Source organism: Carcharodon carcharias, chromosome 16, assembly GCF_017639515.1.
Source record: "Carcharodon carcharias isolate sCarCar2 chromosome 16, sCarCar2.pri, whole genome shotgun sequence".
Taxonomy (NCBI): domain Eukaryota; kingdom Metazoa; phylum Chordata; class Chondrichthyes; order Lamniformes; family Lamnidae; genus Carcharodon; species Carcharodon carcharias.
The window spans coordinates 75,306,357-75,378,445 of NC_054482.1; the positions used below are offsets into that span (position 1 = coordinate 75,306,357).

General features: G+C 43.2%; 1 protein-coding gene across 1 annotated transcript; it reads left to right on the forward strand.

The window, feature by feature from the left end:
• The first annotated feature begins 18,600 nt into the window (after positions 1-18,600).
• gpx7 (glutathione peroxidase 7) lies at positions 18,601-52,537 on the forward strand. The gene is made up of 3 exons (XM_041208470.1): positions 18,601-18,870; positions 32,911-33,172; positions 50,407-52,537. Exons 1-3 carry the CDS (start codon positions 18,661-18,663, stop codon positions 50,568-50,570), a joined length of 636 nt encoding a protein of 211 aa, XP_041064404.1. The 5' UTR covers positions 18,601-18,660; the 3' UTR covers positions 50,571-52,537.
• Positions 52,538-72,089: the final 19,552 nt, after the last annotated feature.

Here is a 72,089-nt window from a genome sequence, read left to right on the forward strand (position 1 = left end):
TAAAGTTAAATACTTGCCAGAAGGGGCCAGTCATTGGCAGGATGCGACGATTGTAGGTAAAGCAGGGAAGGCCACTAGAAAATATAAAACCTGGTTAAATGTATGAGATAAAGGACAGGAGATTAGGCCTATGGATTGGGAACATGAAGTACAAAAATGGAAGGCATGGAAACACAGTATCAGTTCAGACAGTGGGTCTGGGAATGAATGTGCCTCTAAGAAGAGATCGCGAATGGTTAAAAGAATATCTACAAATGGGAGAGGGAGATTAAACAGTTACAGTCCGGAGTGTGATAGAGGATGTAGCTTAAAGAGGTCAAGGAATATGGCACAGACTGGTAATGCTACAAGGAGCAGAAGCCCATGTGATCAAGCAGTCTTAGTAGCTTCAAACAAATTAGATGATAAATTAATCAAGGATGCAAAAACTACATACTTGGAAAGTGTTTGGGGTATACACAGCTTGGTCTGTCTGCCAATATTTTGTGAAGCATCTCATCTCTCACTGATTGATTCCTTTCACACACTCGGTTACTAAAAAGGCTTTCTGCTGCTATATTCATAACTATTATATTCATGTTTTTGCCAGATAGGGACAACTATTTCTGTTTCATAGATGGATATTCAAGGAAAAGATGCTTCCTGATAGGACTTATAAAGCTAAAGCCATGCTAGTGGCACAAGAGTTTGAAGAAAAATTGGGTGATCAGGATATAAGAGTAGTTTGACCAATGGCAGGAAAAGTTATTCCGAAGATCTTTTTGACTCAGTTAGCTACAAATGCTTGGGAATGTAAGTCCATTGACATTAAAGCTGCCTTTTTGTAGGGACATCAACTTCAAAGTGAAGATTTTCTCAGTCTACTGAAAGAGGTGCCAAATGCAGAAGGGATACTCTGGAGGCTAAATAAATGTGTATACAGTTTAAATGATGCCTCTGGAGTTTGGTATTTCTCAATGGGGTCAGTTTTGTTAAAGTTGAGATGTCTTCAGTTAGAAGCAGACCCGGCAATGTTTTACTGGCACAATGGAGGGAAACTTGCAGGCATCTTTATGATGCATGTAGATGATCTTTTGTGGGGTGGTAGTAGCGAATTTTAAACGGTTGTCATTAATGGGCTCAGGATGGAACTTAAAATTGGAAGTCACACTTCTGGTAAGTTTAAATACATTGGATTGGAAATCAGGCAGAATGGATCACATGTCCTTTTACATCAGCAATCCTACTTAGAGAATGTCAATCCCATTACAATTAGTCGTGTTAGGGCCTCCCAGAAAGGTACAGTGGCTTCTGAAACAGGAAAAGGGGAACTCAGAAATCTAATTGGGCAACTCAATTGGTTAGGCGAACAAACAAGGTCAGATGTCAGTTTTGATGATTTGGAATTAAGCACTAAAAAGAATGATCCCAAGGTTGAAGAAATCATTCCAGCAAACAAAACATTGACAAAATTAAAAATGGAGCAGTGTGTTTTGAAATTCCCATCTTTGGGTAATCTTAGAAAAATGAAACTGCCTTCAGTGATGCGTCTTATGCAAATCTATGTGATTGAATTTTGAGTGCAGGAGGATTTATGATATTTCTCATGGGGGAGGAGGTAAATGTTGCCCTTTGGCATGGGAATCTAAAAAGATACGAAGAGTTTTAAAAAGTACGTTGGCAGCGGAGACTCTCACCATTGTTGAGGTGGTAGATATGGCATTTTTTATATCTGCTGGCTGAAATTTTAAATGGGAAAGGGTGTTCAGGGACAGTACCTATTGAATGTCTTATAGACAATAAGTCATTTTGGGAAAATGTTCACTATGAACTGCGTTAACGAAAAGAGATTGCAAATTGATATTGCAAGCTTAAAACAGATACTTGAGAATAAAAAGATTGCCAAGATCAAATGGACTGATAGCAGCAATCAATTATCTGACTGTTTCACCAAAGAGAAGCGAGCTCTAAGAAGTTATTAGAGATCCTCAAAGAGAGATGTCTTTTTCTTTAGCAAGACAAAAAAGGAATACTCATTTTGTATAGACATATCTATACAAGTGTTCTCCTCTTTTAAAGAACGGGGAATAAGGTGAGTTTATTGAATGAAAAATAAATATTGATGCTTTTTTATGATTATCTAAACTTAAGGGTTACTTTATTTTTAAGAGGAGGGAGATCCGTGGGGGAAGGAAACAGTTAAAAGAAAAAAGACTGCAGCCCCCCCCCGCTTCAACGATGGGTCCCTAGAGTGACTGCTGGATGCCGTGGTGGCCCGCCAGGATGTGCTCTATCCCGCTTTAGCTGCAGGATGGGCAGCAAAGTCACCAACCTGGCCTGGGAGGCAGTGACAATGGTGGTCAGCACCAACACCCTGCAGAGGAGGACAGCCACCCAGTCGCAAAAGAATGAATGATCTCCTCTGTTTCGCCAGGGTAAGTCACTCTTTTCATCACTCCCAACTCAAACACTCTCAAACCCATCACACATTCACAGGGCCCTCACTCACTGCCAGTGCAAGGGACATTACTATTCACCCTTTCATATATACCATCATTGTCCTCATCCTGTCCATGGGACCACTCACCACCCACACAGGCCAGGCATACTTATCATCTGGCCTCGCAGGAGTCCTGATACACTCTCCCCATCTCTATCCATGCAGGACAAACTGGCACACAACAGGAAGGAAAGGTTGCAGACAGGTGGCGGGATGCTGGAGATCAAAGTTCTGATAGAATTCGAAAACAGAGTCATCTAGCTGTCCGGCAATGACCGAGACTGGTCCTGTGCTGATGGTGAGGTCGGCACTGCTCTACCAAGTGAGGATCCAGCAGTGCAACATCCATCAGACAACCATGCCATGACTGATGTGTCCTCTTTCAGGGCTCCACCAAAATGGTCCAGGCTTTGGAAACACACCTTCAGCATCCCATTGGTTTGCCCCACCAAGTTGTGAGCTGCTGCATGAGCCTCTTTATAGTGTCGCTCTGCTGCAGTCTGAGGCCGCCGCACAGGAGTCATGAGCCATGGCCTCTGTGGACCTTGGAAGACTGCAGGGATCTGCAAGTGACTCAGGATGTAGGCATCATGCACACTCCCTGGAAACCATGCGCTTACCTGCAGGATGTGTTTCTGATGGTCACATACCAGCTGCACGTTCAGTGAATGGAAGCCCTTGAAGTTGATGAAGTCCACCGAGTGTAGCAATGGAGACATGAGCACCACATGAGTGCAGTCAATCGTACCCTGCCATTCTGGGAATCCTGAGATCAGGGCGAATTCAATGGCCCTTGCATCCTTTCTGCCCAGATTTCAGGAAAAATGCACCAAGTTTTATGCCATGGAGAAGAAAGCATCTGTGACCTTATGGATGCATTTGTGGGTGACGGACTGTGAAATCCCACAGAGGTCACCTGTGAAGCCCTGAAAGGAGCCACTGGCATAGAAATTGAATGCTGCAGTCACTTTCACAGCCACTGGCAGTGGATGCCTTCCATGTCCCATTGGCACCAAGTCCTGCAGAAAGTGTAGATGTGAGCTACCAGGTCCTTAGACATGCACAGTCATCGGCTACACTGGTTCTCAGTCATCTGCAGGAATGGCAGTCGGTGTCTATAGACCCCAGGTGTTGCTAGGCACCGACCAGCCATGGATCGCTGTTGCTCCTGGGCTGTGCGTGCGGGAGCTCCTGCTGCCTCTTCTTCATGAGGTTGCTGCTCCTGCCTTTGCATGGCCAGGAGCCTCAGTTGCTTTCTCCTCCGTCTCCTTTGGTCTCTGTAAGCCATCAGGCATACAGCTAGGTCACCAGGATCCATGATTCTGACGTGATCCTCCTGCAGCATGAAAGAAAGAGAGACATCTTATCTTGGTTGTACTTAGCACCTTTCCTGGCCCTGTGTGACTGCCCCTTAGTGCTTCCTGGAGAGTGCTGGTCACCCCCCACCGCATGGCCAGAGATGAGTGCACTGTCAACCTGCGACATGGGGGACACTTGTCAAAACCTGAGGTTGCAGGGGGCTGTGAGCACCCCCAGCAGTGACTGCAACATGGCCAGCATTGGCGAGGAGATTGTACAACATGTACAGTGCAACTGCTCTGTGGTCCAATAAAGTGGTGGCGGAATCTGTGCTTTACAACCCCTCCTCCACCCATCCTCAGCAGTTGCCTCCAAGGCTGGCTAGCACTTGCCCCCAGTGCCCCTGAGGCCTGGAAACAACAGGCAAGCTGTGGAGAACGCTGCTGCTCACTCACCTCAGTTCCCCCAATGTGAAGGCCGTCAAGTGCATGTTGCCTCTGTGCCTTTATGAAACACATTGGCATGCTTCCCACTGACTTGGATGGGCAATACGTTGGGGTTCCAAGAGACTGGTGGGATGGCGTTTTAATTATATGCTGATGTATTACAACTAGCTCCCTGCTGACCGATGGCAGGAAATGATGGCCCACCGTTGGCGGGCTGAGCAGATGATCACGACCCACCTTCACAACGTCGTGAAGCAGGTCACGCCATATTTTCCACGTACACCATCTATCATGCCTGCCGCCAGCGGGTCAGAAAATTCTGCCCTATGACTTTTCTGGAAGTGAAAAATGTAATGATGGAGTATTTTAAATCTCTGCCTAAAACTCAGTTGCAAGGATTAGCAACTGAATTGCATATAGAGATAAAAGCAGAATTTTGTAAGGCTTATATGGTTAAAGTACTTACCCAGCATTTAAAGTTGGAGGAAGGGATACCTGAAACTAGTGTGTCACAGCTGGAGGTAGTAAGACTTCCATTGCAAATGAAGCAACTTGATATAGCAAGAGGTGGAGAAAGACAAAAGCTTAAATCAGAAGAAAGAGAAATTTAAAAACTCGAGTTAGAAAGAAAGGAGGAAGAAAGAAATGACAAAACTGGAAAAAGAAAAAGACAGTTTAATAGAACTGGAAATAAAGAAAATTTCAATGTTAAAAGGAGCAGGAAAAAAAATTACAAGAGAAAGAAATGTGAAAGCTTGAACTTCAGAGTGACAAGTTAGCAATTGAGGGAAAGAGATAGAAAGTTTCAGAGAAAGAAAGAAGCCAAACAGTATGAATTGTCTAAAGTGAAACTTAGAATGAAGGAAGAAAGGGGAGATAGTAATTCAGATGGTGACTTTGATTCCTTTAAGGAATTTTATTTAACTAAAAATCTTTGGTTCGTGCTTAAATTTACAGAGGATGGAGTTGAAAGACATTTTACCTCATTTGAAAAGAAAGCTATGAAATTGAATTGGCCAAGAGCTACTTGGACTATCATGTTACAGTGTTTTTTTTCAGGTACAGCAATGAATGTGTATGCAAGCTTATCAGAGAAGCAGTCTGCAGATTACAAGCTAGTAAAGAAGACAATGTTAAATGCTTATGAGCTTGTCCCTAAAGCTTATCAGTTGAAGTTTAGGACTTTAAGGAAAAGACTTAATCAGACTTATGTGGAGTTTGGAAGAGAACAATAAATTATCTGGGATCAATGGTTCAGGGCATTAAGATTAGATAAAACTTTTGAAAATGTAAGAGAGGTTATGATTATGGAAGAATTTAGAAATAGCATTCCAGTAAATATTAAGACATATTTAGATGCAAGACAAAGCAAAAAGATCAGGGAAGCTGCTGTTTTAGCCAACATGTATGATATTTCACATAAACAGTTAAAGGGTCATATGGAAATCAGCAGGAAAGTTGGAGATTTAGAAAATCTAGTGATAGTAAAAATGTTAGGAATAAGGATCAAGCTGAAGGATGCCAGTCTATTAAATATGGAAAGATGGAAAGTAGAGTTGAAGGAAGGAAACTGATATTGTAATAAGGCTGGATACACGAGAACAAGTAGCTCAAGGTTAAACGGGAAACCAATTGTGGTAATTTGAACTCAGAAAAGTTCTGTAAGAGCACTGTGAGCTCTGAGATCCAGAGGCAAGAAAAAACAGTGGGATTTGTAAAGGTGGAGCAAGAAGAATCAGTGGTAGCTAGAGAAATGGGGATGTCTTCACAACTTACCCAAGGGAGTTCTGAAGGGTAGGTTGCAGAGATGTTTAAGGATTTTATATGTGAATTGAGAGTATATCCAGGGAAGAGTAGGAAAGGATGTCAAAATTTTAAGGGATACTGGGGCTAGCCAGTCTTTAATGATATGGGATTGTGCTATCTGTTGCCTAGAAGGGTTATTGTAGGACAATATATTAAGGGAATCCATAGCGAAATCAAACCTATTTCAATGTGTAAGGTAAATTTAAAAAGTGATTTGAAAACAGGAGTGGTGATTGTTGGGGTAGTGGAGAAATTGCCCATTGCAGGGGTTCAATTTATTCTAGGGAATAATAAAGCTGGATCATAGATATTCATTACGCCTCCTGGAGTAGAGCAACCTGCCTAGACATTATCAGCAGAGGTTTTGCAGAAAGACCATCCTGGATTGTTTCCAGATTGTGTGGTGATGGGATCACAAATGCAAAGTTTAGACAGGAAGAGGAAGAATCTAAAAGGCAGGGCAAGGATGTTCAAATTCAGTTGATTGGATCAATCTTTGAAAAGATTGCTCAGGAGGAGAAGATTAAAGAGGATAAGGTTGAGGTGTTTAGTTCAGTGAAGTTAGTGGAGTTGCAGCAGAAGGAACCAGTTATATCAAACAGCTTATTCTGAAACAGAAGCAGAATACATTCCAGAGTGCTATTATATTAAGAACAATGTGTTAATGAAGAAATGGAGACTGCCTCATGTTCCGGCAGATGAAAAGTGGGCGGTAGTGCACCAAGTAGTGATACCATCTGGGTACTGGAATTAAATTTTGAGAGTGGCTCATGATTTGGGAATTAGGAAAACACAAGTTAAGATGCAAAAACGTTTCTATTGGCCTGGACTACACAAAGATGTAGTCAAATTTTGTCAAGCATGTCACACGTGTCAGGTGATAGGCAAACCTTAGGCAGTAATTAAGCCTGCACATTTGATTCCAATTCCAGCATTTGAGGAACCTTTTAATAGGGTCCTAATTGATTGTGTAGGACCCCTCCCTAAGACTAAAAGTGGAAATCAGTACTTGTTGACAATCATGAATGCGTCCACAAGATTTCCAGAAGCAATACCTTGAAGGCAAAGATGATTGTTGAGATGTTAACCAAATTCTTTACAAGGTATGGATTACCAAAAGAAACACAGTCGGACCAGGGATCGGATTTCATATCACAGCTGTTTAAAGAAATAATGAACGGCCTAGGAATAAGGCAGTTTAGGTCATCAGCCTATCACCCCGAATCACAGGATGCATTAGAAAGGTGGCATCAGACTTTAAAGACTATGATCAGAGCATATAGTCAAGATTATCCACATGATTGGGATTGAAGGATTCCATTCTTGTTGTTTGCTATTAGGAATGCCCCTAATTCGTCAACAGGGTTCATTCCTTTTGAGTTAATTTATGGTCAAGAAGTAAAAGGACCACTCAAATCGATTCAGGAGAAATTAGTGAGTCAAAGTTCTGAAACAACACTCCTGGATTTTGTGCTGAAATTCAGAGAAAGAATAAATAAGGCATCTGAACTAGCTGGAAAACATTTACAGATATCTCAACAAGTGATGAAGGCATATGCAGACAAAAGGGCAAAGGCTTGTAGTTTTGTGGCTGGGGAAGAAGTGTTAGTATTGTTGCCAGTGCCAGGTGAACTGCTGAAGGCAAAGTTTAATGGACCTTACTAGATGGAAAAGAGACTGAGTGAGGTAAACTACATAGTAAATACCCCAGACAGAAGGAGGAATCAGTGACTGTGCCATGTAAATATGCTCAAAAATATTCTGATGAAGCAAATAAACTGGAGGAGGTACTGGTAGTTGTAAGTAAGGAAATGGGGGTAAAAATTAAGGATTCTGAAATTGATCTTTATCTGATTAAATTGGACAGTGGGGAAGTACTTAAGAATCTAGATGCAACATTGGGTTACCTCCAGAAAAGTGTTGGAGTGATTTAAAAGAGCTATTGCAGTCACACAAAGCAACTTGTAGGAATAAACTGGGGAAAACAGATTTAGCTATACATGATGTTGATGTGGGGAATTCAGGTTCAATAAGGCAACACCCAAAGAGATTAAATCCAGTAAAATGACCTCAGTTGTAGAAAGAAATTGAATTATTGCTTCAAAATTACATCAAAAAGCTCAGTCACAGTAAGTGGAGCTCACCCATTGTAATGGTGCCAAAACCAGATGGATCACAAAGACAATGTTTTGACCACCAAAAAGTTAAATCAGTAACAAAAGCAGTCTCATATCCTATTCCACAATTGGAGGATTGTATTGGGAAAGTGGAACAGTCAACACTTATCACAAAAATTGACTTGCTGCGAGGATATTGGCAAGTACCCTTATTGGAAAGGGCAAAAGAGATATAATCTTTTGTGACACCAGATGGCCTATATCAATGCCCTTTGGTATGAAAAAGGCACCAGCAACATTTCGGAGACTAACAGATAAAGTGACAGAAGGATTGAACAATTGTGCTGTTTATATTAATGACTTAATAGTATTCAGTCAAATGTGGGAGGAACATTTACAACATTTAAAGGAACTAATTGATTGACTGCAAGAAGCCAATTTGGTTATAAATGTGGCTAAAAGTGAATTTGCAAAAGCGCAAGTTACATATTTAGGCCACAACGTTGGACTTGACCAAGTGGCCCCATGATATGCAAAAGTAAAAGCTATTGTGGAATTCCAATTGCCTGAAACAATTTGGGATATTTTGATATTTCTAGGCAAGAATGGATTTTATCGGAAATTTGTGCCAAACTTTAGTAGTGTAGTGCTCCGCTGACTGGATTGTTAAGGAAGAACAAAAAATTCTAATGGACATAGGTGCATCATAATGCATTTAACAGCTCGAAAGCTGTACTAACAACTACACCTGTTCTATCAGCACCTGATTATACAAAGCAGTTGGCTATTGATGCCAATGATGTTGGTGTTGGTGCCGTATTGCTACAAGAAGATGAACTAGGAATTGAGAAGCTGGTAGGATATTTCTCACAGAAGGCATTGGAGAGGGTGCAGTGGAGGTTTACCAGGATGCTGCCTGGTCTGGAGGTTATTAGCTAAGAGGAGAGGTTGGAGTAACTCAGATTGTTCTCACTAGCGCGACGGAGATTGAGGGGCGACTGGATAGAAGTTTACAAAATTATGAGTGGCATGGACAGCGTAGATAGTCAGAAGCTCTTTCCCAGGGTGGAAGAGTCAATTACCAAGGGACATAGATTTGAGGTGAGAGGAGAAAACTATAGAGATGTGCAGGGCAAGTTTTATGTGCAGAGGGTAGTGAATGTCTGGAATTCGCTGCCAGAGGAGGTGGTGGAAGCAGGTACGATAGCGGTGTTTAAGAGGCAGCTTGACAAATACATGAATAGGATGGGAATTATGGATCCCGGAAGTGCAATATGATTGACGCAGGCTTGGAGGGCCAAAGGGCCTGTTCCTGTGCTGTACTTTTCTTTGTTCAAGTTGAATGTATACCAGAAGAAATACTCAGCTATAGAGAAAGAGACTTTTAGTTTGGTGTTGGCTTTGCAGCTTTTTGAAGTGTATGTTGCAAACAATTCTTCAGAGACAGGTATATATACTGACCACAATAGCTTGAAGTTTCTGGAGAAGTTTTGGAACAGAAATGCAAGACTCTTTCAGTGGAGTTTATTATTGCAAATGTTCAATTTACCAATTATACATGTGGCTGGATGAGAAAATTTATTTGCAGATCCATTGACAAGAGTTTAAAATTCAAAAGAACTTGGATATTGGCAAATGGAGAATGGACTGGAATGAACTCCTTTTACAAAAGATTTGTGTATATATTTTCATTGTTAATGCATGTACACTTTAGTGTAATAGTTTTGTTTGTATAGTTAAATGTAGTAAGGAATAAGAAATAGGTTGAACAATGAAACCATATTTTTGGAATTATGATGGTTTATTTTTTGCTAAGGAGGGAGATATGAGAATGGATATTATTTTTTCAGAATTTTGGGGAATATTGTGTTATTCTGTAAAGAAGGCTGGGGTCTGTGCGCGTATGATTTAATTAAGCTGGGCAAGAGATTGTAAGGGGTCAAGTTTGTCAGGGTAGGGCGGGGGGGTGGGGGGTAGTGTTGAAACATGAAAAGAATAGAAGTGTTAAGTTTGAGGTACAAGTAAATAGGTTATATCTAACCTTTGCATTTTTAGATAAGTTGAGAGTTTGTTTGAATATCAAAGGGAAGTCAGAGGTGTTTGCATCTTGCAGGCATTCCATAGGTAAATAGTAGTATTGTATTTTATCGACCCAAAAACAAAGACAAGATAGAGACATAAAAGATTTTATATTTGGAAGGATTAGAATTTCAAATAGGTATGAGAACAATGGAACTGTAGATGAAAGTGAATAAAAGGTTATTTAGAGTTACTGAGGACGGCTTAGTGGGAGACAGCTGGAGCTGTTGAACTTTAGCTGGAGCTCTGGGCTGGGAGAGGATTCCATTTGAACCAACCATCCAGTCAAGCCAGAAAAGTCTTGGGCTGCAAAGAAGCAGTTTTATTCTGAAGTGGATTCCACCACAGAGTGGAAGAGGGGAGAGGTCATGTGGTATGCCTTTATTGAAACTACAGAAATTTGCCTTGTGTAATGTTACTGGATTTCTTTTATAGTTCTGTAAGGGAGTGTTGCCTGGAGGTGTTTATTTGTAGGTTTGACCAAGTATAGAGCCTTTTTGGGGAATGTTTTGTAAGACTAACCCTAATTGTGTAACTGTAATCTTGTGTGCTTAAGTTGTCTTTTATTCTTGTTAATAAAAGTTTTACTTTTAATTTTTAAAATTCTAAAAGTGTTAGTGGATCTCTTATTGCTGAGATTGGTATGTCTTCTTCTCATTTTCAGAATACAAAAAAAAGGTTGGGCCTGTAAGCCAAGTTTCCCTCTGGAATTTGGTTTGTGCAGCAGTTAACACTGGTTGTGGTCACAACCGTGCTTGAAGAGGGTATTTCCAATACTGAACCTATTGCTGTTGCAGAAGGCCAGCAGACATTCATCTTTTCCATTCAGCATGCTTGCTGACCCATGGGGTCAGACTATACTGTTCAGTCCTGACTGGTTGACATAGAGCTCAGCACTGAGGTCACTGATCAATAGCTTGATATCTTAGCTGGATAGCTCGTCCAATGTGTCCTGCAATTGGTGGCAGAATTCATCTTTCTCTTCTTTGTGTCTGCCTCTGTTGATGTGTGAACTTACACAATGGTGGCTTTGGTGTGCCTTGTGTAGAATCTGGCGGTGATAATGCGACGATTTACTGGTTTCCACCCCACTAATACTTTTGCTGAGCATCTGTTGATAATGAGGTCAACTCCAAGGATGTGCTGTTCTTCTTGCCCAAAGTACAGGATTGTCATGCCATCACTGCTAATTTGTCCTTGGCCAGTCCACCATATCTTGCTGATGCCTAAGATGTCAACTCGATAGGTCCTCAACCCTTGCAGCACCTGGCACATCTTGCCACACTGTTCGGGCATTCCAAATGCCGATTCGGGTGATGGTTTTGTTGTTGAACATTGGGCTTGTCAGGGATCAGACTTTGTTTCGGCTTTCATCCACTCCCATCATATGGACATCTTTGGATGTGCTGTACCTTCTTTGCCAGGGTTTGCTGGTATGGCAACTTGTTGCTGTTTCTGTAGCCGTGATGAGTTTTAGACAGTGAAGGTACTAGTCATCCATCCTTTTTCAACCAGGCTTGAGAGTAGTGGCGCCAAGGCTGGTTTTAGCATCAGCTGCGAGAAGACCAAGACAATGACAACCAGATGGCACCATCATCTCTATTGAGCAACAGAACATCAAGGATGTCAACCACTTCCCCTGCCTAGGAAGCAAGATCTCCAAGGAGGTGATGTAGCGATCACTGTCCACACAAGATTTGGTAAAGCAGTATTGGTCTTCCAGTGGCTCCACATGGCGTGGGGCACCCATCACCATCAGTATGACCATGAAGCTGTGGTTCTACATGTCCATAGTAGTACCAACTGCAATCTATGCCAGCAAGACATGGAAGAGAACAGTAAAGATGTCACATACAAAAACAAAAATAGCTGGAAAAATTCAGCAGGTCTGACCGCATCTGTGGAGAGGAATACAGTTAATGTTTCGAGTCCGTATGACTCTTCATCAGAATTAAGGAAAAATAGAAATGAGGTGAAATATAAGTTGGTTGAGGGAGGTGGGACAGGTAGAGCTGGAAATGTCACATAAGTTAGATGTCTTTCAGCAGCGCTGCCCACATAAGATCTTGGGTATCACAATCAATGAAGCTGCATAGAGAACTGGTCAGAGACACCCGTGACATCGCGATGGAGAGATGACTGATGTTGGCGGGATACATCCTTTGCCTCCCAGATGTACGATCTGGCAGAGTGGCAGTGAAACGGACACCATCACCACCGATGGAAAAAGATGGGGCCAACCAAATGGACCCATTGATGTACTTTTAAGGAGGACCTCCAAGAGCAGGACATGGCCTGAGCTGGAGTGAAATAGATTGCGATGGACTGGGGCTGGCAGCAAAATCTTGCTGCCCATAGTTCCTCTGGTCCTGTGTGGGACAAAGTCTAGATCTAAGTCTGGTGCTGCTCCTGGCGTGCTCTCCTGCACACTTCATTGAACCAAGGTTGATCCCCTGACTTGGTGATAATGGTAGAGTGGGGGATATGCCGGGCCATGAGGTTACAGAATGTAGTTGTATACAGTTCTGCTGTTGCTGATAGCCCACAGCACCTCATAGATGCCCAGTCTTGAGTTGTTAGATTTGTTCAAAACATATCCCATTTAGCATGGTGGTAGTGTCACACAACACAATGAAGGGTGTCATCAATGTGAAGAAGGAACTTCGTCTCCATAAGGACCGTGTAGTGGTCACTCCTACCAATTCTGTCATGGACAGATTCACCTGCAACAGGTAGATTGATGAGGACGAGGTCAAGTAGATTTTTTTCCTCTTGTTGGCTCCTCACCACATGCAGCAGGCCCAGTCTAGCAACTATGTCCTTGAAGTTTTGGCCAGTTCAGTCTCTAGTGGTTCTACCAAGCCACTGTTGGTGATGGACATTAATGTCCCCCACCCAGAGTACATTCTGTGCCTTTGCCACCCTCACCTTCGCCAATGACTGCACAATATTCAGTGGTCATGTTGAGACCAGACCAGGTAAGGATGCCAAATTTCCTTCCCTAAAGGGCATTTGTGAAACAGATGGGTTTTTACGACAATTGATGATAGTTCCATGTTCACAATTATTGGATCTAGCTTTTAATTGCAGATTTACTAATTAATTGAATTTAAATTCCACCAGCTAATGTGGTGGGATTTGAACCAATAAGCAATAGTCCCAGAGCATTAACCTGGGCCTCAGGAATACTAATCCAGTGACATTAACATTATGCCACCCCTTCCCCTCAACAATGCTCACAGTCCATGAAAGAACTTTTAAAAAACTTTTCTTGGTATTTTGCTCTTGCATTTCTGGTATTGATTGATCAATTTAAGGTTCCTGCTCAATGTTTGTTATTTAATACATAATCTTCTCTGCAGCATAGATAACACGGGTAGAGTTTTATCATATTCTGGTACTCCATATATATGTAGTTCCTTACAAATACTGCTTTACTGCAGCTTCTGATAGACATGCAGAATATATTTTGAATATTTGACTTATATCCCTGAATGAACTGATCTGTGTTGTAGGTGGTTGGATACCATTCAGTAATTCTTAATGAGGTCTTTGTAGTAATAAGTGTTGTGTATTTATAGTCTTAACTGTATGTATTTATTAACTACAAAAACTACATACGTATATACAGTAAAGGTTTAAAGCTGGGAGCTGTCTCCATGCTTGCTGCTGCACACAGCTCTTCTCCACCGATGCTGCCAGACCTGCTGAGTTTTTCCAGGTTTTTGTTTTGGATTTCCAGCATCCGCAGTTTTTTTGTTTTTATCTCTGTCCAATATTGGACTGGCCTTTAGGTGTGGGCCATGTGTTCTCTTACATCACTGTGTGGGCAGTACTGTACTCAGTCCCATGTTAACCCTACATGTGTCAGACCCTTATACTACAATCTGGAGATAAGTCATAAACAAGTTGATGCTAGTAACATGTAGGAGATATAAATAATAATGTATCATGGAACCTCACCTACTGTGGCACATATTTAGAAAAATGCCTCTCGTTATGTAAAAATTAATAGATAATGAGGTACAAAAGATGGTTTTAATGATAAAGCTTTGTAGATTGGTTCTGAAGATGCATAAGTGCTAACGAGAGATCATTGGCCTGAAATATTAACTCTGTTTCGATCTCACAGATGCTGCCTGACTGAGAAGAATCTACAAGACAGCTGTGAGATCAGCCTTATTATATAGTGCAGAAACTTGGGCAAGATCAAGAAGGAAGGAACTATGACTGGATGCTAATGAGGTGTGGATGCTGAAATGAATGTACCGAGTAACAAGAAAAGACAAAATCAACATATCAGAGGGTCAGTAAAGATTGTGGGAGCATCAAAGAAAGTAGCTGAGAAGAGATTGAAATGTTATGGTTATCTGTTGTGGTGAGAGGGAGGAAATGTGGTGAGGTGAGTAATGGAGATTTGATTATCAGGAAGTAGAAGAGGAAGGCCTAAAACCAGATGGAAAGATGTGGCAAGAGACTTAAGTGCAGCGGGACTGGAGGAGGAATGGGTGACTGACAGGAGGAGGTGGAGAAGGGTGATAAACCAGCATTGTGACAACCCCAAATAAAATAGGAGAAGCCAAAAATAGAGAAGAGATGCTGCCTTATCTGCCGAGTATTTCCAGCATTTCTGTTTTTATTTCAGATTTCCAGCTCCCACAGAATTTTGTTGTTTTGTTAGTCCATCAGTGTTAATTAGATTTTTGTTATATGGTGTGGATTTAGACTGTTCTTTGAACATACTCTTAAAATTAATTTTCAAAGGAAAGTAATTCCAGTAACATGAATGGGATTTTACCACAATAAAATATATTTACAAAACTTCATGAATGCATTAACCTTTGGTTGTTCTCATTTTTTAAATCATCAGAAATTGCTTAATTTCTCCAAGGCATACATTGATGAGCCCCATACAGGAACCACTATCTTCTTGTAGTGATGATTAGCTTCAGACATTGCTGTCAGGATTTTTGTTCTACTCAGTTAGCTTTTGAGGAGAAAGATAGCAGCACACAAGGGAACACTATATCATAACCTATCCACTACCAGGCCTTCCTTCCTTGTCAGTAGGGACATTACGTACTTTCAGAATGTTTCTCAAGATGTGTTTGGACCATTTCTTTTGTCCACCATTGAGAGGCTTGCCACTTTTTAGCTTATAGCAAAAGACTTGTTCCAGCCATCAATTGATGAATAGTGGGTAGTATGCGAACATAGAGATGAAATGTCAGCATCCAGTTTGTTGATAAATTATTCCAACTTAACACAAGTCTGCTAATGGCCCAAATTTCCAACTTGCAGAAATTCATTCCCTTGTCCTTTTCTCAATGGGCCTCTGTTCCAGGATGGATAAATGTTTTCCACTGTGTAATCACTTCCAATTGACAAATCAATATTCAGAAGATATAATTTTAAGCTAGAACTGTGACCATACAAAAAGGATAAGTTTAACATCACTAACATTATACATGGGGAGTTTCAGACTTATTGTACATTCCTTCTGGCAATTTGCATATCTAAGAAAGACTTGAAATAACAAAAAGCTGTTTTGGTCCTTTAATCATCTATTTCAAATGGCCATTAAAGTGAATATATAAATGTTCAAAAACGTAATACTTAAGGTAATAATGTCTAACTAAACTAGAAAATATTGCTTCCACCGACCATTGAAATAAAAATCAATTATATTTTATTAAAGAACAGTTCAGTGATATTATCAACATTTCTAACACAGTCTGGTTTATTTGGTAATGTGAGATTATCTCAGTTGTGTTCATCAGCTTCAAAAGTGTTAACTAGTGGGTTTTTAAAAAATAGCAATATGTCATTGATCAACTGGAAAATCATTTGGATCACTGAGACCATACAAACCTCTCTAACTGTCTTTTCATTCCCTGGTAAGACTGGACAACTCCAAGACATATGGATGAAAGCAAAATACTTTGGGGAGTTGCATCCTATTATACTACTCAAGATTTTCTTGAACTCCAGTATGCAGATGATGCTTGTGTGTGTGCTCACTCAGAAGCTGAGTTCCAGGTCATTGTCGACCCCTTATCTAAAGCACATGAGAAAATGGGCCTTTCACTAAACACCAGGAAAACTAAGGTCTTCTTCCAATCAGCTCCCACAGCACAACCTCTCCCCATCGATTAAGATCAATGGTGAGATCTTGGAAAATGTGGACCATTTTCCATATCTTGGGAGCCTGCTCGTGATGAAGGGCAGACATAGCCAATGACATTGACCATTGTCTCCAATATGCCAGCTGAATCTTCGGTTGACTGAGGAAAAGACTATTTGAGGACCAGGATCTTAAACCAAAGGCTAAAGTCACAGTTTACTGGGCAGCAGTGATCCCTGCACTCCTGTATACTTCAGAGTCTTGCACAGCCTACAACAGGCACCTCAAAGCATTGGAGAAGTATCACCAGAAAGGCTTTTGCAAGATCCTCCAAATCTGGGGGCAACAAAGGCAATCCAAGTGTCCTCCCTCAAACCAATTTGTCCAACATTTAGATGCTAATCACTCAAAACTAGCCCCGCCGGATGGAACATGTTGTTCGTTTGCCTGACACCAGTCTCCCAAAGCAGTTGCTCTACTCAGAACTCAGTCTTGGCAGGAGACTCCCAGGAGGAGAACTGAGACACTTTAAGGATGTCCTCAAAGCATCCCTGAAAAAGCCAAACATCCCCACTAACTCATTGGAGTCCCTGGTTTGACACCGAGCAAAACGGAGAAGGTTTATTCGGGAGGGCACCAAACACATTGAGAGACTTTATTGGGAACATGCAGAGGTGAAGTCAAAACATTCATAGAGTGCACAAGCCTCCAAACAACCCATCCACCCAACCCTTCAAGCCCCACATGTGGCAGAGTCTTCAGACTTATCAACCATCTCAGAACCCATTGAACTGGAGTGGAAGCAAGTCATCTTCGATTCCGAGGAACTGCCTAAGAAGAAGGAGAAACATGGTCCACACTGATAATAATACTATCGTTATTATTGTTATGACTGGGATGGGAAGAATGCACAAATTATTAAGCCCCACTACTCTGCAGGCTGTACCATTATTTAAATGTTTAATTTTCTCATCGAAATGGCCAACTGTGTTGTACTTATACCTCTTCTGGTACCCAGAAGAAAAGAGACATTGACCAGGTTTCTTTCAAAAACTCGGGCTGATTAATTTATTTTAAAACAAAACTCCTTTTAACAAGTTGCAAGTACTAGTTAACACACAATTGCAATTGGGAAGTATAACTATCTATCTCTTCCTAAAGAACTCCACCAGCACACACACACGCACTAACAAACAAAGGACAAACAGATAGAGTCTCTCTGTAGGAATGGGTTTTGGAGGATGGAGCTATAAAATAAAGGACATAGTCCGCAGGGCTCGACGCTGTCGATCTGGAGTTCCCTTGTGTGAAAATGGGCTGCTGGTCCTGGTGGACGTCTGGAAGTTCTCATCAACTGGTCTCAGCTTTACAGGTCCAAATGCAGGCTAGTTACACTCAGATGAGGGTTCTCTGGCTACAGGTTGATAGCCACACTCAATTTTAGGCAAGGTAGATAGAGGGAGCCTGTTCCTCAGCTTGTTCCTCAACAAGACTGCCTTCAAAACCAGCAGGTTCACAACTTGTTTTTTTTTCCTCTCACCCCTGTGATTTCCAGCAAGTTACCAACCTTCCTTTTCATCATGTTGGAGTTTTTTCTCCATCAACCAAAGTGATTGCAGTTTACAACAAACAACCAGATCTTCCTCAAGTACTGTAAAGTTCAGGTGATTTCTTGGAAGAGGCCTGCTTGCTGACAGTTCCAAGGTGAATTTATGACCTTTTAAAAAAATCCCAGGTTAACATCCAAATGTCCAGATCATGCCCTGTCCTTCCGGTTTGTAAATATAATTCAGTCTTGAGAGATATGATCCTAACATTATTTAATTGTATAAGTCTCCTTACTTTAAGATTTTTTTTCTAGTAGTTGTGTCCCACTAAAAGAGGGTACTTGTTTGTTTTGTTTGATGGCACTGGGAAAACCCAGTCTGTATTCTTTTAGAGGAAGCCTATTATGCACCTCTCTCGATTTTCTTACCTACTGAAATTAAAAGTTAACATTATCCCAAGTAGTTTCGCTTCAACAAATATATCTAGGTGCCTCAAGACTGGAAAAGGGTGATCACCTGGGGTTTATTCCCAATCCAGGAAATTCGACTCGATTTAATTGTCCGATATTGATGACTCTTAAAATCCGGGGGCTGAGATTAAACAAGAACAAGTAATTGGAAAAGACAATGTTTCTTAGTGGCGGCAAATACATTTTTTGGAGTTTATTACGACTGTTTTGCAGCACTGTCTAATCTGACTGGCGCTCATTGTTGACCTGGTGGTACGAATGTGGAAGTATCTCGGTGCAAGAGCCAGTAAGCAATGCAGGAATCTGCTGACAAACAGACGAGCAGAATCGTCACTCTACCCAAACTCCGATTCCTTTTGCTATTCATAGCTATGTTACTCGTGGCGATCATAGTGCTGTTCTTCCTCGTCTTGCCGTCCGAGGAGAAAACCAAAGATTTTTACTCCTTTAAGGGAGTGAACATTAGAGGGAAGCTAATTTCACTAGAGAAATACAGAGGATCGGTAAGTTTGACAACTCCACTCTGTTACTAATCGGGCACAGTAATGGGGCTGTGCAAACTCACCTCTGCATGAAGATTTTGCAAAACTAACCACAACACGCGAATTTGAGGCATGCAACCTATTCACTACCCTAATTAAAACGAGTTCGCTGTCCTTCAATCTGTAGCTCAGAGGGAATCATGGAGGCCCCTTTGAGCACGACTGTATACGTGGCAACATCAATAAAGCAGTTTTACTGTTCTCTCTAAACGCGTTTACTTACTACTGTAGAGTTTATCAATGTGGTTTAAAGCTATGAAAACCAACACAATTCAAAGTAAGTGAGTCAGATATTCATTCACTGTTATTTAAGTTAACTGGTGCATCCAAGCAATCTGTTCCATTTCAAACGCTAGGACCATTACCTGCAAAACTAGTTGCCTATGTGTGAACGAACAAAACACAAAAGCGATAAAAACAAAAAAACTGCACAAAAGCAGTTCTGCAGACGCTCTGAAACAAAAACAGGAAATACTGGGATTTCTTAGCAGGTCTGCCTGGCAACTGTGTAGAAGGAAGCAGAGTTAACTTTCAGGTCTGTGACCTTGCAACAGAACTTTCAACCCTATACCAACTCTTTGATGCAGCAATCCATTTAGTTCCGCTTCGCTGCTCAGCCGTCAAAATTTCTCTTCAAATATTTATAATATTTATCTAATTCTCTTATTATTTATCCAATTCTTTTTTGAATGTCGTGATTGAATCTGCTTCCACCAAACTTTCAGTCAGTGCACTCCAGATCAGAAGGACTCGATGTGCAAAAGGTTTCCGTTGTCACCTCTGTTTCTTTTGCCAATCACTTTAAACCTGTGTCCTCTGGCTTCCAACCCTTCTGTCACCAGAAATAGTTTCTCCTTATTGAATTAAAATCCTTCAAGATTTTATATGCCTCTATTAAGTCTCTACACCTCTGTTCTAAGGAGAACAACCCAGGTTTCTCCAATCTGTGCACATAACTAAAACCACTCATCCCTGGCACTACTCTAGTAAATCTCTTCTGCAGCCTCTCTAACACCTTGACATCAATGTTCCCTCTGGCCACACAGCAACACAGAGGTTGCCGTGTACAAGCTATCCTCTTTAAGATATCACTCGCGCATTTGCACAAAAAATTTAAAGGTACTAAGCACTTAATTGCATAGAGAGTGCACAACAAACAAAAAAAATTAGAGGGGGTCATTGTTTGGCACCCTTCCTAAAGTGTGTTGCTCAGAATTGAACACAATACTCAGTTGAAGTCAAACCAGTGAGTTATAATTGTTTAGCATCTTTGCTTTTGTAATAAAGCCAAAACTTCCATATGCTTTTAGCAGCCTTCTCAACTTGTCATTAATTGGACACTTAAAGGCCTCAGAAGGCCTTTAAGTGGGTGGGTGGGCTGCTTGGTGCCTCCGCCACCACCCCCCATAAAATTTCAAACAGGTCAAGAGTGGGCAGATAGACGGCAAGTAGGCCACCCACTGGGTTTTATATATCCCCACCTTCAAACCCGCCAGCGAGTGTGAAATCCAGCCCATAAAGATAACGTTTTGATGCCTCATCTGTGCTGATCTCAGTTGTTGACATCTTACAATCAATGTTTTTGAACCAGGGAGGGAAAAACCAATGGTTGTGGTTGTTGACCAATCATCTCAGCCCAAGGACATCACTGCAAGAGTTCCTCAGGGTAGTTTCCTAGACCCAACCATCTTCAGCTGCTTCATCAAAAATCTTCCCACCATCATAAGGTCAGAAGTGGGGACGTACCCTGATGATTGCAATGTTCAGTTCCACTCAGAACTCCCTAGATAACGAAGCACTCCATGCTGGCATGCAGAAAAACCTAGGCTGGGATTGAGAAGTGACAAGTAACATTCGTACCATACAAATGCCAGGAAATGACAATCTCAAACAAGAGAGTCAAACCACCTCCTTCTGTCATTCAACTGAGTTACCATTGCTGAATCCCCACCATCAACATCCAAGGGCTCACCATTGATCAGAAACATAACAGGACTAGCCACAAAACTACTGTGGTTACAAGAGCAAATCATAGGCTGGGAATTCTGTGATGGGTAACTCGCCTCCTGACTCCCAAAAACCTTTCTACCATCTATAAGGCACAGGTCAGGAGTGTGGCGGAATACTGACAACTTGCCTGGATAAGTGCTGTTCCAACAACACTTGAGAAGCTCAACACCATTCTGGACAATGTGACCTGCTTGATTGGCACCCATCCACTCCTTTATAAACATTTACTCCCTCCACCATTGATGCAATCTGGCAGCAGTATCTACCATTTACAAGATGCACTGCAGCAATTTGCCAAGGCTCCTTTGACAGCACCTTCCAAACCTGTGACCTCTACCACCCAGAAGAACAAGAACATCAAGTGTATGGAAATACTACCACCTCCAAGATCACCCCTAAGCCACACATCACCCTCTCTTGGAAATATATCACCATGCCTTCACTGTCACTGGGTCATAATCCTGAAATTCCCAACCTAACAGCTTTGTGTATGTACCTACACCACACAAACTGGAGTTGTTCAAGAAGACGGCTCCCCCCTACCTTCTTAAGGATAATTGGGGATGGGCAATTAATGCTGGCTTTGCCAGTAACCCCATCATCCCATAAACCTATCAGTCTTCTACTATTCAGTAGCATCATTTTAACTAATTAAACTTCCACAATATCCTTGTGCACACTTGAGAATCCATCCATAAACCATGGCTCTGACAGTCCTGTACCTGATTTCCCTGTACTTCAGTAAATGATTGTGGGTTCTAGAGGAGAACTTGTGCGCTCTGTATGAAGCAAATAAGGACATTTCAGTATTGCACTGCATTTCAGCATGTGTTAGTCGCCTAGTTTAATAGATGTGGGTGCTTTTTTCCCTTTATATTTTAGCAAACCTTCCTTTTCTCAGTTACTTTTTCTACTCTTAAGCCTGCCATTCCATTTAGGAAAACCAAGTGACCCTCAATAAAATCTCTCCAAAGTTATGGGCTGGATTTTCGACTCCAAGGACCTTTAAAAATGGTGGGCAGAAGTCCCGCCTCCATTTCTGACAGATACAATTTTTGCCAGTAGGGGAAGCGGGGCGGGGTATGATTCACACAGGAGGTAAACCCAAGTCACAGAATCACAGAATCTTAACGGCACAGAAGAAGGCCCTTCAGCCCATTGTGTCTGCACCAGTTCTCCAAATGACCATTATGACCTTGTGCCATTGCCCTGCCTTTTCCCCTTTTCCTCAATTGAACCTGCCTCCACCACACTTCCAGGCAGTACATTCCAGACCCGAACCACTCGTTGTGTGAAAATGTTTTTTCTCACATCACATTTGCTTCTTTTGCAAATCCCTTTAAATCTGTGCCCTCTCGTCCTTGATCCCTTTACAAGTGGGAACAGCTTCTCCCTATCTACCCTGTCCAGCGCCCTCATGATTTTGAAAAATTCTATCAAGTCTCCTCTCAACCTTCTTCTCTCCAAGGAAAACAGCCCCAACTTCTCCAATCTTTCCTCATAACTGACGTTTCTCATCCCTGGGACCATTCTTGTAAACCTTTTCTGCACTCTCTCCAATGTGTTCACATCCTTCCATCTGTGGTGTCCAGAACTGTACACAGCATTCCAGCTGAGGTCTAATGAGGGTTTTATGTAAATTCAGAATAACCTCACTGCTCTTGTACTCTATGCCACTATTAATAAAGCCCAGGATGCATTATTAACTGCTCTCTCCACCTGTCCTACCACCTTCGATGATCTATGCACACACACACCCAAGTCTTTCTGCTCCTACACTCCCTTTAAATTTCCACCCCTTATTTTATATTGTCTGTCCATGTTCTTCCTATCAAAATGCATCACCTCACACTTCTCTGCATTGAACATCAGCTGCCACCTTGTCTGCCCACTCCACCAACTTGTCTATGTCCTCTTGAAGTTCCACACCATCCTCCTCGTAGTTCACAACATCCCAAGCTTCGTATCATCCGCAAACTTTGAAATTGTCCCCTGCACACAAAGATCAAGATCATTAATATATATCAGGAAAAGCAAGAATCTCAAACTCAGCAAGGCTATTTGAACTCAGTGCTGAGTTCAAACAGACCCCAGTTTGGCTGTTGCAAGTGGGAGTCATGAATTGATGTTACAGACAGAAATGCTCTTGAATGTTGGATAAGAGCTGTGTAACTGTCATGACCTGAAGTTTTTAAAAGGCTCAATCTTTAAAAGCATATAAAAACAGACTGCAGCTGATGGTGAGAGTTTAAAAAAAAACCCTCTGCTGGACTGTTTGATTGATAGCCATAGGTTAGAAAAAGCAGTGGCATCTGGTAGTGCAGTTTCAATAGACCTCCTTGTTGACATTTTTCCAATATGTCATTATGAATGTTTGGCTGAGTTTCGAAAGCTACAATTCTGTTAGCAGGAGGTTCTGAGTTCACAGTTTGATTGACAGCTTGAAGAGGTTATTAAAGGCTTAGCTGTCTTTAATGTGAGGTCTGATTTAAAAGCTTTGAATGGACTTTATGAATGAGAGTTGTTTTCACTATCAACTGTGTAGGAGTGAGAGGTGTATTAGATTATTAGAAGTTTAGTTATTTCATTTACTACATGGCTCCTGAGGTCTGTCTATGGTGGATACTGGGTGAGTGTCTAAGGAGATGGCATGAGTTGACGTCGGTTGGGAGGATCGTGGGGTTATGAGTTGGCATTGAGTTTGCATGGATGGTATGAGAGGCCATAGGAGGTAGGTAGGGGCATGAGTTGGCATTGATTTAGCATGGAGGTTATGAGGGCCATGGGGAGTGGGTGAGAGCTGAGAGCTAGAGACCTAACAACTTCTAAAACAAGTGGAAAAAAGTCCCAGAGAACTGAGACCTGCTTTCTATCCAGCCTGCCTTGTCACTTGCCTGCCCTTGTGGCTGCCTAAGTTCTGCTTCTAGTTTGGCGGGCCCAACTCTATCTCACACCTGTCCCCACCCCTCTCTCACCCCCCCATCCCAAACTCGGAGTACAAATCACACGTTGCGGGATACTTTTTAACCAAGTCAGGAAATTTCCTGATTCGAGCTACCCGACTCAGTAGCCAAAATCCAGCCCTATGTTTTCCAGATTGCATGGTCATAGCTACCTAACCCTATTGTGGGAAGTCTTGGTCTTTGAACTAGGTATTGATGTTGTGCCCCCATCCTCACCCCCCAAACCTTTTCTAAGGCCTGCCTATCATCTACCAATATAACGGTGCCAAAACAAGACCCAGTATTCTAGATGAGGCTGGATCAAGGCCTTGTACAATATTTCTTATTTTGTAATTAATTATTCTGGCAAAGCATCCTAAAAATCTATTTGCGTTTATAAAAGCCTCACTTTCAGTGACTCATACACTGTAACATCCAGGTCCTTCGCTTGATCAACAGCTTTGAACACATATCCTTCAATGATGTGCATCTGTTTGGCATTGTCCCTACCTAGGTGCATAACGCTACATTGATCTATATTAAGCTAGATAAAGGTCTGTTCTTCCATCATACCTTGCTCTGCCTGCAAGCTATTTTTCACATATAGGACATACTAGCAGATATCTTTGTATCACCTGCAAACTTGCAGATAGTTCCCCTGATTTTTTTATCCAGATTATTGGTAAAGATAATGAAGAACAGCAGCCCTAACACCAATTTCTATTGGAATCCACTACTGATCAATTCTCATGCAGATTTGGTATCATTAATAACTACATTCTGCCTATGAGAATGCAACCTTTTTCAACCCAACATCTACCTAATCCCAAATAATTCAACCTTATTTAATAGCCTTTTGTGCAGGCTACAGATTGATGGAATGGGCAGAAAAGTGAATTTAACGTGGATAAATATGAAGTAATGCATTTTGGTTTTAAAAATGAGGAATGAGAGTGTATGCTTATTGGAAAAAAACACAGAAAACTGCAGTGAAGAGAGCAGTCTAGTTCAAATATATAACTATCTGAAAGCCTGAGTGCATGTAGATTAAAACTATAAAAAGGCCAATAGAAATGTAGGAATTATAACCAAAAATATAGAGTAGAGGATTAAATAAATAATGATTTATACAAAATGGTGTCCGTTTCGTTTTTCTATCCTTCTCACCCTCTAGGAATTGTTTCTTGCTCTAATACAGGGAAAGGAGCTAACTGTTTGGTGAGTATCTGGTGAGTTGTTAAGGTCTATTCTGTTCCTAAGGTTTGCAATGGTGATAGAGTTAATAAAATATATAAAAAAGCAACATAAGTAAGTGAATGATATAATTAAGTAATTAAAACACATTAAGGAATGGCAGGACAGATGATGTGTCAAGGCTGCAGCATGTGGGACCTTCTGGATAGCATTGTGATCCAGGGCAAACATGTCTGCAGTAAGTGTTTGCGGCTTGAGGAACCTCAGTTCCGAGTCATCGAGCTAGAGCCTGAGTTGCAGATTCTGCAACACATCAGGGAGGGGGAAAGTTACCTGGATGCTTTATGCCAGGAGGCAGTCACACTACTTAGGATAAGGTCTTTTGATTTGGTCAGTGGTCAGGGACAGGACGGTGTGACTGCGAGTGAGGAAGGTAAAGGGACCCAGAGGGCAGGACTGCAGGAGCGTGAGCCTCTGCAATTGTCCAAAAGGTTTGAGGTTCTCTCAGCTTGTTTGGATGAGAGCTAGAGCTGTAGGGTGGATGAGCAAATTGACCATGACACCATGGTACAGGAGACCATTCAAGCAGGGGGAGCAAGAAGGAATGTGGTATGGTAGTGGAGGATAGTATAGTGAGGAGGATTGACGCTGTTTTCTGCAACAAAGAGTGAGAGTCCAGACTGCTGTGTTGTCTGTCCGGTATCAGGGTTCGGGACATCTGCACAGGGCTGGAGAGGAACTTGCAGTGGATTTGGTTGTCGTGGTCCATGTAGATACCAATGACATAGGTAGAACCAGGAAAGAGGTTCTGCAGAGAGGGTATGAGGAGTTAGGTACTAAATTGAAAAGGAGAATCTCAAAGTTTATAATCTCTGGATTACCTGAGCCATATACAAATTGGCATAAGGTACATAAAATTAAAAAGATGAACATGTGGCTCAAAGACTGGTGTGGGAGATTTGGGTTCCAGTTTGTTGGGCACTGGCATCAGTACCGGGGAAAGTGGGGGCTGTACCACTGGGACGGTCTGCACCTGAACCGTGCTGTGACCGGTGTTCTTGCAAACAGCATAACTAGGGAAGTATAGAGGGTTTTAGACTAAATTGTGGGGGCAAGGGATCAAATGTGGAAAGAATTGGTATATCAAAAAGTGGAGACAAGGTAAGAGAAGAAAACAGGAATATGGGAAATGAGGGTCGGAGAATGGCAGGAAGGGACAGAGAAAAAAAATCAAAGAATGCACCGCAAATCAAGACTAGATATCACAAAGATAACAAAAAGACAAAACTAGAGGCTCTATATCTGAATGCCTGTCGCATTCACAACAAAGTAAACAAATTGATAGTACACATTGAAGTAAATAAGAACGTAAGAACTAGGAGCAGGAGTAGGCAATTCAGCTCCTCGAGTCTGCCCCGCCATTCAATACGATCATGGCTGATCTCATTTCGGCCTCAACTTCAATTTCCCACCCTCTCCCCATAACCTTTCAACCCGTTACTAATTAAAAATCTGCCTATCTCCTCCCTAAATTTATTCAGTGTCCTGGCACCCACTGCACTCTGAGGTAGTGAATTCCACAGATTCACGACTCTTTGAGAAAAGTAATCCCTCCTCATCTCTGATTTAAATCTACCACTCCTTAGCCTTAAACCATAGCCTCTCTTTCTAGAATGTTCCACAAGGGAAACATCCACTCCACACCTACTTTGTCTATCCCCTTTAGCATCTTATATACCTCAATTAGACCTCCTCTCATCCTTCTAAACTCTAGCGAGTATAGGCCTAAACTGCTCAATGTCTCCTCATAAGACAAGCCCCGCATCTCTGGAATCAGCCTAGTGAACCTCCTCTGAACCGTCTCCAAGTAAGGGGACCAAAACTGTACACAGTTTGATTTGATAGCCATTAGGGAGACATGGCTGCAGGATGGCAAGGATTGGGTTCTGAATATTGAGCGCTATCTGACCTTCAAGAAGAATAGGAAGCTGGGTAAAGGTGGAGGCATAGTACTGTTATTCAAGGATGGCATTTGTGCAATAGTTGGAGATGCCCCTAGTTCAGGAGATCAGGATGGAGATGAGGAATAGTAGGGGAAAGAAGTCAGTAGTGGGAGTGGTCTACAGGCCTCTAATAGTAACTACAATGTAGGACAAAGTATCCAAGAAGAAATATTGGGTGCTTGTGATAAAAGGACAGCAATAATCACGGGTGACTGGAAAAAACTGGGAAAGTCAGATTGGCAGTAGTGGTAATCTGGATGAGGAATCCATAGAATGCTTTCAAGCTAGTTTCTTAGACCAGCATGTTCTGGAACCAACCAGAGAGCAGGTTACATTAGACTTGGTATTGTGCAATGTGACAGGATTAATTAATGACCTCAGGGTAAAGGTAGCAGCGACCACAATATGAATCTTACATCCAGTTTGAAAGGGAGAAAAATGGGTCTAAGACTAGTAATTTAAAATTATATAAGGGCAATTAAGTGGGCATGAAAGTTGAGGCTAGCTTAATGAACTGGGATTCTAGGCTGGGGGATAGATCAATAGAGAAATAGTGGCAGACATTTAAGGAGATTTTTCAGAATACTCAGAATAAGTATATTCCTGCTAAAAAGAAAAATTCTAAAGGGAGGACCTAACATCCCTGGTTAACTGAAGAAGATTGATTAGAATATAAAGAGCGGCAGACAATAACTAAAAGATTAATCAGGAGAAAGAAATTAGAGCATGAGAAGAAGCTAGCTAGAAATGTAAAAATGGATAGCAAGAGTTTCTACAGGTATTTAAAAAGGAAAAGAGTAGGTAAAGTGAGTGTTTATCCTTTAGAGAGTGAGATTGGGGAGTTGATAGTAAAGGAAATGGTAGATGAAATGAACAAATATGCTCCACAATAAAGGATATTAAAAAAATTCCAGTAATAGCTGGAAATTAAGAGGTGAAAGGGGGAGGGGAACTTGGTGAAACCAATCACTAGGGAAGTGGCACTGAGCAAACTGAAGGAGCCATGGGCTGACTATTATCCGGTTCCTGATGGACTTCATCCTAGGATCTTAAAAGAGGTGGCTAGTAAGGTAGTGGATGCATTGGTGTTAATTTTCCAAAATTCCCTAGATTCTGGAAAGGTTCCATCAGACTGGAAAGTAGCATAAATAACCCCTCTACTCAAGAAGGGAGGGAGGCAGGAAATTATAGGCCAATTAGCTTGATGTCTGTTGTGGGAAGGTGTTAGAGTTGATCATTAAAGAGATTATAACTTAGAAAAACACAAGGTAATTGGGAAGAGTCAGCATAGTTTTATGTAAATAGAAAAGGAAATCATGTTTAACTAATTTATTGGAGTTCTTTGAAGAAGTAACATGTGCTGTGGGTAAAGTGAGCCTGTAGACATACTGTACTTGGATTTCCATAAGGCATTTGCCACATCAGAGGTTTTTATGAAAAGTAAAAGCTCATGGTTTAGGAGGTAACATTTTAGCCTAGATATAGGATTGGGAGGCTGGCAGAAGACAGAGAGTATACATAAATTGGTCTTTTTCTGATTGGCAGGATGTGACTGGTGGAGCCCCATAGGGGTCTGTGCTGGGGCCTCAACTTTTTACAATTAATAGGGAACGAAGACATGGTAGCTAAATTTGCAGACAACACAAATATAGGCAGGAAAATATGTTGTGAAGAAGACCATAAGACCATAAGACATAGGAGCAGAAATTAGGCCATTCGGCCCATCGAGTCTGCTCCGCCATTTAATCTGATAAGTTTCTCAACCCCATTCTCCCACTTTCTCCCTGTAACCTTTGAAGACATAAGGAGTTTGCAGATAAATATAAATAAGTTGAGTGAGTGGCCAAAAATTTGGCAGATGGAGTATAATGTGGGAAAATGTGAAGCCATTCACTTTGGCAGGGAGAATACAAAAGCAGAGTATTACTTAAACAGAGAACCACCACAGAATTCTGAGGTGCAGAGGGATCTAGGTCTTCTCATGCATGAGTCACAGAAAGTTGGTATGCAGGAACAGCATGTAATCAAGAAGGCTAATGGAATGATATCCTTTATTATGAGAGGAATTGAACATAAAAGTAAGGATGTTATGCTTCAGTTATACAGGGCATTGATGAGACCACATCTCAAATAGTATGTACAGTTTTAATCTCCTTATTTAAGGAAGGATATAAATGCGTTGGAGGCAGTTCAGAGGAGGTTTACTAGATTGATACAAAAACAGAAAATGCTGTGAGTTAACGTTTTGAATCCGTATGACCCTCCTCCAGAGCTCTGAAGAAGGGTCTTATGGACTCAAAACATTAACTCTGTTTCTCTCTGCACAGATGCTGCTAGACCTGCTGAGTTTTTCCAGCATTTTCTGTTTTTGTTCCAGATTTCCAGTATCCGCAGTATTTTGCTTTTACTATTAATACCTATGTTGAACAGGTTGTCTTTTGTGGATAGGTTGGACAGGCTGGGCTTGTTTCCACTGGAGTTTAGAAGAGTGAGGGGTGACTTGATTGAAGTATATAGATCCTGAATGGTCTTGACAAGGTGGACGTGGAAAGGATGTTTCCTCTTGTGGGTGAGTCCAAGACTGGAGGGATGTTCAGAGTTCATGAAAGGTGTTATATAAATGCACTTTCTTTCTATCTAAAGTCCTTGCGAAGAAAAATGTATTATTTCATTTATTATTGAATTTCCACAAGAGGGCACGATTGATCAATTGGATAACTGTTTAAAAGAAATTGGGATTTGAAGAGAAAGCAGAGCGACAGTTGAAACATTAGAAAGGGTATGTGGTCAAGCTTTTAATTAACATTTTCCAGCAGAGAAAATTCTCTAAAGAAATCTTAACTTTGTAACATTGTCCTCATCAATCATACAACATTTAAAACTATTGAATTTTTATATGTCAAAGGATGACATATCATGTTTTTTAAACGTGAGGTACTGATCACAGGATTTTGTTTGCCTGTTCGTATGAATGCGGGTGATGGGGGAGGAGGTAAATGGGCAGAGTTGTTTGCAGGATTTTGTAATGCACTTCACTCATGTGACACTAGAGTAATAGGGAGTCAATACAAAGGGAAAAAATATAAAGAATAATCAGCATTCCTGTGGGAAAAGGGTTTTGCACTTGATCTTTTGTTGCCTTGTCTGATTTTTATTACAAATTGCTTTATAAGACTACAAAAGAAAGAAGTTTTCCTTCTTTCAAAAGTCTTGTATCCATATGACTTTCCAATATAGCGTTATAGACCGGAATTTTTCAGCCCTATAGGCTGGAATTTTTCAGCCCCTCGTGCCAGATTCCGTCAATGTGAAGGGAGATTTCAGTGGCTCAACAGCCCCACCATGGAAGGAGTGGGGGCTGGAAATTCCAGCCATTGAGTCTCTTTATTTAATCATTTTCAGAACATCTGCTAATCCAGTAATGGCATTATCCAGATAATACATCTTTAATCAGTCCACTTTTAACACATCTCTGCCCTCCCAAGGTCAGCTTAATGACAGAGGAGCCTGTTGCTTTTTCCCCTCAATGAATTGTTGCCTTGGAAACAGTGCTAAGAGGAAAAGGGAAAGAATTTTTTTCATTTAAAGCTGACACATAATACCAGATTTGGCTGAAAGCAGGAATACTTCTATCAGTTGCCATGGTTTTATTCAAGCATATAGGAATTTTTATTTTTGTTTGGCTTCTGAATTAAAATTATGATGCTATACATTATTGGTTAGCTATTAAAGAATCCGAGCAGTTTACTATGCCACTTTCATACCTGACTTCTATTTGTTTGTCATTATTGATCCATCTGCAATTCTCAAAAATGTGACCTTTGGTAACAATACATAAGGTAACAGCAAAACTCTTTTCAATCACATCCCTATAACCAGGCAGATGCCTTAATTAAGGCATAGCATAGTAACTGTGCTTCCACCCAATGGTGCAACACTTAACTGTTACGTTGAGATCGTTGTCTGCAGAATAGGCCTATAAAAGCTCTTAAACAAAAACAGAATTACCTGGAAAAACTCAGCAGGTCTGGCAGCATCGGCAGAGAAGAAAAGAGTTGACATTTCGAGTCCTCATGACTCTTCGACAGAACTTGAGTTCGGACTCGAACTCAAGTTCTGTCGAAGGGTCATGAGGACTCGAAACGTCAACTCTTTTCTTCTCTGCCGATGCTGCTAGACCTGCTGAGTTTTTCCAGGTAATTCTGTTTTTGTTTTGGATTTCCAGCATCCACAGTTTTTTTGTTTTTATATCTATAAAAGCTCTTGTCAGTTCTCAACACTGAATCCAGCTTGACAAAAGATTGTCATCAGGATGAAATGCAATGAGAAAACAATGGCCTGTTGTAAACCATGCAAACATATCAATGGTGAGAGCAACAGACAACCTGATCATAGTTTCAAACACAGCGATTGGCATGGATGTATTAAATACTATACTTTGAAAGATTATGTGGATGAAAAGTAAGTTTTTGTAAAACAAATATCTTGCAATAATCAGTATCAAGTTTGACAACAAATCCACAATGAATACCATAATATCTTGACATGTTACCCTTTTGTTAGTTTATTTAAAATTGAGTCTGAGGAATGTTTAATTGAAAGTGTTGACAACTAAACTGCTACCCCATCCTCTTCTCAATAATGATTTATCATTTTATGAAAATTTGGATATCATAAAAAACTTCAAAAGCATTCAATTTACTGAAGCTAATATTCAGTTTGTGGTAGACTCCTCATGCACCCAAACTTATGTTTGGCAGTAGCATTTTGTAACTATAATATACCAGGTAATATAAGCATGGTTAATGTGGTCTTTTGGATTAGTTTTGATCCTGTAAGGTGGCCAGAGAGGTATTTCCATTTTCTTCCCCCAAAATTAACCTTGAGTGGAATTTTATAGCCCTGTCGTGGTGGGGGTGGGGCTGTAAGATGCAGCGAACCATTCAAAAGTCCATTGATTTCAGCAGGACCATAAAACCCCGCTGGCGTAAGATTCCACCCCTTAGGTTTTTGTGGGTTTTGTGCTTCTCCCTGGAGATTGCAGGGCTGCTAGTTGGTAGGGGGCATCAAATCTTGATGTTTTATGCATCACCAGAGTGTGGGACAGACTTGCTTTACCAGATAGTCATTCCCTGCCTGATATTTCCATAAGTTTGGTATGTCTGATGCAATTTTACTGTCTTTTTAGGTCTCATTAGTTGTTAATGTTAATGGCTTCACAGAAAATCACTACAAAGACCTGCAGCAATTACAGCGGGAACTGGGCCCAATGCATTTTAATGTCCTTGGATTCCCCTGTAACCAGTTTGGGAATCAAGAGCCAGGGTCTGACCAAGAGATTGAAAAGTTTGTGCGAAGGACCTATGGAGTGTCCTTTCCAATGTTCAGTAAGATCAATGTCAAAGGCCCTGGTACCAGTAAAAAAAATCTCTTTGGTAGATTGATCTAGGCGCCTTTGAAGATAGCAATTCTGTCCCATTTATCTTGCTGAGCTCTGCATAGAGGTTGAGTTTTGTCATTACTGTAAGGTAAGTGCAGTCATTTACACCAGACTTTACTGCAATCCACCCTGTGATCCTTTAGATCACTGATTTCCTAGATCTCTTTCAAAACTGCAATTAAGCCAATTCTCAGTATCATTGTTTCAAAATTGTAGAGAAGGGATCCCAAAATTATCTCTGAGGTTCGATGCCATGTGGGCAACCTGTTTGGACACTTTTGCAATGTATTAATTCTTTGGGATTTTGTTTACGTTTAGGAACCGTGCTGTACATATATCATTGCTATGTCACTACTTTTGTTTTTAATCCTAAATTGCAGTCATTTTGTGTCTTTTTGTTCTAATTTTTTAGGTCTCATTAGTTGTTAATGTTGCCAGTGAGTGTGGCTTCACAGAAAATCACTACAAAGACCTGCAGCAATTACAGCGGGAACTGGGCCCAATGCATTTTAATGTCCTTGGATTCCCCTGTAACCAGTTTGGGAATCAAGAGCCAGGGTCTGACCAAGAGATTGAAAAGTTTGTGCGAAGGACCTATGGAGTGTCCTTTCCAATGTTCAGTAAGATCAATGTCAAAGGCCCTGGTACGAATGCAGCTTTCAAATATTTAACAGGTAAGAATGAGATTCATTAGAAGTTAGGAGTGACTATTAACTTGAAATGTGAAACCAATTATCAATAAAATCTATCTGCATTACTCAAGAAGTGCAGTAGTTTCCCCGTGAGAAGAGGTTATCAGAAGTCACATGTGAATTTCCAGTAACATTCTGCTAGTTTCCCAATTATCTATTGTTCCAGACAATCAAACATTTTATCAGGATTCAGGTAAATCTCTATGCATGTTGATAATGTATTTTACTTTGTGGGCAGTTTTAAACATTTTTTCCTGAAATGGAGTTTTGAATATTTAGGATGTTGGTTCCTGTCCAAAGCAGGAACAGCATTTTCCCAGGCTTTCCTTTGCCAATTTTATCCACTCCCTACTGCCGTCCCCCAATCCAACCTTTCCACAGGCATCAGGTGACCTCTGGTACCTTGCTCAAGTTGTCATTTTACACTTGTGAGTCAAGACTGGTGAGCTAAGTAGCCATGTAAGGCAGTACAACAGAAGTATTATCTTGCATGTAATTGTCATAATTCTTATGCAGAGAGCACATTTCTATGCTCTAGGACTTCATGTAAGATGGCTGCTCTCCATCCCAAAACTTGAAAGTCTGGGTTGTAAAATTTTAATTCAGCAACTGGACACAATCCTGGCTCCTTGTAGCAATGTGTTTTAATAATGTGTCATGCAGCTGGTTTAAATTTCTAGCTCTGTGGTGCACTGAGCATGCACGAAACATGAAAAGAGACAATAAATTAAAACAAAAATATTACAAATATACGGCAGGTTTGTCAGCATCAGAAAGGGGAAAAGATATGTTACCATTTTGGGTTGAGACCATCAGAATTGGAAAGGGGAGATAGGTGAGCCCTGTTGTATGATTGAACAGAGAGGGGAAACAATTAATAAATGTAATTGAACCAATACTGACACAAAGGGAGGCAAAGATCTGGCTGTTTTTTTAAAATTTACTGGGAAAGGTGGAAAATGCTGGTTAATGCATTTAGACTTTCTCAATCTGATTGGGAAAACATGATAGACACTCCAAAATAGTTAAGTGGAATCTGAATGAGAGAAACGAGTCAGGAAATCAGATTGAGAGCTGAGAACACTTGCTCACTGGATGTACGTGTTGGAGATTTGGATGCACGTTTAAATTATTGGTGAAAAAATTGTGTACAGTTCTTGCCCTTATTTATAATATGAACATCCAATGGATGAAGCACTAAACTGGGAAAATCCCCCCATTACTTAAACCTGAAAATTGCTGAGTACCTCAGAAAAATAGATACTGTTGTTGAAGTTTGTGTTGCAATTGATTGGAACTGTGAAGGGATTGAGAATGGGAGGGGGAGCTGCAGTGAGAACCATTTAAATATAAATGTTAACATGCTGGGCTTATTGCTAAATACTACAGCCAGTAAATGGGAGTCTACCCTAAAGCTCCCAGATAGAGAACAAAAAACAGAGAATGTGATACTATCAAAGGCTGATGTGTTTTTACAAAAAAAAACTAACTTTACAGTTTGTAGTATTTATAGACCTGATGAGAAGCAGGGTTAGAATTTTAAACTGGCCATATGTACAACACTCCTTGAAATTGGGCAGTAAAATACACCAGGAAAATGCTGCTTGTTAAATACCATTTTCCAATATCACTGCTTGTGAATTCATGTTCTCCAGAAACTGGCAAACTGTGTAACACAGCAGTGCAGCACATATTAGCAATCAGGATCAGGAGCCTTAGCTAATTTTCCCCCTCTCTTGCCTAGCAATTGTAATGCCCCAACTATCACCTCCATTGAGTTCAGCTAATTTAACAAAGACTTGGAATGCGCTTGAAGGAAATCAATAAAACAGCATGACTACACAAGCTGGTCTCTTGCTCCACAAGCCCAACATTCTGTGGGAAAGGAAGACTCTCCTAACATCTAAACTAGTTTTGTTTTTGCACAACTTGAATTTGTGACTCCTAATCCTCCCTAGTCTATTCAGGTGAAACAATTGTCTACTTGAACACAATCTAAACCTTTCATCATCTGTTTTAAACTTGAAGCGAATTACCACTAAAGCTGCTCTTTAAGGTGTAGACACCCAACTCCTTGAGTCTTTAATGCAGCTAAGATACTTATAAGCTCAAGGTGACCATCATCTCAGTGGAGCTGTTAATCTAGAGGGATTCCAAAAGCCAAGCAAATTCCTGATGAATGTGTTTAAAGTCTTCTATTCTCAGGGGAATAACCCCATACATCATTTGGAAACTTTACTGATCTATTCTAGTTTGTTCTTATGTAGAAGCGTTTGTCAGTTAATTAAATTTCTGTGCTCCCCAGGAAAGATAAACATTTCTAAGGGAAATTTTCTTTTAAAGTTTCTAAAACATTAAGTAAAGAAACAAAAAAGTCATTATACAGATCCTAAGATCAATTTCTTGAACCGGATGAAATTTAAGTGGAGGTAGAAATTGACAGAGCTTGGGATAAAAGGACGTCTGTGACTTGATGCCCTTGGCCACCAGAAATAGGAAAATATGCATTGGCTTATCAGTGTTGTCCATGTCTCAGGAAAAATCAAAGAAAATTAAAGGAATTAAAACTGGTCTTGTGTAAAACATAATGGTGGTGGACCGAACAGTGGAACATGGGAACATTGGAATTGCTGGACAAGAAAAACAAGGTTTATCTAGTTCACTTTCTACTATTCTGGTAGTCATATGACACGGCAATAATGGAGTTGACAAATAATCATAGCAACCAATCTCAATCAATTAGTCTGCAACAGATACAATGTCACCACATCCCCACTGGTGAAAAGCTTTAGGAACTATAGATCCAAAGTCACCTGTTCCCTCCCAAGCATGCTATCAACATATATCACATCTCAAATTCCTCTTATACTGCACGCTGAAATATTATTTTCTGAAATAAATTGATCTAATTTGCATTTGAATGAATAAAAGTTGGGCGGAATTTTCAACTCCCATTATTGGCAAGCATGTTTGGCAGCATGAGTGGACAATATAGCGAGAAGGCCAAAAATTGGTTTTAGGCTGTCATGAAACCAGTTTGCAATCGTCCACTCTGCTTGTTAATGGCGGGCTATGTTGCTGGCCGCCGCATGTTGGGAACCTAATTTGAATACTTTATCAAAACAAAAACAGAATTACCTGGAAAAACTCAGCAGGTCTGGCAGCATCGGCGGAGAAGAACAAAGTTGACGTTTCGAGTCCTCATGACCCTTCAACAGAACCGAGTAAAAATAGGAGAGGGGTAAGATATAAGCTGGTTTAAGGTGGGGGGTGGGGGGAGAGAAGTGGGGGTGGGGTGGTTGTAGGGACAAGCAAGCAGTGATAGGAGCAGATAATCAAAAGATGTCACAGACAAAAGAACAAAGAGGTGTTGAAGGTGGTGATATCTAAAAGAATGTGCTAATTAAGAATGGATGGCAGGACACGCAAGGTACAGCTCTAGTGGGGGATGGGGTGAAATAAGACTAAAAGGGCATAAAAGGTATAGATTTAAAAATAATGGAAATAGGTGGGAAAAGAAAAATCTATATAAATTATTGGAAAAAACAAAAGGGAGGGGGAAGAAATGGAAAGGGGGTGGGGATGGAGGAGGGAGTTCAAGATCTAAAGTTGTTGAATTCAATATTCAGTCCAGAAGGCTGTAAAGTGCCTAGTCGGAAGATGAGGTGCTGTTCCTCCAGTTTGCGTTGAGCTTCACTGGAACAATGCAGCAAGCCAAGGACAGACATGTGGGCAAGAGAGCAGGGTGGAGTGTTAAAATGGCAAGCGACAGGGAGGTCTGGGTCATTCTTGCGGACAGACCGAAGATGTTCTGCAAAGCGTTCGCCTAGTCTGCATTTGGTCTCTCCAATGTAGAGGAGACCACATTGGGAGCAATGAATGCAGTAGACTAAGTTGGGGGAAATGCAAGTGAAATGCTGCTTCACTTGAAAGGAGTGTGTGGGCCCTTGGACGGAGAGGAGAGAGGAAGTGAAGGGGCAGGTGTTGCATCTTTTGCGTGGGCATGGGGAGGTGCCGTAGGTGGGGGCTGAGGAGTAGGGGGTGATGGAGGAGTGGACCAGGGTGATCCGGAGGGAATGATCCCTACAGAATGCTGCTCGGGGGGGTGAAGAGAAGATATGTTTGGTGGTGGCATCATGCTGAAGTTGGCGGAAATGGCGGAGGATGATCCTTTGAATGCGGAGGCTGGTGGGGTGATAAGTGAGGACAAGGGGGACCCTATCATGTTTATGGGAGGAGAAGGCATGAGGGCGGATGCGCGGGAGATGGGCCGGACACGGTTGAGGGCCCTGTCAACGACCATGGGTGGAAAACCTCAGTTAAGGAAGAAGAAGGACATGGCAGAGGAACTGTTTTTGAAGTTAGCATCATCAGAACAGATGTGACGGAGGCGAAGGAACTGAGAGAATGGGATGGAGTCCTTACAGGAAGCGGGGGTGTGAGGAGCTGTAATCGAGGTAGCTATGGGAGTCGGTAGGCTTGTAATGGATATTGGTGGACAGTCTATCACTAGAAATTGAGACAGAGAGGTCAAGGAAGGAAGGGAAGTGTCAGAGATGGACCATGTGAAAATGATGGAGGGGTGGAGATTGGAAGCAAAATTAATAAATTTTTCCAGGTCCCAACGAAAGCATGAAGCAGCACCGAAGTAATCATCGATGTACCGGAGAAAGAGTTGTGGGAGGGGGCCGGAGTAGGACTGGAACAAGGAATGTTCCACTTACCGCATAAAGAGACAGACATAGCTGGGGCCCATGCAGGTACCCATTGCCACACCTGTTATTTGGAGGAACTGTGAGGAGTTAAAGGAGAAATTGTTCAGTGTGAGAACAAGTTCAGCCAGACGGAGGAGAGTAGTGGTGAATGGCGATTGTTCGGGCCTCTGTTCGAGGAAGAAGCTGAGAGCCCTCAGACCATCCTGGTGGGGGATGGAGGTGTAGAGGGATTGGACGTCCATGGTGAAGAGAAGGCGGGTGGGGCCAGGGAACTGGAAATTGTTGATGTGACATAAGGTGTCAGAGGAATCACGGACGTAGGTGGGAAGGGACTGGACAAGGGGAGAGAGAAGGGAGTCAAGATAACAAGAATGAGTTCCGTGGGGCAGGAACAGGCTGACACGATCGGTCTGCCGGGACAGTCCTGTTTGTGGGTTTTGGGTAGGAGGTAGAAGCGGGCCGTCTGAGGTTGGGCGACTGTCAGGTTGGAAGCTGTGGAAGGAAGATCTCCAGAGGAGATGAGGTCAGTGACAGTCCTGGAAACAATGGCTTGATGTTCAGTGGTGGGTTCATGGTCCAGGGAGAGGTAGGAGGAAGTTTGTGTGAGTTGACGCTCAGCCTCCGAGAGGTAAAGGTTGAATACTTTATCGTTCATTATAAGCCCTACTCGCCGGAATCATCCCCTCGACACTGGGTCATCCGGGATCATACCAACGTATTTTACAACTGTACATAAGTGAACTGCACCTAGTGGGCTACACTTTGCTCGGGACTTTGAGGTTTGTTTTCCTACCTTGCTTCAATGCTTGGCCTAAATAGCCAAGTGGTTATGGTACTGGGTTTGTAACCCCAAGATCAAGAGTTCAAATCTCACAATGGCAAAACAATGTACCTTCATCTGAAACAGATGGAAATGGGTTTGTACTCGAAAGAGTTACACCAACACCCACACTGATTTTGCGCTTGGCCTAAATAGCCAAGTGGTTATGGTACTGGGTTTGTAACCCTAAGCTCAAGAGTTCAAATCTCACAATGGCAAACTATGAAACAATGTAACTTCATCTGAAACAGATGGAAACGTGTTTGTACTCGAAAGAGTTACAAAGATACGTTAATTATGGGCTTGGCTTAAATAGCCAAGTGGTTATGGTACTGGGTTTGTAACCCCAAGATCAAGAGTTCAAATCTCACAATGGCAAACTATGAAACAATATAACTTCATCTGAAACAGATGGAAACAGGTTTGTACTCAAAAGAGTTACAGTGTTACCACTTAAGCTTGGCCTAAATAGCCAAGTGGTTATGGTACTGGGTTTGTAACCCCAAGCTCAAGAGTTCAAATCTCACAATGGCAAACTATGAAACAATGTAACTTCATCTGAAACAGATGGAAACAGGTTTACTCAAAAGAGTATCAAGAGTTCAAATCTCACAATGGCAAACTATGAAACAGTGTAACTTCATCTGAAACAGATGGAAATGGGTTTGTACTCAAAAGAGTTACCTTGCTTCAGGCAGCACTTGCAGTCATTAGTGTTAGCATTTAATAGGTCCTATTTAAGCTTGGCCTTAATAGCCAAGTGGTTATGGTATTGGGTTTATAACCCCAAGATCAAGAGTTCAAACCTCACAATGGCAAACTATGAAACAATGTAACTTCATCTGAATAGGAACAGATGGAAACATGTTTATAGCTTGGCCTAAATAGCCAAGTGGTCATGGTACTGGGTTTGTAACCCCAAGATCAAGAGTTCAAATCTCACAATGGCAAACTATGAAACAATGTAACTTCATCTGAAACAGATGGAAACAGGTTTACTCAAAAGAGTATCAAGAGTTCAAAAGCCAAGTGGTTATGGTACTGGGTTTGTAACCCCAAGATCAAGAGTTCAAATCTCACAATGACAAACTATGAAACAATGTAACTTCATCTGAAACAGATGGAAACAGGTTTACTCAAAAGAGTATCAAGAGTTCAAATCTCACAATGGCAAACTATGAAACAATGTACCTTCATCTGAAACAGATGGAAATGGGTTTGTACTCGAAAGATTTAAAAGATTATCAAGAGTTCAAATCTCACAATGGCAAAAACCATGAAACAATGTAACTTCATCTGAAACAGATGGAAATGGGTTTGTACTCGAAAGAGTTACACCAACACCCACACTGATTTTGGTTCCTTTAAACTTTGTCCTTGGTTTTACAGCTGACCTGAATTAGGGGCTGTGCCTGATTTATCCCAATTTTGTTGATTTGGTTTAATTGTTTTCATTTAAAAGATTATCAAGAGTTCAAATCTCACAATGGCAAACTATGAAACAATGATATCTGCATGGAAATGCAGCCATACTCCTTTGGGCTTGGCTTAAATAGCCAAGTGGTTATGGTACTGGGTTTGTAACCCCAAGATCAAGAGTTCAAATCTCACAATGGCAAACTATGAAACAATATAACTTCATCTGAAACAGATGGAAACAGGTTTACTCAAAAAGAGTATCAAGAGTTCAAATCTCACAATGGCAAACTATGAAACAGTGTAACTTCATCTGAAACAGATGGAAATGGGTTTGTACTCAAAAGAGTTACCTTGCTTCAGGCAGCACTTGCAGTCATTAGTGTTAGCATTTAATAGGTCCTATTTAGTGAATGCTAAATGCCCAGTACTTGATGGTAATAAGGTGAACAGGTGTTGGGCATTAAGATAAAAGCAAAATACTGCAGATGCTGGAAATCTGAAACAAAAACAGAAAAAGCTGGAAAAACTCAGCAGGCTCTGAAGAAGGGTCATATGGACTTGAAATGTTAACTCTGCTTCTCTCTCCACAGATGCTGCTAGACCTGCTGAGTTTTTCCAGCATTTTCTTTTTTTGTTTCAGGTGTTGGGCATTGATTTGCTAATGTTACTCAATTGTATAAAAGGAAGAGCCAGCCAACACAGGCTGTCTGGTGTGTTAGAGGGGAGAAGTTCGCTCTGTCTTGAGCAATAAAACTCTCTACTTAAGCATACTAGTCTCTGTGTATCCTTCACATCCAGGCTTGGGAGTTAGCCAACATTCAGCACCAGGCTTTGCAGGCAGCACCACATCACTTTTAGGGGGCTCACAGACAGGTCTCTCCCTAGCAGCCCAGCTGTAGATGGGGGTGGCTTTTCAATGGCTGAATGACTAGGGCTTGCTTGGGGAAGGGGGTGAAGTGGCCTCAGGCAAAGGAAGAGGCTGCAGGGTGAAGGCTGTACCGGGGAGGGGGGCATCCTAGAGTCTGTGTGGGGGCACATGTTGATCTGTGCAAGTGGCCTCAAGGTTATGAGGGCTGAGGAGGCAGTGTCCAGAGCAGATGAGGCCAGATAGAGATGTGAGGGTGTGTGTGTAAGAGTGAGTGGTGGTGTCCCTTTAGCTGGCAGTGAGTGAGATGCCAGTGAATGTGCGATGGCCTTGTGAGTGTGTGAGTTTAGAGTGATAAGATGGTTGCCTTACCCTGGCAGCCTGCATGAGATCATTCATCCTCTTGCTGCACTGGATGGCCAACCTCTTATATGCAGTGTTGGCACTGACCACCACTGCCACCACTTCCCAAGCCGGAGATCACTGGACCTCCTGTGGCAAGAGCGGGGACGGATGACATTATGGCGGGCCTCCAGGAGACATTCCAGTGATGGGTCACTGAATTCTTCTTGGCTTTCAAGCCATGTCTTCACTGGAGCAGTTCTGGGCTACAAGCATTGAGAACTGTGTGCATGGTTGCAGTTTCAATATGGCACCCAGAGTATGGAAGCAATGAGATAATGGCGTGACAGGCGATTCAGAGGCCACCTGCCAGCGAGTCAGCGTGTTTCCTGTGGATGCATAATTAATGAGGTGGGAAGCAGATGATACAGCGTGAAAACCAGTCACCCACTACTGCATTTAGTGCAATTCTGGAACGATTCTGCCCATTATCTGCATCCTCTGTCCCATAAGGTACTTCTTCCATTGACATCATTCAGTTCCTGAAATTATATTTCTGCAGATTAGTTTTAAATTTATCCCATATCAAGCACAGGCTGTGTTCTTTAGTTCTACTGTTCTGGACAAAATGAAACCATGTTCTACATATTCTGGCCCTGTTAGAATCCAAAAGCTTGTAATCAAATCACCTCTTGACCTCTTTTCCAGTGAGAACATGCTTAATAGTTGTTCCTCATAATCTAGTCCCACCATCACTACAGTCATTCTGGATGCTGTCTGCTGTATCATTTCAAAAGCTTCAATATCCTTTTTGTACTATGGTGACCATTGGTGACTTTTGGTCATCTTCCAAACCCGCAAACTCTACCACCTAGAAGGACAAGGGCAGCAGATGCAGGGGAACATCTCCAACTGCAAGTTCCCCTCCAAGCCACACATCATCCTGACTTGTAAATATATTACTGTTTCTTCATTGTTGCTGGGTCAAAATACAGGAACTCCCTCTCTGACAGCACTGTGAGTGTACCTACACCACATGGACTACACAGTTCAAGAAACAGCTCACCACCACCTTTTCAAGGGCAATTAAGGATGGGCAATAAAAATGCTGGCCTAGCCAGTGACAACCAATTCCCATGAAAAAATATCGTACACAGTATTGTAAATGCGATTACCCCAATAATTAATAAAGAGGAAGGATTTGGCTCAATATTGATCTTTTAATGTAACCCAATAACTGAATTGCTTTATTCATTGGCACCAAATAGTATTGTGATAGCTTCAATTATTCTATACACTTTGTTTTCTTTCCATTTAAGTAATAGTCCCTTCTTGGAATGTTTAATTCCCATGTGCAGAACTTTGTATTAGTTAACATTGGGCTTCATGTACCACTTGTCTGTCAAATTCCCAATCATATTCAAATCATCCTGGAGCTTATCTTTATCTTGTTCAGTTGTTTTTAGTCTACCAATGTTGTTACCTTTGTACTATCTATAAGTTTAGCCATTTGTGACTCCTTGTTCCAAATCATTTATGAATATGTTAAACATGAGGTCCCCAGTGGGACTCTGCTGCTAATCTTCTCTCATGCTGATAGATTTTTGTATGCCAGCACTACTCTGAGGTCCACCAATTGTATACCCATTATAAAATATTTTTACTTATTCCTATTTTCATTGGGCAGAATTTTACGTCTCGCGGGCAGGTGAGTGCCTGACCTGATCAGGCATAAAATCGCACACAATGATGCCAGGTGAGCGTCCCGACGTCATCGCATACTCGCATGATATTTCGGTTGGCAGGCGTGAGTGGGTGCCAGAACCGCACCCGTCATTAATTAAGAGGCCAGTTACAGCCATTAAAAAGCCAATTGACAGCAATTTTCCATTGCCTAAGCGATTTCATGCTCGTCGCACGGGCAAGAAAGGCAGGCGGCCAGCCAACAATTTCACAAACTTCATTCACGGGCGGGATAAAAAGGGTCAGCAGCTTTGCCAGTGTGAGTAGCGAGGAATTAGGTAGATAGTTTGCTGCTGGTGACTTATTGGTATATGGCAGTTTCACCTCTGTTCGGGGCTTCATTGTTAGCATTTTCAGGCTTCATTTCAGGACTCCTTGGTGTCTGCAAGGTCCCCGGAGAATTCAGACCGTGTGGACCCTTGCAGGTATCGGACAGCCTTCTGTTACCCTGGTAATGGGGACTGTGGTCACTGCTGGTGGCACCTCCTCTGAGGAGGAAAAGAGGGCAGAAGGGAGAGGAGGCTGGGTGTCCCAATGCAGCTTCCAGGGGAGCGGCCCTGGGGAGGAGAGGCGCAGGCACAAGGGGTACAGGGGCAGCTGCCAGTCCGAGGCAGAAGGGACCGCAGAAGACAGCATTATCCTGCTGCCAGGGTTTACAGGCGGCAATGTATGTCTGAGGTGCCATGCTGAAGGATGCTCCGCCTCTCCAGGGAGACAGTGGCTTCTATTTGTCAGATGATTGGCCCTGAGATCACCTCCGACTGTGTGAATGGAAACCCCATGCCAGTGCCTCTGAAGGTCACAGTGGCCCTCAACTTCTATGCCTTCAGCTCTTTCCAGGGGTCAGTGGAAGACCTGTGTGGAGTCTCCCAATCAGTTGTCCATAGTTTTGTCAAGCTGGTGACAGAAGCTTTGTTCAGGCAGGTTATTGACTTTCATTCATTTCTGTATAAACAAGGCCAGCGAGGCTGAATGAACCAGAGCCTTTTCAGCGATTGCTGGGTTCCCCGCATCCAGGGTGCAATCGATTGCACACATGTGGCCATCAAGTCACCAGTGGGTCAGCCGGGTATCTTCATCAACAGGAAGGGATTCCACTCCATGAACATGCAGATAGTGTGTGACCATAGGATACATATCCAGCAAGTCTGTGCAAGGTACCCTGGCAGCTCCCATGATGCGTACATCCTGAGACACTCCCAGGTGCTGAGGATCTTCAGTGCTCCAGCCCGACTGGATGAATGGCTGCTGGGTGACAAGGGCTATCCCTTGAAAAGGTGGCTTATGAAGCCTCTCCGCTACCCAAAAACAGGGGCAGAGCAGCAGTATAACAGGAGCCATGCCCCTGCAAGGGCGATGATAGTACTATGGGTCTTCTGAAGATGCGCTTCCGATACCTGGACCGTTCAGGGGGAGCACTACAATAACCTCCAGAGCGGGTGTCACTGACAGTAATCGCATGCTGCACTCTCCATAATCTGGCACTGGCAAGGGGGACACAATAGAGGAAGAGGCTCTTGAGGCAGCTCCACAGGCCACAGATGATGAATCCAGTAGTGAGTCAGAAGAGGAGGGCGGTGAGGAGAACGCTGAGGGCATGGAGGTAGACCTTGGTAACGTCCAGGGAAGTAAGGACACCAGGGAAGTCTTGATCCAAAGCTCCTTCAACTAGGCTGCCAAATAAGTGTTACCAACTTATGCCAGGGCTGCCGCCTCCATCCCGGATGACTGAAACATCCCTTTCCTTTGACCCCAAAGTCAGTGCCTGTGCAATAAAGTTTTGAACCACCCATGTCCAGCGTTACATACTGGCCTACCACCACATTAAATAAAAAAAGGTGAAGCATGCTCAGGCCATTACAACAAAAGAAAATTTATCTCATGTTGACAGTCAAAACAAATTAACAGAACCTTTTCTGGTCTTCAACCCCAGACCAGTTAAAATAAACAAAACATTGCACAACAGAAGATCACCCATGACCAGCCCCTCTTGTGGTCATAGTGCTTTAAACTTACATTTGCAAGTGCGCCGCTTTGCTGCTCCCCCTTCACTGGCACTGGCATTGGAGACAGCCTGCTGACTCTGCTGTCTTGTTGGCCTTGATGACCTTGGTGGTCGCCCTCTGGCCAGTGGAGCCTGTGCTGGCCCCGCCTGGGAGGTAATGGCCAGTTCCACAGCTGGCATCTCCCCAGTTGCCGCAGCATTATCCACAGTCACTGGCAGAGGGGTGGAGGAGCTGCTGCTGTCACCCACAGCCCGCAGAGACGATAGACAGCTTGTGGGTCAACATGAGGTTGCCCTGGACCTCCATGCTCACCATTGATGGGCAGGCACCTAGCTGGGATACTGGGTGCCTCATCCAACTCCCACCTCCACATGGACACTGGGCACCTGAAGTCAGTGCCTGTTTGAGGACTTACAAGTCCTAGCACAACCCCAGGAACCCCTGATTCTGTTCCTGGAGCTGCTTCTCCATGAGAGTCGCCACTCTCTCAATGAGGAGGCAGTGCCCTTGGCCATGAGGGTTAATGTGGCGCTCATGCTCTGCATGGACTCCTCCATAACAGAGACCATGGTATGTATATCCTCAAGGATCTCTGCCAGATCCTCCTGCACATCTCACTGGAAATCCAGCGTCTGCCACTTAATGGACAACTCCAGAGGCTCATCATCTGCCTTTGACTCAGCATCATCCTGGTCTCCAACAGTCGTTTGACTGCCGATGCCCTGGGCACTCTTTGCCTCCATCTGCACCTCAAGCAAGTGTGAAGAACCCTCACTGCAGTGCACCAACATTCTAGCCGCTGATCTAACACCCACTGAGGTGCTGGAATCTGTGCTAGTGCCTGGTTCAGACAGCGGGTGTGACGCAGGTGTATGTGGAACCTGGCGGCCCTCTGGCATCAGGGGTGACTCTTCGGGGTCCTGCGATTGTGCGCATGGTGGCAAACCTAAGGAGAGAACAATAACACGTCATTAGATAAAGTCATCACACTGTTGCTGTGTATTGCCAGGCACTCTGGTGGGATAATGGAGGTCTGCATCATGGTGCCATCATCTTTCAAAGATCAATGGGGAATTCAGTTGTGAGGCTCCCATCAATGAAGAGATTACACAAGAATGTTTGCACCATCCGAAACTCTCACCTCTGTGCACTGCACTCTTACCTTCATCTGACACTCCAGCCTCTCTGCGGCCGGTTGACCGAGGTGAGTGGCACCTCTCCAGCTCCAAGGTGTCCTGCTTGTATCTGGTTAGGGTTAGGAGGTTAGCGGGGCCTCCACCTGTCCATGACCTTTCACTATTGTTATGGGCCGTCTTTTCTTGAAAGGATAGAGAAGCGTCGATTAGTCCACTCTCTGCCTGCATTGCTATTGCAGCCTGAGGAACACCTTACATGGCACATCCGAGTTGTGGCCCTCGTGCAGCAAGGCATTTAGTCCAAGCAGCAAGGGCTCACCTCCTTGGCCAGCTCCGGCGTCATTAACAGTTGCCACTCAGACTCTAACACCCCTGAGTTCCACAGGGAGATGGCCAACCCTTAACACTTCAACACACTGATCAATGCCAACACAGTACTCACCCTTCCTGAGCGCTGCAGGTTGTTAAACCTCTGCGGCGTTGGACCCAGGTGCGCTGCACGACATCATGACTGCTGACCAGCGCTGCCACCTCCTCCCAAGCTCTTTTTGTTAGGCGCGGTGGCCTCCTCCTTTCATCCCTGGAGACAAGGGTGTCCCTCCTGGCAGCTACTTCCTCCAGGGGGACCGTGAGGCACTCATCAGAAAACCGGGGTCCGAGTGCCCGCCCAACCTGCCCTCTTGCCTGGTGTCTGCAGCCACATTGGAAACCATAATTTTTACTCTCCTGCTGACAACACTGAAGATGTCTTCCTGGCCGGTGGCCTTCCAGGGCCTGACTCTGCCGATTTTAAGTTAGCTGCTGGGTCGCCATTGGACTGGCGGTCGACAGGCCCCCGCCCCCGCTCGCCCCTTCCCGACCATTGGGGAGCTGCCATTCATGCTCAGCGGGCCTTAATTGGCCCGCCAGCGTAAAATCGCGGTCGGAGGCCAATTGTGGGCAGCAGGCTATTTCCCGGCCGCTCCCGGGTCCACCAACTGCACCCGCCCGCCTCACTCAAAATTCTGGCTATTATTTTCAGTAGCAGTCTTTCTAGATGAACTGGAATCTACTACATTAAACCATTTTTCACATTCCTTTGTTACATCCTTAAAGAAAACCAATAAATTAGATTTGCTAAATCTCCCCTTCATGGACAACATGTCGATGGACCTCCTGCATGCTTGTTTACTATCCTTTAGTTTATGCAGCCTATGGCGTGATATTGCTCTGTGCAGTAAACAGATCAATGGAGGAATAAAGACATGGCTAGGAGGATGAACAAGCAGGTAAAATTACAATGGCTGCCTCCCTTCCAACTCATCAATATGAGTTCCCAGCAAGCGTTAATTCCCTCATCTATGACCATTTTTCATTTTCTTTAAAAGATCTGGAATGTTATTATTTTAGCAGCTTAAAGAAAACAATTTCTTTAAGAGAGGAATGAGAGGGGAAAATCCACTAACAGGTGTGGAATGCAGAGGAAAGCTGGCAGTATCATTAGAATTCCAATGACTGACTTCCCAATTATTGTAGATCTGGTTCAGCAATTTGTCTGGAGCATAAAGGAGAGTTTCATTAGTCAGCAGCCAAGTTTTTATTGTCACATTTGAGAGTGACATATGTTGACATAGCCCATGTAACAGGTCTGTGATTGAAAACACTTAGGCACAATTTTAACTCCCACCATACAGAAGAAACAGAGCAATAACAGAGTTAAAGTCACAATGATGGATTTGCTGTGACTCATTTCCCACAAACTCCCATATTGCCTCCACACTAAAGAACCTGGTAGTCAAGAGGATGAGACCTGCAAAGGCAAGTTTTTTTCCTTATTCATTTACGGGATGTGGGTATCGCTGGCTAGGCCAGCAATTATTGCTCATCCCTAATTGCCCTTGAGAAGGTAGTGGCGAGGTGCCATCTTGAACCACTGCAGTCCCTGTGGCGTAGGTACAGCCACAGTGCTGTTGGGAGGGAGTTCCAGGATTTTGACCCAGCCACAGTGAAGGAACAGCAATATATTTCCAAGTCAGGATGGTGAGAGGCTTGGAGGGGAACTTCCAGCTGGTGGTGTTCCCATGTGTCTGCTGCCCTTGTCCTTTTAGATGGTAGTGCTCGTGTGTTTGGAAGGTGTTTCCTAAGAAGCCTTGGTCAGTTTCTGCAGCGCATCTTGTAGATGGTACACACTGCTGCCACTGTGAATCGGTGGTGGAGGGGGTGAAAGTTTGTGGAAGGGGTGCTAATCAAGCGGGCTGCTTTGTCCTGGATGGTGTCAAGCTTCTTGAGTGTTGTTGGAGCTGCATTCATCCAGGCAAGTGAAGAGTATTCCATCACAGTATTGACTTGTGCCTTGTAGATTGTGGAGAGGCTTTGGGGAGTCAGGAGATGAGCCACTCGCCACAGGATTCCTAGTCTCTGACCTGCTTTTTTAGCCACAGTTTTTATGTGGCTACTCCAGTTCCGTTTCTGGTCAATGGTAACCCCTAGGATGTTGATAGTGGAGGACTCAGCTATGATAATGCCATTGTACATCAAGCGGCGATGGTTAGATTCTCTCTTGTTGGAGATGGTCATTGCCTGGCACTTGTGTGTTACTTGCCACTTGTCAGCCCAAGCCTAGCTTTTGTCCAGGTCTTGCTGCATTTTGACATGGACTGCTTCAGTATCTGATCAATTGTGAATAGTGCTGAACATTGTGCAATCATCAGTGAACATCCTCACTTCTGGCCTTATGATGGAAGGAAGGCTATGATGAAACAGCTGAAGATGGTTCAGCCTAGGACACTACCCTAAGGAGCTCCTGCAGTGAGGTCCTAGATCTGAGGTGATTCACCTCCAACAACCACAGCCATCTTCCTTTGTGCTATGCATGACTCCAATCAGTGGAGAGTTTTCCCCCTGATTCCCATTGACTCCAGTTTCGCTAGGGCTGCTTGATGCTACACTCAGTCCAATGCTGCCTTGATATCAAGAGCAGTCACTCTCACCTTATTTCTTTTGTCCATGTTTGATGGTCAGGATCTGAGTAGCCATGGCAGAACCCAAACTGGGTATCAGTGATCAAGTTATTGCTAAGTGAGTGCTGCTTGATAGCACTGTTGATGGCCCCTTCTATTACTTTACTGATGATCGAGAGTAGGCTGATGGGGTGGTAATTGGCCAGGTTGGATTTGTCCTGCTTTTTCTGTACAGGACATACCCGGGCAATTTCCCATATTGCCAGATAGATGCCAGTGTTGTAGCTATGCTGGAACAGCTTGGCTAGGGGCACAATAAGCTTTGAAGCACAGGTCTTCAGCACTATTGCCGCAATATTGTCAGGGCCCATAGCCTTTGCAATATCCAGTGCCATCAGCCGTTTCTTACTATCATGTTGAGTGAATTGAATTGGCTGAAGACTGGTCACTGTGATGTCGGGGATCTTTGGAGGAGGCAGAGATGGATCATCCACTCAACACTTCTGGTTGAAGATTGTTGTGAATGCTTCAGCCTTATCCCTATCACCAAGATCGTTCCATCTCTGTAACACTGCCTGTCTCCACATCTTTCACAGCTAATCTGCTGCTGAAACCCTCATCTATGATCTATGTCTTTGTTACCTCCAGACTTGACTATTCCAATCCTCCCACCTTCTACCCTCCCTAAACTAAAACTCATCCAAAACTATGCTGCCCATTTCCTAACTCAGACCAAGTTTTATTCATCCATCACCCGAGTTCACTGACCCAAATACATCAATTTTAAAATTCTCATCCATGTTTTCAAATTCCTGCATGACCTTAATGCTCGTTATCTATGTAACCTCCTTCTGCTTCTAACCGTTTGAGATCCCTGCACACCTCCAGTCCTGGCCCCTTGCATATCATCAATCCTATGATAGTGCCTTCAGCTGCCTAGGCCCAAAGTTCTGGCATTCCCTCCCTAAACATCTCTACCTCTCTCTCCTTTAAGATGCTCCTTAAAACCTACTTGACAAGGTTAACTTTGACCAAGCTTTAGGTCACATGCCTTACTATCTCCTCATGTGGCTCAGTTTCAAATTTTGCTTCATTACAGGCACTATATAAATGCCAATTATTATTGTTATTGAAGACAACCATTTAAGTGTTTTCATCAAAATCACAGTACAATAAATCAGAAGACTATTACAATAGTCATAATAAGAGATGTTTCTGCATTTAATTATAGACTCCTCCGGCAAGGAACCAAACTGGAATTTCTGGAAGTATCTTGTGGATGCAAATGGCAAGGTGGTGGACGTTTGGGAAACTTCTGTTTCAGTCGCAGAAATAAAGCCGAAAATCATATCACTAGTGAGGCAACTCATTGTGAAACGAAAAGACGAATTGTAATTTAACCCCCTGCTGTGTAATGACTAATCTTACGTTATTCAATTTTACACCACTATTTAACAATTATTTTTTGTGTTAACAATTCCGTCTTCTGAAGTTCACCAATTCGTTCCCCGTGATACCAGGTTTACGTGATGCCAAAAAAAAATTGGTTAAAGAGATAGAACAAACTGTATATCACTTTTTAATTTTTTATGGAGGTAGAGCTCAAGTTTGCTTTATACTCTAAATGTAAATAAGTAAATACAACAATATAAGAAACATAACTGGTAAGACAAACACAGATTTCAGTCATTGATTACACAGAATAGCAATTTTCTTGATTTGTTTAAAATAACGTATTTGATATTAACCTTCATATTTTCAAATGAAGTTTAAACTAGTGATTTGTTTACATTACACAAACTAAGAAAATTAGGTCAATTAATGAAAGGAAGAAAGGAATGTTTTATTACGGATTAAACTTCAGTAAAATCAGCTTCTACAAAACTTCCTAATGCAATATCACACACAGAATAGTGCATTTTGTATTCTGAAGGGGGAGCGGGAATTGGGATGAGGGAAACAAACAGTAAATGCAGCTTTAACACTGAGCCTTAGCAGCTGCCTGTCTGAAACAGTTGAAAAGCGGCAGCTGGTTGGTGTTGGGAGTGGAAGTCTCATTGGCAAAAAATATAAATGGTTGACTCGGGGCTGTTTTGAGTAGGAAAGGGACATACTGGAGGAAGGGAGAACTTAAATTTCCTTGTTGGGTCTGGATGAACATTCCTGCTCCTTCTGGCCCCTCAAGCATTTTTTAAAAACTTACTTTAAATGGCCTCTTCTCATTGTTTTCACCGAGTGAGAAAGCTGCATTGACTTCTCCATTAAGGTCAGAATTAAAATTCCATTTGGGGCCTGATGATGTAATTGGACCCTATTCTGTATATTTAAAAGAAGACTCCATTAATTTCAGGCAGGTATTTTGCCGTCTGCTTAGAAACCCAGGATAAAATCGGGGTCACAGCGAACTAGTTGGGAAATTGGTGAATAAGGTACTTGGGACATTTTAACTGCCCTCTCGTTTCCATTAAGCATGAAGGGTTAAAATGCCCCATTCCTGCCTACCACCAAAATCTTCTTATTAGTACATGGTAAATATGAGGAGCATGAATGATACATCCTTCAGGCAGAAAAGTATGCAGAGAAATACCCAGTTCAAGTACTGTACTTGATGATGGAAAGATAGAGTGGCATCATGGTTGGCCTTCTTCCAAGACACAGAAAGGTGAATATTATTTGCTTACAACCCTTGTTCGTGCCCCTCTAATGATTGTATAGATTCAACTGAAGTATATGATCTTGGCAGGCTTTTACCTTCAGAGAGAACAACAATTTCCTATTTTTAATTTACGGGTGTACATTTTCTATCTAGTTCTACCTTTTTTAGCCCCAACAGCCGTTGAGCCACAGGAAAGTGACTTACTGCTCTCCCCAATGACAGTCTGTACCAGTAACCAGGAGATGTGGAAGAAAAACCTAGGATTGCACACACCTGCAATTTTCACTTCATCACACTGAGTGTTGCCTGATTTCCACCATAAGCCTCCGGCAATGATGGAGCTGAGATTGAGAAGTTGGCAGCACAAGGAAATGAATTGTACATGATTGCTTCAAACTGTAAGGATCAACATTCCTTATTGGTGAATGCTTTTTGCTGAAGCAGCATTCCAAAATTTCTGTTCTAGACAGTGCAAGACATATACATTTTGTAGTGGATATTTTTGTTTTACTTTTGCATTCTGTTTGGTGCTATCTTTTGTTGTAGAGATGCTTCCCACAGTACTCAGTGTTCCAATATTCGGCCATTTCTGTACAAAAATGTGTACCTGAGGAAGCTCTTGAATAAATACATTGAATAATTTCTGAGTTATTTCAGATGCTTGTGCTTTATTGGACTTTCTGTACAATAAATCCTAGTGACAGACTCCCCCCTCTTCATTTGTTATTCGAGCATTGATGTGACTCAAATTGGAATCTCCTATTCAAGCCAATATGGACATAATGCAATATTATCGTTACATTTAATTGTATTAGTCAATTGACCTGCTCCAAAAGCATAACATGCACTAATAAATGCTTGCTTACTTAAAAAGTATTAAAACAAGACTCATATCTGTTGTGATATGGCCATTTTTAAATATTGAAAGCGAGGCTCTGCTTATATTCATTGGTGAGACCAAACTTAGAGCACTACGTGCAGTTTTGGTCTCCTTATTGGAGGTAATTCAGAAAAGGGTCACCCGGTTGATTCCCAGGATGAAGGGATTGTCTTATGAGGAAAGCTAGGGTGTATCCTCATTGGAGTTCAGAAGAATGAGAGGTGATCTTACGTAGATGCTGAGAGAATATTTTCCTTTGTGGAGGAATCTAGAACTAGGGGACACAGTTTAAAAATAAGGGGTCTGTTTGGGTTTTGAAATAAAATCAGTCTTATGTCACATCTGGCATTCTGTGGTCATGTGATTATGCCACGGTGCTCTCTATCTTTCAAGGCAGACATCGTAAGTTCAGTTCAATAAAGCCTCTCACTGAGAAGACACAAAAGAAGCACTGCAGTCCTTAAACTTGAAACATGGTGTCAAAAGTGGAGAAAAAAATAGAGGGCGGAATTTTCCGTGCCCGCTGGTGTCAGGCATGTTTGGCGGTGTGAGTGGACAATATGGTGAGAAGACCAAAAATCGGTTTCACAACGTTGTGAAACCAGTTTGCGATCATCCACTCAGCCCGTCAATGGTGGGCCAAGTTTCCTGCCATCAGACATTGAGAACCCCATTGTAATACATCTGGATATCATTATAAGACCAGCCTGCTGGAATTATCCCCCCATGATGGATCATCCCAGCACATCCATGTGGTTGCACACTGACATGTTTCACAACAGCAGATATAAGACATGCACTTGGGAGGCTGCACTTTGAGGGGAACTCAGGTGAGTGCACAGTTGCATTACACAGCGCTCGCGAGGGTCGCCTGTTGGATGTCAAGGCTGAGGTGAGTTGCAAGGGGTGGGCAAGGGCTGCCCTGCAGTTGAGACGAGTTGGGGGGTTTGGGGGGGCAAGGGCTGCCCTGTGGTTGATGGTACTGCACAAGCACATGCAAGGGAAGTGGCTACACATCAGGGAAATCTTGTATAAAGTGACCATTCCTCCATAGCTGAGACAGTTCAGACGTAGCCACATTAATGTGCTTGGAGTCAGGCCTGTAGCTTATCTAACCACTCAAACAATGCAGAGGCCTGAACATGCCACCATGTGCTCCAGAGCTTTTCACCCTTAGGGCACAGACTGCAAACTGATGAGCATTTGCAAACTTATGAGCAGAACAGTTGGACAACTGCGCACGTTGTACAACCTCCTTGTGAAAGCTGGCCATGTCATCATTCTGATTTGGACTAGTCTCCCCCATGGTTCAAGCTAACAGTGCAGCCTTGCTACACGGATTAAGAGAATGCATGCACCTGAGCTGAGAGCACAGCATGCAGTCCAGTGGGCAAAGCTGCTGCCAATCGGTCAAGTGGAGTGGGACAGAAGGGGGTGGGGTTTTGTGCAGCCATGAAGCACACTAATCTCTGGCCATCCAAGTGGATGGCCATCTCCGGGATGGGTTAAGCCTACAGACTTAACCAATAGAGGTTCTTAGAACACCCAAGCTAACCCATGCATCTCTCTCTTGCATTCTGCAGGAGGAGTACATCAGGAACATGGAGCCTGGTGAACTAGCTGTATGCCTTGAGGCATACAGAAAGCGGAGTTGACAGAGAAGAGAGCGGCAGAGGTGCCTGGATACGAAGAGGGAGGAGCAACATCCTCAAGAAGAAGGGAAGACTGGGGCTCCCACACACACAGCTGAAGAGCCACAGCGAGCCGTCGCTGGTTGGCACCTAGCTAGACCAGAGTCTATAGATGCTGCCTTTCATTCTGGCAGATGACCGACAAGCAGTGTCGCCGAAGACTGCGCATGTCTAGGGAACAGGTCAGTCACATCTGCCAGCTGCTGCAGGATTTGGTGCCATGGCCAGTGGCCATGAAAGTGACCATAATACTTAATTTTTCTGCCAGTGGCTCCTTTCAGGGCTCCACATGTGACCTTTTTGGGATCTTGCAAGCCTTTGCCCCATGAGGTCATGGACGCCATCTTCGCAAAGGCATGCAACTTTGTGTATTTCACATGGGACCAGGAAAATCAGAATGCAAAAGCGATTGGATTTTCCCAGATCTCAGGTTTCCCACAAGTGCAGGATGTCATCGACTTCACTCAAGTGGCGCTCAGATTTCCATCGCAACACGCGGTCAACGATGTCAACCGCAAGGGATTCCAATCACTGAATGTGCAGCTGGTGTGCGACCACCACAAACACATCCTGCAGGTTTGCGATGGGTTTCCAGGGAGTGTGCATGACTCCTATATCCTCAGTCGGTCACAGATCCCTGAAGTCTTCCAGGATCCCCAGAAGCTGCAGGGATGGCTCCTCAGGGACAAGGGCTAATGCAGAGGACATGCCTGATCACACCGGCGTGGCGGCCTCAAACTGCCACTACTGCCACTGCCTCCCATGCTGGATTAGTGATGTTGCTGCCCATCCTGCGGCCAGAGTGGGGGTAGAAAACATCACTGTCGGTCTCCATGGCATCCAAAAGGCGCTTGAGGAACATGTTTTTAAACCTGGGGGCTGCAGTCTCTGCCTTTTGAGGCCTCTGTGCAGCCGTCCTGGGCTGGAAACACTAAGAGATGTGTGTGTGGCTGCACTTTAAATATGGTGCCCAGCGTGATGGAGCCATGAGGTGATGGCGTGGCAGGCGAATGAGAGCCCGCCCACCATTGAAACAGCATGTTTCCCAGGAATGCATAACTAATGCGGTGGGATTGAGATGATTTGGCGTGCTAAACTGCAATTGTGGCCAATGGGTAAAATGTAATTTTGCCTGCCCATTTAGTGCAAATCTGGGGCAATTCTTCCCAGAGATTTAAAATCCTGTAAATGCTGTAGAGAAGACCTGAGAACCCAGGCACACAGAAATGCTCAAATCTGCAAAAAGCTGCTGAAAAGGACAAAAAGAAAACAAGCACATTCCAACGGCTGCAAGGAAAATACTGAGTGAGTAACATGGCAGCAGTAAATTTTCCACTCCTTCCTCCAGTAGAAATGAAAGGAGATACATGGGGAAAATTGGCAGTTTTTCCACTTGGCAATGGCAAAACGACGAGATTGCAACAGACTTAATTAACAAGCCGGAACCAATAAGAGTAGCCATACTCCTAACACTGCTACAAAACGTATACCACTCTAAATCTAACCAACGAGCAAAGAAAAGAGACAGCAGAGATTTTGAACGCCGATTTGAACATCGAGTGAATGCTATATATGAACACTATGTATTCAACACTAGAGCTCAAGGAGAGACAGAAACCATAGATCAGTATGTGACTGCAGCAACATAGCTTGCAGAATCATGTGAATTCGGAGAGCTAAAAGATGATCTGATTTAAGATAGGTTAGGCTTGGGCATACCAAACCCCTCCGTAAGAGCAAGTCTATTGAAAGATGAGAAACTGTTGCTAAAGAAAGCGATAGATGTGTGTCGAAATGTGGAAGAGGTGAAATTCAGCTAGACCATATGTATGGCAGAGTAGACCAGGAGATACATTATGCTGTGAGACATTCCAGGCTGAAAGAGCAGAGCAATCACAGACAAAAGGCAGTATGCAAATACTGTGGAGGACATCATATAAAGGGGAAGAAGGTTTGCCCAGCATGGGGAAGACAGTGTTCTAACTGCAAGAAGCAGAATCGTTTTGCGCCCTAGTGTTTGACTAAAAAAAAGCAAAACACACCTATACAAATGGCCACTGGAGAGATGTCACCAGAAGAGTCTGATGAAAAATGGTATACGATACAACAGGTTGGTTCCATCAAGTCCTAGGAGACAAATTGTTTGTGACTGTTACAATGATCATGGCAGAGGGAGAGTATCAAATGAACAAGAAATGTCAGGTAGATACTGGGCAAATCATGCAACATAATGACCTTCACAGACCTATGCGAAGTGGTTCAACATGGCAATCTGAAAATGAAGCCCTTGAAAGTGAGGTTGAGACTATATGATAACACGATACTCATACTGAGAGGACAAGTTGGTCTGACAGCCCAATGCAATGGTGAGAAGGAAGACCTAGAGGACCAGATCATAGATGGGACGTAATGGCCACTCATCTCAGCTGAAACAAGTCTAAAGCTTGGCTGGTAACCCCAAATGTGCCAACAGAGAAAGGGCAGAAAAAGACCACAGAAAAAAGGTGACAGCAAACACCAGAGAGAGGGAAATAAAAGACTCCAAAGCAAGGCTGGCAATGTTTAAGCAAACCACAAGATGGTTGCTGACTACATCAGTGCAATGAAATGCACGAGGCAAAGATAAATGAAGCAGTTCGACAGGAAAATGTACACATCAGAGCTGAACTGGAAGATTTAAAGGGCAAGATTCCAGCTGGGTATTTACCTTTGAAAGCACACAATAAACTGAAGTCTTCAATGAACCAAGTTGTGTGAGATCTGAACAAAGAAATCTCAGCAACAACACAAAGGTACCAGAAGGAAATATTGACCTTCAATTGCATAGTTGGCAACTCAAAGCGGGAGTTGAAAAAAGTCAAACAGATGTACAGGCAGGCAAAATGGCAGACAGAGAAGGCACACAGAGAAGTTGCAGCCTTAAAAGACTTCTTGAAGAATCAATATGTAGCCATGGAAAAACATGAGGAGCCAGTCAGGATACAAATCCTCAATGCTCTCAAATGAAGTCAGCCCACATGTAAACTTGGGACATGTGTAGATAAATTGTCACCTTGATCGTATATGGTGGAAGTGAATGACCAAGTATACCAGCGCCACCACAGGCATATGAGATCAACTAGTGAAGCTATTCTTTCACTGCAATCGGCAGGTCGGGGAGAAGGGATCTCACCAGCTGTACTGAATACAGAATACCATCAATCCCAGAGGTCCAAGTGTCCCCAACAACCACAATGGAACAACAACAGTCACCAAGGCAACAAAAGCTATGGGAACGACACTCTTCGGACAAGGAACATCACCCAGATGAACAGCCAATGTCAATGTGCATGTGTACCATCAAGAAACCTGCATGATTTAAAGATTATGGGCAGAATTTTATCCTGGCAGGATTTTATGGTCCTGCTGAAGTCAGTGGACTTCTGAATGGCTCACCGCATTTTATGGCCCTGCCCCCACTGCAGCAGGGCCATAAAATTCCACCCTATGTGTAGAATGCATGTTCAGTGACTGACAAGTAAAAAAAAGCAGTTGTTAATGCATGAAAATAGTGGGTGTATATTGGGTAACTTGGGTAACTCACAGTCATACAGGATGCAAATGTGTCTTCTGTTTGCTAGGAAAAGGGGGATGTTTGTACCTTTTGTTCGACATGAAAAGAGGGATGCTTGGGTTTTGAAATTAAATCAATCTGATGTCACATTTGGCTTTCTGTTGTCATGTGACTATGTCATGAGGCTGCCTCTCTTGAGACAGACATTTTAAGTTCAGTTCCATAAAGCCTCTCACTGATGAAGCACTGCAGTCCTTAAGCTTGAAACAGAATCTCCCATTGAAAATGGAGAGGAGGAGCAATTTCTTCTCTCAGAGTGTCATAATCTTTGGAATTCTCTACCCCAGAGAGTAGTGGATCAATGAATTTATTTAAGGCTGAGTTAGACAGATTTTGATCTATTAGGGAGTAAAGGGTTATGGTAGGCAAGTGGGCTAGTGGAGTTGAGACCACAATCAGATTAACATCATCTTGTTGAGTGGTGGAGCAGGCTTGAGGACCGAATGGCCTATTCCTGCTCCTATTTATTTTGCTCTTATACATTCTGTGAAAAATCCCAGTAGAATTGCGAGATACCCAGTAGGAATACATATAGTGCTAAAATTTCAATAAATCTAAAATAGAAAAATAAATGCCGATATGCAGCATTTCCATTTTCAGTAAACCTATGTAGTGTCATTGACCACTGAGAAAAGATACAACACTTTGTTGATAGGTTAAGGATGACCAAATAAATTCAAATCTTGATGTAATTTGGAAAAATGAATATGTGGCTTTCTGATCAGGCAACATTGTTTTTATTTTGACTCTGTTATCTTTCCATTTTCCTCATTTATCAACTACTGTGTAGCTGATTCCGAATTCATTACAATTTTGTTTTGTTCAATTTATTTTCTGATTCCCATCAAGATTAAAGGATGGCATTACTGGTAAACCAAAGACATATATTTTTCTAACAACCGATTTGCATTAATATACCACCTTTAATGTAGGTTTACTTTATTTTGCAGCAAAACCTGATGCTGGGAGAAGTGCATCACAAGATCATCATGTATGAGGAATACCATTAGGTCCTCTTAATTTGTCCATCCAGAGAAATCCTAATGCCTCCCCATTGTAGCGGTGATATTAGAAGACATTAGTTGCTCATTTCAGCTTTTTACCTCCTCCACTACTCTAAACAGAAGGTTATTCCATTCAGTCATTAACCTTTGCCTGAAGAAGAATTTGCTGGTACATTGCTAATATGACCTTTTACAAGTTTGAGTCTAATGCCCCAATTCTACTCCCATGTTTAAAGTTATTTTTTCTGTACCCTTAATGATCTTGCATACCTCTTTAAGATCACTTCTCTAGCTTCCCTTAGATTGAAAAAGCTAAGGGCAGAATTTTCTGGATGGTGGGGGGCAGAGCAGGATTGGCCGCTAGCAATCGGGTCCGTGCTGCCATTTTACATGGGCGGCACAACTAAGGTTCACCCAGCGTACTTCACGACTCCCGTGCATAGTGGGAGTGGGCGGGCGGCAGTGGGCGTGCTCAGCCCGCCAGATCCAATGGGGACTCGGCGGCCTGTATAAAGGAAGGCCTGGCAGCCTTGGAAAGGCGCTCACAATGGCTGGACGAAGGGCTCTGCAGAGGGGCAATGGAAGTGATGCAAGTCTGGAGGGTAGGCCATCGGGGCAGGCCAGGCCAGAGGGTAGTACATCGGGACAAGCCAGGCCAGAGGGTAAGGCGGGGTCTAATGTGCCCTTCGTTTTTCTGATGACTACCTTGCTGTCCGCCTCAAGGAGGTGGCAGCACGGCGGGAGGTGCTGGTTCCCCAGGACGGGAGGCGGAGGCCCCCCCACATGACGAAACCTGCCTGGGGGGAGGTGGCGGAGATGGTGAGCTCCCGTATCGTGGTGCGGCGCACCTGGATCCAGTGTTACAAGCACTTCAATGACTTGTTGCTCTCTGGAAGGGTGAGCACAATGTTGGCATTGATCACTTAACCTAGCAGGTCGGCTTTCCCCCCTGGTGCCTCCCCACCCTCAAGTCTGAGTGTAGTGACTGCATTGAATCATTGATGGCATGTGTCCTTTGCTGGGTGGGCCAGCAGATATTGCCTATGCCGAGGTCAGCCTGAGAGGGTGGTGGAGAGATGGGTTCTGCGCCCGCAACATGTGGTACACCGAGACCCTCATGACTGTTTTGGGGGCAACCTGGAGGAGCTGCACCTAGGCACTGTGCCTGAACTGCAGGCCATGTCCAAGTCAAGGTGATGACGTGCTAGGAGGTGGCCTCTGTGCTCCATGTGCTTGCACCTCGTTGCTATGGAAGGATATACCGTGTTGCGCCTAATGTGATGTAGGCAGCATGTGGCCAAGGGGTGGGATGGGGGCGTGGGAAACAAGCCCAGTTTGAGTGTTCGGCAACAGCGGGGTGAGCAGACACTGGAGCCCTGATATGTCCCCCTTTGGTTGGGGTGGGACGGGTGCAAAGAGAGTCCATGTACAATTTGCATAAATCAATGCTCTCCTCTCATTTTCAGAAGAAGAATGTTCATAATGCTGCAGAGCGTGCAAGGACTGGAGGCGGCCAGGCACAGTTAGCCATTCTCAGCTGGTTTGAGCAGGAGGCCCTGGATTTGGAGAGGTGCCATGCGCCATGGTCCACTGGTGTCGGTGAGGTTGGGGTGCCACGGCCAGGTATGTATACCCAGCATTGAGATCAGCATTGTTCTCCCAACAGCCATGGCAGTGCTGAATGTTAAGTGATTTAACTTTGCAACGTGGCTTGACTGTTGCTTATGGAAGGACGAGCACATAATGATCCAGGGGACAGGGATGCACTTTGTCATTATCTCCATGTCAACTGATCCAGTGCTCTTGTTCCTCCTTTCAGCATCAGAGGAGCAGGGCCGGGAGGAGGAGCAGCAGAGGCCCCCTTTCACACCTGAGGGCCCTGATGTCTCACCAGCGTCACACCAGCTCTGCAAGGCAGGCACCAGCACAGATACTAGCACCTCGATGGGAGTTAGAACATCAGCTAGTGTCCCAGGGTGAGGGCACTTCACAGTTGCTGGAGGTGCTGGCAGAGACAGAGAATGCCCATGGTGCCAGCAGTTGCAGGACTTCAGGGAACAGGCACATGCTCAGTCGGTGCCTGATGATGCCCCCCTGGAGTCATGCGCGACACAGCAGGAGCAGGAAATGTGGCCTGGTGTGTGGGAGCATCTGGGGGAGATACATGAGGCTATGTTTGGCTTGGTCTCCATGGTGGAAGAGTCTATGTTGACGATCACCAAAGCAATGAGCCACATATGGAGCCACATGACCGAGTGCCATGCGTCCTCCTTGAGATAGTGGCAACTCTCGTGGAGAGGCTTCTCCAGGAGACCCATGTGGGCTTCCCGGGGATGCGCTCTGACCAGCAAGCCCTCACGTCGGCATTGACCTCAGCTGGTCAGTGCCAGTGTGGGAGATGGCCTGGGCACCAAGTTTCCGAGCTCGGTGCCCATCCATCCATGGTGAGCAGGGAGGTCCGAAGTGACCTCAAGTCGGCACAGCAGCTGCCTGTTGTCTCTGCGGGCTCTTCTCAAGACTCTCCAGATGAGGGCGGCAGCTCCTCCGCCCCTCTCCCAGTGACCGTAGCATCCGGTGAGGCCAGCAAAGGCTCCACGAGCCAGAGGACGACCGCCAAGGTCATCGAGGCCAACAGGACAGCAGAGTCAGCAGGCTGTCTCAGGTGCCACTCCCAGCGATTGGGCAGCACCAAGGCGTAGCACCCGGAAACGTTAACATAAGGCACCTTACGCACACCTATCACTGGTGCTTTCGTGTTGGCCCAAGATGAGGTCTTTATGATTTGCTTTGAAGTGGAACACCATTGTCATTTTTTTGGCTTAAGTTTCTTTGCCTGTGATATTAAATTCAGACATGTGAACATGGCTGAGGGTGCCTCTTTTTTTCTGCATGTATATGGTTTCTAAAAATGTTAGGAGTGCTTTATGGGCCATTCAGCTTTATTAGCAAGGCCCTTAGTTACTGTACCTAACCTGGCAGATTTGGCACTTAGGTACCAAGTATGGAGCCTACAGCCCAGGCTTGTTCAGGAGGTCCACAGTGGTGTGGTAGCTGAAGGTTCATTGGATTAAAGCCTCCTGGGTGTCCCTGCCTCCCTGGAGTATCCCCAGGTCAGCGTCTACCCCGTCAGCTTTTCCCTGTGCATGCTCATCCTCGGACTCGCTGCTGGACTCATTGTGTGCAGGCGCAGCCACTGCATCGACGCTTCATTGTCCACTGCGTCCCCCCGTTCCTGCGCAAGATTGTGGAGAGCACAGCATGCAACCACTATCACTAACATGATCTGGGGGGTACTGGAGTGCACTCCCTGAGCGGTCCAGGCATCGGAAACACATCTTGAGAAGACTGATGGTTCTCTCCAGCACAGCTCTTGTGGAGGTGTGGCTCCTATTGTAACGCTGCTCAGCTTCTGTTCTTGGATGGCGGAGAGGCATCATGAGTCACCTTCTGAGGGGACAGCCCTTGTCACCCAGCAGCCATCCATCAAGCTGGGCTGGAGCACTGAAGAGCCCCGGCACCTGGGAGTGCCTGAGGATGTAGGCGTTATGGGAGCTGCCTGGGTACCTTGCACAGACTTGTAGAATCAGCATCCTGTGATCACACACTATCTGCATGTTCATGGAGTAGAAGCCCTTCCTGTTGACAAAGGCACCGGACTCACCTGTTGGTGCCTTGATGGCCACATGTATGGAGTCTATTGCATCCTGGACATGGGAGAAGCCAGCAATGGCTGCAAAGCCTCTGGCTCGCTGCGTCAGGCTTGCCTGGTCTCAATGGAAGGGGATGAAGGTCAATGCACGCCTAAACAGAGCGTCTGTAACCTGCTTGACACAAGTGTAGACAGCTGATTAGGAGACACCTCAAAAATCACCCACTGAGCCCTGGAAGGAGCCAGAGCCGTAGAAGTTGAGGGCAGCTGTGACCTTTGGAGCCACTGACATGGGGTGTCCACCCATGCTGTTAGCAGAGATCTCAGGCCCAATCTTCTGACAGATATGGTTGACTGTCTCCCTTGAGAGACGGAGCCTCCTTCGGCACTGCACCTCAGACCTATTGAGGTAGCTGCTTTGCTGCCTGTATACCCTGGTAGCAGGATAGTGGCATCTTCTGTGGCCCCTTCCGCCTTGGTCTACCTCTTGGCCCTGTGTCCCTTGTGCCTGTGCCTCTCCTCCCAAAGGCGGTTCCTTTGGAGGCTGAATGTGCACTCCTGGCCTCCTCCCCCTTCTAGACCCCTCTTCCTCCTCAGAGAAGGTGCCTTCAGTGGAGAGTCCTGCTCCCATTCCCTGGCTTTGGGATGGCTTCCTGAAAGCTGCAGGCCCAAAAAAGATTCCTCACAGCAGTGTGCTGACCTGAAGGTTAAGAGTCCAGACAAAGCAGCTGGAATGCATTTTGAAGTATTGCAGATCACACAGGCAAGTTTCAAAAACTTTGAAAAATCAATACTTGAGAGGGCACACTCGCGACCCCAGTAAGCCCTCTTACCCCACCCGTGCATGAGGTTTATACAAATGTGTCCAACCTGCCTGCCCATTGCACCCGTGCCCTGACCCGAAGATTGCACGGGCGCTGAAAAATCAGCATCGATTGGTGAGTCAAGGACCTTAAGTGGCCTGTTAATTAATGGTGAGTGTGTAGTGGATATCATTGCGCGCCCACCCATCCTTGGCATACATTGGCAACCATCTCTCTCAAAATGCCACCATTGATGAGAAGATCCAAAACCCAATCAGCTGCGCCAGCTCACCCTTCTATAAACCACAGCAGCAAGTGTTTGACAACAAAGACTTCCGTAAGTCGACAAAAGTCCTAGAATACAGAATAGTTGTCATCACCAGTCTCCTGTACTGTAGTGAGAACTGAACTGTATACGAGTGACACAGAAGAATGCTGGAGAAATTCCATCAGCAATGCCTCCACTGCATCCTCCAGATTCAGTGGGAGGATCATTGAACAAACACTAGAGTCCTTCTTGAAGCCAGCTCCACAGACATTCTGACAAAACTCCTGAAAAATCAACTTTGATTGTCTGGATGGCCAAAAAGCATCACCCCCACCAGGTCCTGTTTTCTCAACTCTTAAATGGCCAGTGTTCCAGGGGAGGGCAAAGAAAGTGCTTCAAAGACACTCTGAAGCTGTCCTTGAAACATGGCAGCATTGACGTTAATGACTGGCAGGAGTTTGCTACCAATCGTTCAAAATGGTGACAACTTGTCCACCAAGTTGCATCATGTTTTGAGTTACAATGTCTTAATGAAGAGGCAGAGCAGCAGAAGAAAAGGAAAGAAAAGGAAACAAACGAGCTCCCTGGATCCTAATACCTCATGGGACATTCTGCTCCATGTGCCCAAAGATCTGTGAATTGAGAATCTGTCTGTTCTGTCACATGAAGGCCCATGCCATAAACTCATGACCCTCAGTGGACATCATCCTCGAATTGAGGGACAGCTGACATCAATGAAGAGTGGTGTGTGAAGAGGAAAGGAGATGTTGCAGTTGTTTTACTCCAATGTTCCATGTCCAGCTTGCAAACTCATACAAATGCTATTGACTGTACTTAACCATTGTGACCACAATGCACAGAAGTTCCTTTATTCTTTTTGCAGCATATTCAATGCCTCATAGATTTGGCCTTGAAATGCACTTTATTAAACAAAACCAAACTCAATTTTTAAAAAAATCACATGCATGACTGCGACTGAAGTCTGTGCCTTACAGATACACTTTCTGGTAACAGGAACGTGCAGAATGCAGGGGGTACTGGGTAAGTTTTAATGCCCCTTCCCATCATCAGTAAAAGATTTCATGGGAAGGTGAAAGTTTTGCATGCATGAATATATGTTGCCTTCTGCTAGTATTGGAGAGAGCAAATGGATTTGTAAACCCAAGGCAGCATCTGATGCAGTGATGCAGTTGGTAGAGGAAAATGTGTGTGTGTGCATGTGTATCATTATGCCACAACTCTGTAAAGAGATAACATTAGCTGTCACCTTGGCAAATTTTAATGAATTGTTGAATTTTCTCTTCATCAGATAAGAAAACCTTCTAATAGAAGAAACTCAATTTTCCTGCTCTACCACCTGTTCCCACAGACTGATGCTTACTTGCTATTTACAGCCAAAAGTGATAACCTTGTTTTGCATCTACTCCTGGAACACAGCATCCAGTGCTCCTCTTTGGGGCATTTCTATGTACCTGCATCAGCCTCAGAGAAAAGCACACAGCAACAAGTACTCTACAATCAGAGCTAAGGGTGTCTCTTTAATCTCTATAAGCAGTCGTATCTGCAGTGTTATGTTTATGCTCCCATTGCATGCCACAATCTGCTGCATAAACTTGGCTCTTTTAGGAAAATTAGGGGAGCTCTGAAAACTTATGAGATCCTTTCTCCATATCTGTAAATTACCTGCACAATACTGTTTGAGTCCCCATTGCAATTGTGCCCTTACATTTTTTGTGTTCCTTAAGGGGGTCTAATATCTGCTCTCAGCACACAGCAGAAAGTTTATGAAGCACTTTGACACTAAGCTGAGGTTTTGCAGCTAGAGTCAATCAACTAGCTAAGCCCTGATTATTGAAAACAATTGAGCTGCTGACTAATGGACGTCAATGATAGCATAAGTGAGAACTAAAAATCTATCTTGAGAAATAAATGGGAACAAGTCAGTGGTGGGAGGTAGAACAAAAATATACTTTATAATTTAAATAACTGAGAATAAGATGTTTTAGTGAAGGAGGAAGAAGCAAAGGTATTTGCATCTTAAGCAAGATTTATAAAGCAATTGATAAATAGTGTTATAAATATTCTCAAAAAAGAAAAACCTACCAATGTTGGAAATCCCAAACAAACACATTAACCTTTCCTCTTAGTTTGCAGATGCTTCCAGATCTTATTTGGGAAGCACAGTAGCCAATTGTTTAACCAAGTCTGGGCTTGCCGAATAGTCAGAACTTTACCAATCCCTTTGTTATTACATGTAAAAGAGGAAGGATTGCAACACAAAAGACTTTGGCAATTGGAAGGGGTTAAACCAATCTGATGTCCCTGACCATCCCGAGGAGCTGAATGTTGATATTTTGGGCTACCACTCTGTGGAACATTTTGGAGAAGGGTGGACAATCTATACCTGAAGGCTACTACCTCAGTCAGTCAGGCATTCTGACAATAGTCAATGTACCTGACATCACATCATATCATAGCATGATTTGACTAGTGAAATATTTTACAAGAAGCAGTCATGGAGATTAAATATTTGGTTCTTCCCGTGCTAACAATTTGTGAATAGCAATGCTCAATAAACAGTAATGAGGTAAATTAAAATTGAGGTAACTTTTGAGGCAATCTATTTTCGTGATGTTGGTTGAAGGATCAATGTTGGCTGGAATATCAGGAGAACTGCCTGCTCTGCTTCAAATAGTTCCATGAGAAATATTAAATCCACCCAAGAGGGCAGATCAGGTCTGTGTCTAATGTCTCATCCAAAAGACATCATTTCCAATAGTGTCATCCTGGATGATGTGTTCAAGTCTGTGGAGTGGTGCCCAAACACACAACTTTCTGAGTCAGAGACAAGAGTGCTACCATTGAGCCAATATTGGTGTTGAGGATTTCTCTGGAGTTACCAGCACTCCAGAGCTGAATGCAGTGCTGAACATAAATCCACTGTGCTGCCAAGATACAGGTAGCACATTCTCCCTACTGGGCTTACATCTGTAGTCATTTTGGGACACATCTCCAGTGCCTGCATGTATTGTGAGAGTTTGAGCTAAGGATAGACATCTTTTGTTGGAAATTAGAAATACATTTGTGTGTTTAGATATGTATACACAATTATATAAATCAGCTTGAAATAGGTTAGTGTTTTAAGTTTGTTTGACAGGACATTGCTTAAGGTTTCATTTCCATAGAAACAATGATTATCCTTAGATGATAAAGTGGTACCTGGCCGAAAGGGGGGGCCCATGAACAGACAAGGCCTGTGGGATAACTTTGGTTAGAGGGAGGTCTTGTAGCACAGTGGTAGTGTGGACCAGAAGCTCTGGGTCCATATTCCACTTCAGTACTTGATGGCCATGGAAGGTGCGAGCATAACATGGCCAAACAGGTAGATTATCAGCCTGTGAATCCTTCCAGTATGCCTGATGGCAAGCAGTAAAGAGCAGGAGAGTTTCCTCAGCCATACTGCAGAAGGCAACAGCAAACCACTGCAATACTTTGCCAAGCAATGCCATGGACCAATCCAATGGAAGTCCATGATCGCCAACAACCTCTTAGGGAATGGTACCTGAAGGAAAAGGAGGAATGTTGGAGAGCTTGAACAAGAGGCCATAGGTAGGTAAATGCATGAATTGATAACTGTTATACAAAGCTGTGCTAGGCTTTTCATTTAAACTTGCTCAATTAAAATGTTTGCTGAAGTACATAACTTAATTAGTGTGTGGAAGTAGAATATAAGTTGCTTTAGTGAACAACATCATGGTTCAATAGCCTGATAAGGAATAAGAATGGTTGAACTGAACTGCCATTATGAGCAACTTGTTAAATGGTCTTGCACACAGTCTTGGACATGAATAACTGATAGTGGAATAGGTACAAATAATGAAACTTATGGGAATTATTTTGAGGCAGGAGATGGAATGTTACCGGGAGGATGAAACTCATCAGGGAGAATAGCTTGAGATATGATAAGGAAAAAATTAGGTAAGAGTGATTTATCAAGGCCAGAAGGTACGTGCAAAGGCTCAAGAAGCTAATGGTGGGTGAATGACATTAGAGGTGGGATTTTCAATCCAAGGTTTAGAGAAAGAACTTGACGTTTTATGGGGTATTTTGAAATAAAGTAAATTATTATAGGGTAAAAAGGCCTTGTCAACAATCCATCCAGGTATTAAGTAAGAGACTTTGGGAGGGCTCAGTGCAGTAGGTGGTGAAAAAGAACTCTCAAGAAAGACTCCGGCCCAACATTCCTGAGTGGTTTGAGAAGTTGAGAACACATGGGACACCAATAATTGGAAAAAGAAGCAAGAAAGAGCTGTTTGCTCATGCCAGCTGTTTGGCCTAATCTGGTACTTGCTACTTGTCACAGTCATAAGTTTTTCTTGTTTCCACTTTATGCTCTGATTAAACTCAACATCCCACCACATTGGTTGCACTTGATCCTGATTGATTGATTAGGTAGTGATAATTCTTAACTATCTTTCAAAGATTAAAATCAGTACCCTTTTGCTCCAGTCAACTGCCATCACCTCCACATCTTGCAGACCCAACTCTTAGTCACTCCTGCTCTGCATATCACCATATGCTACCTGTGCATTACCTTCTGTTTCTTAAGTACTACCCCTGCACCCACAACCACACAATCACCAAATGGCCATCTATGGGGTGATGCTTGGACAGAGTGAATGATAGCGTTCATGAAAAGAGGCTGGATGACAGTGACAGAGAGGAAACAGGTTTCTCTTGAAGGTTTTCCTCTGCTTATTGGGGTGGCACATGTGGAAGGCTACAAAAAGAAAAGAAGGAAGCAGGATTAAATCAACTGCATAATGGTTACACCGTTTTAAGTACAAGATATTACCTTAAACATTCATAATTTATTGTGCTGACAACTCTATGTGTGCTGCAGGAGCTGAAGAGACATGTGAATCATTGAGTCATGGAATCATAAAATAGATATGGCACAGAAGAAGGCCATTTGACCTGTCATGTCCATGCCAGCTCTCAGCAAGAGTACCTTGGCTAATCCCACTCCCCTACTCCTTCCCCATGACCCTGCAAGTTTTTTCCTCTTCAGATATTTATCCAATTCCTTTTTGAAAGGGGAAGCCACAATTGAACCTGTCTCCACCACATTCTCAGGCAGTGCATTTCAGATTTTAACCATTTGCTGTGTAAAATGTTTATCCTCATGTCACCAATGGTTCTTTTGCTATTGGTAGTCCATTGATTCTCTACTTTCCACCAATGGGAACAGGTTCTCCCTTTCTAGCTATATATTGGCCGGAATACCAGGAGAGTTCTCATGCTCTTCTTCAAATGGTGTCATGGAGTCTTTTCCGTTTACTTATGAAAGCTTGATGGGGCCTCAGTTTATCACTTTATCCAAAAGACAGCAGTTTGGACAGTGCAGCAAGGTCTCCTTCAGTGGTGCACTGAAATGTCAGCCTTGAATATGTGCTCCAGTTTCTTAAGTATGGCATGAACACCCCAACCTCACCCCTCCCAAACCCACCTTGCCATCCCACCCAACAGAAAATGGCTGCTAGAATTGAAGAAATAAAATAGTGGAATTGGGCTCTGCTTCAAATTCCAGCTGTTGATTGTTTGTCTGCCCTTTCTTCATTCTTGAATTGGGTCGGAATTTAAGACCTAAGAATTTCCCAGTTAACTGTTATGTTGGGAGCCAACAAGTAGAGTATTGGAGAAGTTGTATCTTGAAGTAATAAAGGCATAAATGAAAATTTCCGTGGCAGTGAGGTGAGGTGGGGAGATGGTTAATACTTTGGAAAATGAAATATAACGGAACTGGTCATGATCATTCTTGTTAGTAAAAATGCTATAACCAACATTTAATTTGCAGTAACAAAAACAGAAAATGCTGGAAAAACTCAGCAGGTCTAGCAGCACCTGTGGATAGAGAAACAGAGTTAACATTTCAAGTCCGTCTGACCCTTCTTCAGAGCTGAAGAGAAGTGTAAATGTGATGAAATTTATACTGTTTAAGGGTGGGTGGGGCAGGTGGAGCTAGATAGAAGGCCAGTGATAGGTGGGGATGAAGGAGAGATTGACAAAGATGTCATGACCTAAAGGACAAAGGGAGTGTTAATAGTAGTGGTTAGTGCTAAAAAAGGTGCTGATGGTGGCATAAAGTTAAGAAACAGAATGTGATAACAGCAGAGCAAAGGTAGCATTGTGTGAAAGAACATCATGAACAAGTAACAGATGGCCCATGTGGGAGGAGGCAGTGGTGGGGTAAAAAAGGATAGAAAATGGGATAGAAGGGGGATAAAAAAGGGGATAAAACCATGGATAAATGAGTAACAAGAAAAATAAAAATAGGTGGATAAAAAATAAAAATGAATGTAGAAAATAAGGGATTTAAAAAAGGGGATGAGGATGGAGGAGAGAGTTCATGGTCTCAAGTTGCTGAATTCAATGTTAAGTCCTGAAGGCTGTAAAGTGCCTAATCGGAGGATGAGGTGCTGTTCCTCCAGTTTGCGTTGGGCTTCACTGGAACATTGCAGCAGGCCAAGGATGGACATGTGGGCATGAGAGCAGCGTGGAGTGTTGAAATGGCAAGCGACAGGGAGGTCTGGGTCATGTTTGCGGACAGATGGAAGGTGTTCCGCAAAGCAGTCACCCAATCTGCGTTTGGTCTCTCCAATGTAGAGAAGACCGCATTGGGAGCAGCGGATGCAATAGACAACTGCTCCCTCCTTCCCCTCATCCCCTTTTTTAAAATCCCCCTTTTTCTAAATTCATTTTATTTTTTATCCACTTCTTTTTATTTTTATTCATTTATCCATAGTTTTATCCCCTTTTTAAATCCCCTCTTCTATCCCATTTTCTATCCTTTTTCATCCTACCACCACCCCCTCCCCCACCCCATCCCCCATAGGGCTATCTGTTACTTGTTCATGATGTTCTTTTACACAATGTTACCCTTGTTCTGCTATTATCACATTCACCTTTATGCCACTATCAGCACCTTTTTTAGCACTAACCACTACCATAAACACTCCTTTTGTCCTTTAGTTCATGACACCTTTGTCAATCTCTCCTTTGTCCCCACCTATCGCTGGCCTTCTATCTAGCTCCACCTGCCCACCCGCCTTAAACAGTATAAATTTCATCACATTTACACTTCTCCTCAGCTCTGAAGAAGGGTTGGATGAACTTGAAACATTAACTCTGTTTCTCTGTCCACAGAAGCAGCTAGACCTGCTGAGTTTTTCCAGCATTTAGTGTTTTTGTTTCAGATTTCCAGCATCCGCAGTATTTTGCTTTTAACTTAATTTGCAGTGACCCTGTGGGCAAAAATTCTGTTAGACAGGCATTCATTGTGTGTTAAGCAGCAAAGCTTGATGCTCCTGAAAATAAAATTGATGAATTAGACGTAGGTTAGCTAAACAACAGTGGAATTTAAATGAGTCATTATCATATTAGAGAGTCTTAAGTCTTAAAGCTCCAAGGAAAAACTATCTGACTAAAACAGAATTGCAAATTAATCAGGTTACATATTTTCTGATGTGGAGTCACCAAGGAAAGAAATCAGAAAATCAGGATTCACTGGAAGTTTATTGAATACTTCTGACAAGCTTTCTGTTGTTTTAATAAGAATCATAGAAAGTTACAGCAGGGAAGGAGGCCAGTCTTTCAGCCGTGTCTCATTAATGGCTTTAATATAGTTCTCCCATTTATTCATCTGAAATAACTAAGAGAAAATAACAGAAAAGCAACACAGAATGCACAACCCAGCAACCAAATGGAATATCTGCCCACAAATGTATCTGTTCTTCCAAGGCATGTCATCAGTTCAAGCTCCCACTATTGATTTAAAATTAGAGACAGCCCAGCCGAATTGAATCAGGGGCAAAATTTAAAACCAACAATAGCCCCAAACGCTAACCAAGTGACACTAAGGAGAAATTGTAATGTTGGGAACTGCACAGAGAATGTTTCAGTATAATTGAGATATCGTTAGCTTAGAGCAATTGAAATCACTTATTTAAAAAAAGGATTTATTACTGGAATCCAGTGGGCTTGGATAATGAGTAGTTAAATAAGGGCCCAGGACCATGCTACAGTGCTAATATGGTGTTCTCCTTGTTTAACACAGAGGTACTTTCTCTTTTCTGAATTATTGGTTATATTTATGGAGTTAATACCAAATAGATAAATCTCTGGATCACAGAAATGTTACAGTGCAGAAGGAGGCCATCTTGGTCACTGTGTCTGCACAGCTCTCCAAATGAGAAATTTACCCAGTGCCATTCTCTTGCCTTCTCCCCATAGCCCTGCACATAATTCCTTTTCAGATAGAAATCTAATTCCCTTTTGAATACTTTGATTG

Excerpts from the sequence above, each read along its gene's own strand:
- gpx7 (XM_041208470.1), top strand. The coding sequence starts at position 18,661 with ATGCAGGAATCTGCTGACAAACAGACGAGCAGAATCGTCACTCTACCC. Across the intron at positions 18,871-32,910 it reads TAGAGAAATACAGAGGATCG|GTCTCATTAGTTGTTAATGT; the intron begins GTAAGTTTGACA and ends CTAATTTTTTAG. Across the intron at positions 33,173-50,406 it reads AGCTTTCAAATATTTAACAG|ACTCCTCCGGCAAGGAACCA; the intron begins GTAAGAATGAGA and ends ATTTAATTATAG.